Source organism: Neltuma alba, unplaced genomic scaffold (assembly GCF_004799145.2).
Source record: "Neltuma alba isolate B1F8T4 unplaced genomic scaffold, ASM479914v2 tig00010342_pilon, whole genome shotgun sequence".
Classification (NCBI taxonomy): Eukaryota; Viridiplantae; Streptophyta; class Magnoliopsida; order Fabales; family Fabaceae; genus Neltuma; species Neltuma alba.
The window spans coordinates 1-67,326 of NW_021635252.1; the positions used below are offsets into that span (position 1 = coordinate 1).

General features: G+C 33.2%; 5 protein-coding genes and 3 pseudogenes across 8 annotated transcripts; 5 read left to right on the forward strand and 3 right to left on the reverse strand.

Annotated features, from left to right (window-relative positions):
* Positions 1 to 273: 273 nt before the first annotated feature.
* On the reverse strand, positions 274 to 2,864 carry LOC114755811 (geranylgeranyl pyrophosphate synthase, chloroplastic/chromoplastic-like; annotated as a pseudogene).
* Positions 2,865 to 6,781: 3,917 nt separating this feature from the next.
* On the reverse strand, positions 6,782 to 8,616 carry LOC114755826 (pentatricopeptide repeat-containing protein At1g66345, mitochondrial-like). The gene is made up of 2 exons (XM_028944702.1): positions 8,155 to 8,616; positions 6,782 to 7,890 (listed from the first exon to the last, which is right to left on the reverse strand). The coding sequence occupies exons 1-2, from the start codon at positions 8,614 to 8,616 to the stop codon at positions 6,991 to 6,993; spliced, it is 1,362 nt and encodes a 453-aa protein (XP_028800535.1). The 3' UTR covers positions 6,782 to 6,990.
* A 6,073-nt stretch (positions 8,617 to 14,689) lies between these two features.
* On the forward strand, positions 14,690 to 19,066 carry LOC114755819 (uncharacterized; annotated as a pseudogene).
* Positions 19,067 to 26,366: 7,300 nt separating this feature from the next.
* Positions 26,367 to 27,296, forward strand: LOC114755820 (protein RSI-1-like). The gene is given in 4 exon segments (XM_028944696.1): positions 26,367 to 26,559; positions 26,684 to 26,714; positions 26,831 to 26,980; positions 26,983 to 27,296. Coding segments are annotated over 4 exon segments (288 nt in total). The 5' UTR covers positions 26,367 to 26,481; the 3' UTR covers positions 27,012 to 27,296.
* Positions 27,297 to 31,537: 4,241 nt separating this feature from the next.
* LOC114755827 (senescence-associated protein AAF, chlorolplastic-like) lies at positions 31,538 to 36,888 on the forward strand (annotated as a pseudogene).
* Positions 36,889 to 40,325: 3,437 nt separating this feature from the next.
* Positions 40,326 to 43,580, forward strand: LOC114755844 (myosin-binding protein 3-like). The gene is given in 5 exon segments (XM_028944719.1): positions 40,326 to 41,469; positions 41,578 to 41,745; positions 41,880 to 42,035; positions 42,134 to 42,803; positions 42,806 to 43,580. Coding segments are annotated over 5 exon segments (2,652 nt in total). The 5' UTR covers positions 40,326 to 40,466; the 3' UTR covers positions 43,461 to 43,580.
* Positions 43,581 to 44,734: 1,154 nt separating this feature from the next.
* On the reverse strand, positions 44,735 to 49,602 carry LOC114755847 (uncharacterized). 4 transcript variants are annotated; one of them, XM_028944725.1, is made up of 10 exons: positions 49,485 to 49,602; positions 49,337 to 49,373; positions 48,879 to 48,958; positions 48,125 to 48,293; positions 47,814 to 48,010; positions 47,544 to 47,651; positions 47,240 to 47,423; positions 45,950 to 47,009; positions 45,588 to 45,660; positions 44,735 to 45,240 (listed from the first exon to the last, which is right to left on the reverse strand). In XM_028944725.1, the coding sequence occupies exons 4-10, from the start codon at positions 48,219 to 48,221 to the stop codon at positions 45,085 to 45,087; spliced, it is 1,875 nt and encodes a 624-aa protein (XP_028800558.1). In that variant the 5' UTR covers positions 48,222 to 48,293; positions 48,879 to 48,958; positions 49,337 to 49,373; positions 49,485 to 49,602; the 3' UTR covers positions 44,735 to 45,084. The 4 variants fall into 4 exon arrangements, with proteins under 4 accessions (XP_028800558.1, XP_028800559.1, XP_028800557.1 ...); XM_028944726.1 differs by having other exon boundaries at positions 48,918 to 48,958; positions 49,306 to 49,373; XM_028944724.1 differs by having other exon boundaries at positions 49,306 to 49,373.
* Positions 49,603 to 55,465: 5,863 nt separating this feature from the next.
* On the forward strand, positions 55,466 to 58,689 carry LOC114755828 (licodione synthase-like). Its single transcript, XM_028944704.1, has 2 exons — positions 55,466 to 56,326; positions 58,024 to 58,689. Exons 1-2 carry the CDS (start codon positions 55,466 to 55,468, stop codon positions 58,687 to 58,689), a joined length of 1,527 nt encoding a protein of 508 aa, XP_028800537.1.
* The last annotated feature ends 8,637 nt before the right edge of the window (positions 58,690 to 67,326 follow it).

Consider the following 67,326-nt stretch of genomic DNA (forward strand, 5'->3'; position numbering starts at 1 on the left):
TCCAATCTGATATTTGCTGTAATCCAAATTGAGTATCATACTCGTGAATATTTCTGCTTAAATGAATGATGTCTACTAATTTCCAGCTGTTAATTTTCACCGACAGTTGAAAGACTTGAATTGTTATGCTGGGCTTTGATACTTTAGCCTACCTCTAACAATGCTGAACATGCATGCAGGCTATTTTCTCAAGGGATTCGTTCATCAAAACACGTGCACAACCGCAGGATGTCATTGAAGGTTGGCGTCCAAAAGTTGAGGGCTGAAATCTGCTGATTGTTCCATCATCTTTATGAGGGTCTCTGGTCTTTACCTGATTCTACCGGACCACGCACACTATCAATCCTCACAGAGCTCAATATTCATTTCATTTTGTCGTATGATTTTGATCCTCCACGTTAGGCTATTGTTAAATATGTATACAATTTTAAAAATATTAGGCTAGAAAGTGAGGTGTGTTTTGGGAAAAATGGATAACATATCCCCAGAGCGGAATCTGAGTTGCATCCTTGATTTCCCCTAACCAGAAGCAGCAGGCGAACTGCATAAGAAATCAGATTTATGTAGTCGTTAAAAATGTAAGAAATGCCTATGTACTTTGTTGGTAGGAATTGTTAACATTTCAGCAAATTTGATGTTTTATGCCAACCACCTCCATTCAGTACAACATCAATGTCCTATCAAAGAATCAAAATCATAGAACAACTGACTCTGTTTGTGCAGCTAACGGGTGCGCATGCTGTGATAGACTAAGCAAATTCACACCTCAACCAGAAGGAACATGCTACTTCTGTCTATTGGGAAAGTATTTAGCTAAGTGATACAAAGGAGCAGCCTTTCCAGCATCAAAATAAGAGAGTTCAACTAAAGCCTTATCCAATAGCTCATTAGCAAACTTCTTAGCCCCATCCAAACCCATCAGTTTTGGATACGTAGCCTTATCACTAATCAGATCCTTCCCTGCAGTTTTTCGTAACTCCTCAGAAGATTTGGTCACTCCCAATATATCATCCACCACTTGATACATTAACCCTACACACCTCCCATAATTCCTCAATCTCTCCACCTCAGTCTCACTCCCTCCTCCCATTATTGACCCACACATAGCCGTAGCTTCAACTAACTTGGCTGTCTTGTGGGTATGAATGTACTCCAATTCACTCAAAGTAACCATTTTCCCCTCACTATTTAAGTCAAGAAACTGCCCTCCAGATAGCCCTTTTGATCCCGCTGCCGAACCAAGCTCAGAAAGCTTGTAGGACTCGCCTGGGTGGAACTTCTGCGGTGGTCTTATCTACTATGTGCTGGAAAGCAAGACAGATTAGGGAGTCGCCGCATAGGATCCAGGTGTCTTCGCTAAAAACCTTATGGTTCGCCGGCATGCCTCGTCGGATTTCATTGTTGTTCATACCAAAGAATGGAAAACCGGACCGGACCGGACCAGCCGATTCGGATTGGAAACCGGTCCGGTTGAACGTATGAACCGGGTTCAATTTGAACCGGTGTGGACTGGAAACGAATCGGTTGACCCGACGGTTCAGTGGGTCACACTGGTTGTTTTTAAAAAAACAAACTCTGTGACAAAACGACGTCGTTTCTTTTTAAAAATCCACTCTGTTGACTGATGGCGGCGTGGCGCACGACCCCCTACCTTGTCACTTCAAGTTCAAGCATCAAGCCTTCAGAGCCTACTCCTCTTCCCTCTGTTTTCCTTTCGGTTTCCCTCTCAATTTTCTTTCCCTCCTCTCCCCGGTAAACCCATTTTTTGCCCTAGCTTCCCTCTTATTTACCCTACCGGCAAGCCATTTCTTCTTGCATTTTTAGAGTTGGTGGTAGTTTCGCCGTGGCTCATTAATGACTGGTCGGCGTTGACGGAAACATATTGCGTTCCGCGTTCTCGTTGATGGAGTTCATTAATGTTGAATATTGCTTATTTGCTTTTATTGAATATAGAATTCATTAATGTTGATTTTCTTATATTTTGTCATTGAAGGAATCTATTGAACAAGAAGACAAATTATGATCCTATTGATTATGAATCAATTGATAAAGTTGATTTTTGGGTGGTTGAAGATGCAACTCCTGAATTTGATAATCTAGATGAAATAAATTTTGAAAGAGTTGCCAATAATGAAGACATTACAACTACATCAACTTTTGAGATTGAGAGGCATGATGAAGGTTTGTAATAAATTAATAATCTCTTCTGTTATAGTTTCATTTTTATACAAAAGTGTATAACTATTTTTTTCACATAACCATTAACAATTTAATTATTGTCATGTATAGGTGATGAAGACATGCATATTCCTGAGCCTCCACCTTAGAATGATGATGATATTACTCCAAGTGCTTGTGCTGGTCCTTCTGTAGCTTCTCCTCCTCCTCCTAGTGTCTCAATGCCTATAGATTTAAATGAAGTTAATGATAACTTTGGTGTGGATAATTATTAGTTGGTTTAGTGATTGAATCATTATAGGTACCAATATATATATATCTATTTTGATAGTTTTCTAGGATGAATATTTAGTATTTTGGTGACATGAGATGGCAGTATGACAATTTGATGTTATTTTGTTATGTAAAAAAAGTTAAAACTTGAAAATATATTGTGAATATATGATTATTTTTTGGTAATTTAAGGTATTAAATTGATATTGAATTTTTGGATGGTGTGATAAGAATTTTATTTTTTATTTTTTAATTTTTTTTTAATTCCTCACTGTTCTGACTCCGGGTCAACTCCGAGCTGACCCACTAACCCTTGATCTACTACCTTGACCGGTTCAGTTACCGGTCCGGTTTTCAGTACCTTGGTCTATACAGGGAAGGTCATCTTGGATCATTGAAACAGTCTTGATCATTTCAATGGCACAAGCCATGGGCATGACGAAGGATTCGTCTCCTCCCACAAGCTCACATGAAGCAATACATAAAATGGGACAAACTCTCGCCTTCTGAGAGGAGAGTACCTCATAGCCTCAGTGAGTTTTGTTGGATGGTGCAGAGGCACTGCCTCATCTAGTGCTTTGTTTACCATTTTGATCTTGGTCGCCACGTACTCCTGGAACTTGAAGTTAGAGACATGGCTAGGTGTGACCTTCATGTTTGTTGAAAATGGTTTGCAGAATCCGGATTTGATGTGCATTTTGCTTGTTTTGAAACCATTAAGGAGGTTGTAAAGGGAAGATGGCCTCGTGGACGCAGTACATTGGAATCCTGAAGCACCACCATGAACGCTACCGTGCACTCGCCTGCGGTGCGGTACGGCACCACCCAGTTGTGCCAGCAGCCAACTCCGGCGTGTCAGCTTAGTTATCCTCATCAAGCCACGGCCAATTAAGACAAGGCAGATCTTTCTGTATCGGCCGCCAAGCACGCAGAAAACCCTCGTTTTCAGCTTCCCAAGCGGGAAGCTGTGATTGGACAAAAATGCACGTGAGTGGACGTCGGTAAGGGTGCGCGTCGGTGCCAGCTTAAGGGTGTTCAATTATTTATTCAGCACTAATTAATCAGTAGCTTCACCAGTATTTTTTATAATTAAAAAACAATAGAATCATATATGATGAGGCCTATATCTTTTATTAGTGTTATTGAAGGACACGAGAAAAGTTCAAAAGATGTTTTATTCATAAAATAAAATATTACCATCTCTTATCACCGGAAAAAAATTACTATCTCCAATACTAAATATAAGGTTTATTTTGTAATGTAAATTACTCTTTTGGTCCTATTTATAAGGATAGATAGAGAATGTATTTTTTTTTTTGGATTACTCCATCCAGTATCCCAGGGAAATAGGCGTCTTTCAGCCGTGACTACTGAGAGAAATTTTTTATGTAGATGTATAATTTTATCCTTCATTTATTATTGTGTTGACTTTGTTTATATGAGATATAATGTATACTCCCTCCGTTCCTTATTATAAGAGACATTTGATGCTTATGGCATGTTCCTATATATAAGAGACACTTACAAGTTGTCTCTACTTTTTTGTGTTGATTTACTATTTTACCCATATTTATTATCTCCAACTCACACTCTCTCTCCCTCTCACTTCTCTTTCTTTTAATAATTTAATTGTTCTCTCTCATGCTCTCTCTCCTTATTAATGAGGGCATTTTTTTGGAAAAAAATTATACTTTTTACACATTAATTGTTCTTAACTAATTTTAACTGTTTTTTTGATCAACGTACTTCGGTTATTTGTCTCTTATAATAAGAAACGGAGGGAGTATTAAATAGGGATAAAGTTAGAAAGTCATTAAATTTTAAATGAAAGTTAATGAAGTTTAAGGTTTTTCTTGGTCTGAGTGAAATATGCTGGAAGTACCTTATAAATAGGATAAGAAGAGTATGTTATGAACTAAATCTTATATTTAGAATTGGAAGTAGTATTATTGTATGCATTATTATTATCTTTTGTGGAGTTCTATTTAGATTTAAAAACTGTTTTGTTGGATTGGAGTTAAGCCATGAGTGGGTTAAAAGTTAAAAACCAAAATTGGACTGAAAAATTAAGTGGTTTTTAGACGTGATGAATGCTAAAAATTAAAAAGAAACGCATAAAAATAAAAGAATCTGACCATTTCAAAAAGCCCGAAATATTTTTGCCGGCCGTAAAAAACCGCCCAATATATTTTCCAATTATTTTGTGGACATATGATGATATTCATTGAAAACTTTAAATACAATTAAACTTAGTATAGATTTATTTCTTATATAGTACTACCTCCGATCTTAATTATAAGAATTCGTTTGTAGTATAGATTTATTTCTTATATGTTACTAACTCCGGTTCTAATTATATGACCTCGTTTATAATCTATAAATTGAGATCTTATAAATAAGATCGGAGATATTATTATGTATGTATTCCTCTTGTCCTATTTATAGGGCAAAGAGAGAAAATTTTTTTTATCCTATTTATAAGTCATTTTATTAAACTTTCATTGTAAATGTATTATTTTGTCTTCTATTTATTATGGTGTAGGTAGTTATCTTTTTGGAAGGTGTATATATTAAATATGGGTAAAGTTCAAAAATTGTTATACTTTAATGAACAGTTAATGCATTTAAAGGTTTTTCTTGGTATGTGTGAAATACTCCTCTGATCCTAAACATAAGTATATTGAAAGTGCTTTATAAATAGAATCAAAGAAGTACATACTTATTTTTTAATTAAAAAAATTATTTAATTACTATGTTATTGGCTCGCCGGTCAACCCGATTAGGCCATGAAAACTGTAAATCATTACTCTTTTTGATAGAACAACCATCCTAATATGAATATAATAATATTTTCGTAAATATTCATATATATCTGATTATCTCAGATATATCTCATTATCACAACGTCCTATAATTAATTCTTATTATTATATAATATATACATTTTGTCAAAGATGTAAAATTGTGCCTATAAATAGAAGCTATGTATAATGTATTCAGCACTTAAATGAAATAAGAAATACTCCTGTCTTCTATTTTATTCTCCCTTATTCTCTACTCTTCATTAGTTTTATAACACATTCGACTTTTAATATTATATATATAAATATATATAAATACACATAATTCTTAGAAAAGTAGTAAAACCTCTCAACATCTCAACCTATTGTTGGAATAACATTTTTTTTTGGTATAATTCAAAGTATCCTTAAGCTACTTTAGGCTTGAGAGTTAAGACTAATCTCTATAGTGTTAAAGTTAACCGTTAAAGTTTTTTCAACAAATACACTTTTTAAAATTTGAACTTGTGTTCTCCTCCTGACGATAATGAAACTTCTTACCATTTTAACCAATAGTTTGCTGGGAGAATAATATAATTCCTTACTTGACAAATATAAGCACCTCGAGTTTGTTCTAAGGGGTGTTTGGTTTAACTTCTCAAGAGTAATTTTATCATATTCGAGATAAATATGTGAGAAAAATTTTATTTCAATTTGTGTAAAAATATTTTTTAAAAAAAAGAAAACACCCTAAATAAGAGAATTGTCATGTTTGATAAGAATTAAAGTACGGAGCATAGGTTGAGACTATCAGTGGGAAAGACACTTATGGCCCAACCAACTCCGCCAATGTTGCATGATTTAGCGGGCTAACAAGTGTTTCACAAATTGCAGTGGGTGTATCTACTAAGAGCATCATATGGACTAACAGGGGTTATATTTAATAAAAAGAATTAATTTATCGTAACATGACGAATTAAGACTTAAATTCTTGTTAGAAAAAGTACCTACATTTAGTACCCGATAGTGTTTCAAATAAGATTAGCTCTAATAGAAAGATACTTATATGTAGCCAAAAAAAGAGCATCAGATAGTATTAACATGTTCAAAAACCAAAAGCAGTAATTTTGGCAGATTCAACCTCTAAACATAAAGATGGTTTGATGAATTGCTTAAATTATCCTCCTACAAATCCTCCATTCAAATTAATACAATTACTTGTCCAGTGCCAACCCAGAATAAATTGAATCGCAATAAGCTCCATCCAGCAAAGGTAACCTTAGAAGTCTGACATTGTGCTGATTGAACTCTCCGGCTAACTCGCTCTGTAGGTGGATTAAATGGGCTTATACATAAACCACACTAGGCAAATGTGTTCTATGAAAAACCCACTCTTTAGTTCACTACAAAAAGAGAACACTCTTTAGATATATCATCTATCAAACCGCTAATAACTTGAGTTTTTTTAGTCTTCCTCTACTTTTCTTCACAAGACTCAACATTGTTTGTTCAAGCCTTCTAATTGGTGCCTTCTTCAGCCTTCTTTGTAAAAGTTCAAATCATCTTAAATGATTTTCTACCAACTCCTCGATTACATTGACAGGCAGAAACAGTTTCAATTTCAAAGGAATTCTAAGTTAAAAATGATAATTTCCTAGGGAAGTCCGGAACATCAGTGATCAGTCCAGAACAGTAAGAAGTAATTGGCTCTGAAAAAGTTTAACTGCACTACTTGTTCGCATTAGCACAATTTCTACGCTTACAATCCAAAAGAAGCCATTTCATTTTGAAAGTGAAGAGCTCTTTTTCTATCACCATTCTGCCGGTAGCTACCAATTAGCGTCTGATATGCAGCTGCACTGGGGGCTAGGGAGCGACTTTTCATAATCCTCAGATACTTCTCTGCAGCTTCCAAATTTCCATTACGACAGAAGCTCAGTATCAGTGACGTGAAAACAGATGATCCAGGAGACAGAGATTTGTACTCCATTTCATAATATAGCTTCAGAGCTTCCTGAATCTCATCCTTTTTAGCATAACCGTCTATCAAAAGAGAGTATGTTAAATCATTGGGAACGAACCCTTTATCTAACAAGGTTGTCAACATGGCATTCGCCTGTGCCACATCCCCTCTTTCACAGAGCTTTCCTACCATCTTATTGAATGCCAAACAACTGGGAATAAGCCCAGCTCTCAACATTTGCTTATAGTTACTCAAGCACTTATCCAACCACCCTGTTTCTGCGCATCCCTTGATAAGATGATCAAAAGTCTCACCATATGGCTTCAAGCCTACTTTTTCCATAACTTGGACTAAAATTTCTGCTTCTTCAATTCTGCCCTCTTCACAGTACGCGCCTATGAATGATGTGTAAAGGAAACTATTTGCTTGGAAACCTCTGGTGATCATCTCTTCATATGCCTGCCGTGCTGAATCCAAATCTCCCATCTTAACTTTGGCGTAAACAGTTAAAGAGTAAGCAACTGAATCAGCAATCATGTTCTTTTGCAACAGTCTCTTCAACATTACCATGCTTTCTTCAATTCTTCCCTCTTCTAAAACCCTGAAAATTAAGTACGCATTGACAATCACTGAAGGATAGCTTCTCTTCCCCATTATCTGATCCAATGTCCTTGCAATTTTCTCCAATTGTCCTTCCTTGCACAAAGCATTAATCATGATACGGAAAGTAACATCATTTGGGTAAGTTCTTTTTTGAATCATATGCTCATAAATATCCCAAAGAAGACTACAATTATCAGATTTCTGAACAACATGAAGTAAAGTATTGAAACTTATGAGACTGACAGAGAACCCATCTTCTTCTACATAGAGGCATATGTCAAAAGCTATGACAGACATTCTCAATTTTGCATAAGCCTGGATTAGCAAATCAAACACCAAAGGATGAGAAGCACAAACCTTATAGCTGTCAAGCAGTGAATCCACAATTAAAAACCCCCAAGAACTTTCCTTGTTTTGCTTCAGAAGTGATTCAAGTAGTGCTCGAGCATCCATGAGCAATTTGGCTCTGACCAGAATATGGATTGCTAAACAGTAAGATCGAACCCCATGCTCAATGTTCTTCTTCTTTGTTGACCAATGAAAAAAACCCAATGCACTTCTGGCATCATGCGGTTCCTTCAACTCAATCAGCACTCTCTCCACAGTTGCATCATTCAATTCAAAAGAATCAAACTTTCTGCTTATGATATCCCAACTCCAACCTCTTCTAAATGAATTACAAATCGTAGTAACATCATCTTCCGACGTTGCCTCTACATGTATCAGCTGGGCCAATAGGAAACGCAATTGAGGACAGGAGAAACGAATTCCGAAGAGTTTGAATCTCAAAGATGCAGAAATATGGTGCATCAGAGGCATGCTTCTACGTCCAGAAACAGAAGAAAAGCCGCCCCTTTTCCTTCGTTTTCATGCATTGTTTTAGCTTCCAAGAAAATTTGAATCAAAATTGCCAGTAAAAGCGTGATATTTCCATAATCCACAGCAGCGACTACTTGCTAAAGCCATTTTCTGCAATATCGTTTCAATAAATTCCGACGCATACTGTTGGCAAGAAGAAAAAAAATTCCGACGCATACATATGAAGTACATAAAAGAAAAACTGGGCATGAACAATCTATAAGACATACAATTCGGGGTATTTGATGAAGCTAGGATTCGATGCAAATAGCTCCCCAAACGGAAGAGGTATAGAGAGAAACCAAATTGCTAAGTCCTCAGTCCTGACCAAGCCTTGCCTGTTGTTTCCCGTGGAGTAATGCTGCGAGGGGAAAGAAATTAATCTCGGATTCCACCTCTCAGTTGCCACATACGGCGAAACAATGGGCTGCCGGGAATTAAAAATATTAAGGGCAAATATAAATTTTGATCCTCAAAATTTGGACTCATTTTGATTTTAGCCCCCTAAATTTTAAACATCTGGTTCTAGTTTCTAAAATTTAGTATATCTTTAAAATATTAGCTCATGAAAGTATAATGATATTAAAATCTACTAAAGTGTCATAAATAATATTAAAGTGGTGATATAGGCTCACCAGATAATGTTTAGCTAGATTTTATATGCAGGATAAATTATACAAAAAGGGATGAGTTTTCAAAATATAGCACAGCAAATAGCTCCTCAAATGAAAAATGAGGGGGGAAAAAGCTAAACAGCTACATTTTGAGAATTTGTTTTTTGTTTTTTGTTTTTTTTTACTCTTTTATCCACATAAAATTCAGTTAGATGTTGTTAGATGAATTCATATCACCATCTTAACACTATTTATAACATTTTAGTAAATTTTAATATTGATACACTTACAAGGACTAATGTTTTAAGATGAACTAAATTTTATAAACTAAAATTATGGGTTTGAAATTTAACGAACCAAAACTAAAATGGGCTCACATTTAAAAAAAAATATATTAACCCAAATATTAAAAATACGAAAAACTTCTTAATTTTGTACATAACTGTCATTTTATTTGAAAGGATTATTATTTAAAAGAATAAGAATATGCAATTTTTTTAATTCAATATTTTGAAAACTTCTAACTAACTGGATTGAATTGATAATGTTTTGAAAATTTTTATAAAATAAGTTTTCTATGAAGAATCAGAGCGGTAATATGTTCTTTAGTTAAATTGGTTGATTTCTCTGAAGTTAAATAAGATCATTTCAACTTTGAAATTTGAAACTAAATATATTTCTGTAGCCAAAAGGCTAAAATATTTTCACATTTATGCTACTTATCGTTCAAGAACATGCAGAGATTAGTAAAATTAATTTTGGCAAAACAAGAAAACACATTTTTGAATATCAAACTATGGTTTAACCCGGAAAACCACCCAAATACCAAACATTTTAAGAAAACTATAGTTTTAAACTATGAAACTATGAAACTATGATTTCAGAATAAACAAAAAAATGTTTACTTTTGGATAGACATCAACCAATTACAAACTTTAAAAGATGTGTATATTTGCATTGGCCTCTTTCTTCCCTTTACAATCCTAACAAAACTTACCCAGATATTTTCATATTTTCCTATTGTGTTTAACAAAATATATAATAAATTTATGACTTCAGCTGTAAATTTAATCAAATTATTTATGTTTGATATTTACATCATATCATTATTAGAAAAAATATTAGGAAAATTCATAAATATATAATAAGAGTATTATTTTTTTAAAATATATTTAATCCTATATTTTATATACACACTAATTATTAATTAATCATAAAACTAATAAATTGCTCTCACATATGTTTATTCAATTTTTAAAAAATATTATTAAATTCGATGTTTAAAATATTTAAGGTAAAATAATCATATTTCTAAAAATGTATTTAATCTTATATTTTATAAATATATATACATATTAATTATTAATTATTTTTATTTTTATTACATTATTCATTATATTGACAAAAAACTATTATTAACAAATTTATTATTTCAAATAAAAATATAAATCAAAATTTATTTGTTATATAATTATCTTATATCTTTCTTAGTAATTTGCACATTAGAAAAGTAATTCTAATAACAACTACCTAAATATTATCACTTTATCAAAATCACTTTTTTAACAAAATCTATTTTTTCAAAATATATTCTTAAAATAAATTTTTTTTAAAAACTATTCTCCAAACTATAGTTTGATTTTATCCAAACGCTCTCTAAGTCAATTGTTTGGAGAAAATAGGTGTTAGTTTCTCCAAAATATTCATTTCATTTATATTAAAAATTACTCCAGTAATAAAAGTTTTCTTTAATATGCGTAATAATAGAGCATTGGCAAAAAAAAAAAAAGTGTAATCATAGAGATATCACGCAAGGGAATAGATTACATACAAGGAAACACAAACTCCATAAGAATTATTTGCCATTTAATTTCTTAAGAAGAAATTTATCCCAAAATTTTTCCTATTACGTAGTTTTTTTTTTTTTACATTTTATAATATCTTCGTGAATCTTGTTCACAGAAATATTTATTATTTAAATATTTTAAAATTTTACGATATCTTTGTCTCATCATATTTTCATGATACATTCCGTCATCTATCGCGTTAGATTATTTTTAGAAGCTGTTGCCCGTTGGCATAAAATGATTACGTTTATTTTTTAATTATGCTTATTTTTATTGAGTTTAAACAAAAATAATAAGGTTTAATAAAATATTTTCCTTTGAAAAAAGTGATTATTTTCATTCAAAACTAAATAAATGGGCCAAATTCTGATTCATTATCCCAAATTGTTTCCAAACTTATTGAAGCCTTAGATTTTTGTACTGTGGGTACTGAATTACTGATTGTAACTATTCTCTTAGAGACCTAGCGGAGTAGTGGAAGCTAAAAGCATCATGCATAGAGATTGACAAGTTTTGTTGCTTTATAGTTCTAGAGAGAATCTATTGATTATCTTGCAAAAGCCTCCTATAACATAGAAGCTAATTTTGGTTGGCAGAATAGTAGAAATTTCTCATAAATCTATTTTACATAAGTTGAAATAAAATTCCTCTCATATACTTGTTTCGTATTTTATAAATCGTTATTAAAAAGCTATTTATAAACTGTTCTAAACAGACTCATCAATTTTTACACTCCTCTAAAGGGGTGAATCTTGATAAAAAAAATCTAGTTGTCGCACTGATTTGTTGGTTGAATAGTTAGCTATTCAGGTTTTATTCAGGAAAAAAAAAAAAGTTTCAAAACAAGTGCATCACATTACCCTACACAGTACACAAGGATGTTTATTACTTCCACCTGTATTGTGTATAAGTGTCAAAGTTTGAGAGAGGTATGTTTCATTTTATAAGTTTCAATTTAGTATTTATCTTGACATTTAATATAACTTTTGAAATTTTTTCTTAGTTATTTATTTTTTTGCCATAATCTCTCTTATCACATTTTCTTATATATTTTTTTCATTTTTTTCTCACTTATTATAAGGGCATATTTGAAAATAAAAATACTCATTCGGTCTTTAATATAAGACCTAATTGTTAAGTTAGTTTTGGTCCCAAATATAAGACCTATTTTTCATATTTATCAATTTTTTTTAAATTAGCCCTATGGATACTTCTTCATCATATCAAATAAGTGAGGGAAGAAAGATAATTATGGTGTTTTAGAAAAAACATATCATATTTCTTATAAATAATTAATTTATCTAATTTTCTTAATTTAATCAAATTAGTTAAAAAGATCTTATATTAAGGATCAGAGAAATATATTTCTAATGTATTTATTGTTTTTAACTAATTGTTTGTTATTCGTAAACTAATTATTCGAATTTTATAGGTACTATGTAGTTAATTATAAAATTATAAAACTTATTAAGTGCATAAAAAAATAACTCAACTGTCAAAAATAATAACTCCATAAAAAATTGTCAAATCCGTTGATTTTTAAAATAAAAAATCAAGCTGCTCATTGATTATGGGCCTCCCATTACCATCCATCAATGCTACTCATTAATGTGAAATATAAACTTATATGCAGATCACCGAGAAGAAATTGACAAGATTGTCTTAAATTTGCTGGTAAAAAAAAAAAAGAATTGTCTTAACTTTATGAAGTTTTAATTTAATTGTGGGGACTTGTAATCCAACCAATACCAAATTCTTCTCTCCTTCTGACTCGCATACTTCCTGCTACTATGTTTACCGTATAAGTTATTTTAATAATTTAATCAATTTATTAATATAAAAAATTGCTAATTATCTTATTAAATGTATTTCAAATTGAAAAGTTTTTTCAACTTTATTCATATTGACTGAGGTTGTGAAAGAGGGGGGAAAAAAACTGCATTTAGGCCAAATTTTGGACCAGATCAATCTCCTAGAAGTGACCTATTGTGGGCAGGAGGGAATATATGGGTTGAAACTCATAACTTAAAAAATTTGTTTGATGTTATTGGATTATAGAATTTGACATAACTTATTTTTTGATTTAGTACGAATTTACAATTTATGCACACAAATACCCAAACATGTTATTAGTGATGTCAATCGAACTCAGCATCTTATCCAAATGTTGTGAGTGACATTGTTGCTGAGACAAGTGACAACTAACTGGTAGCTGAGTAGCATAACTTATTTTAAAAGTCAAAACGAATAATTTACAGTAAACCAACCCTAAATATAAGATTTTTTTTAGTGTAATTTACACTAAAAAATAGTCTTATATTTAAAACCGGATGAGTATGATATAATGATAGTAAACAGTGGCTTAAAATAGTCTGACTTGCATCCATCACGTATTTCTATTTTCACGCACTCTATTGTTTTGATAGGGCACGCTTTGTGCCACCGCACCACAAAGGTGCTGGCTAATGCACTATATTCTATTAGTAATAAAATGCACAAAAAGTGATGATTTTTTTTTTTTTAACAAAACAGTATAGATCAAGATGTGAGGTCATTTGCATCATAATTTGGATACTATGCCAAGAAAGAGCAGATGTAAAAGAAAAAAAATTGTATTTAGGTTCTAAATAAAAGAAATTATTAACAATTAAGCCAAAAAAATGGGCATAAATGTCATAAATGTCATTACATAAATGACATTAATAGTCTGCTTGGTTCACTGAATATGAATTCTGAAAAATTTAATGGAATTTTTTTTTACCAGGAAAAATTTAATGGAATTTAATGGCACATATTGTTCTTTTGTTCATAGGTTCATCCCTGCTCCTACACAGATTGTTACATATGTACAATGAATCTTGATTGTTTTAGGTTGATTAAATTTATTTTTTAAAAAGATATTCTAAAAGTTAGATAATATCAATAAATAAATAATGACAATAATGAGTGGTTTTTTTATACACATGAGTGGGTTTTTAATTGGCTCTAAAAATTGCATACACATGTTTTTCATTATATTAGAATAAATTTGATTACATTATGAAAATAAAAGAAAAATGCTACAAGAAATTGGGAAGAGAGGATGATAATTGGCTCTATATAATTGTTTTTATTTTTGCCAGCATAAATCTACATAATTGTACAATATATAATATTGGGAGGTTTGATGTGGTATAAAACTCTTAACAAGCCATTTATATTTTACACGATAGAGTATCTAATTTTAAGGATAAAATTTGAAAGAACGAAATTTTGACAGCCTCACTTAATATCTAATATTTATAACATATAATACCAAAATCAATTTAAGTTAATGATAATTATTTAATTTTAATCAAATAATTATTGATATTGGTCTTGGGTGCACTGGTTTTGGTGGCAGAAATAAAAGTCCAAAAAGAACTTTTATTAACAAAACAACAAACAATAATATCAACAAACAATGATAATATTAACCGAACCGGATAATGGCATTATGGTGATTCCGTGAAAAAAGATACACCCACGTGTCCTTTTACTCAAAGGAGTCTCTTTCTGTGTCAGCTTCTTCTTCCTTCCTACTTAATCTGACTCTCTCTCTCTATCTGTCTCTTTACCTCTATCATTCTCTCTCTAAATCTTCCTCGACGTGAAGAGGGAAGGACTAGTGATACCCTTTCTTCTTTACACGGAGGATTCATCGACTCTGGAAATATGGATGAGAATTTAGCTCTAATCGAATCCATTCTCCAGGAGGACGCGGAGGTTGAGCGAAGAGCCAAAGCGACGCAAAACGACGCCGCTTATGGCTGGCAAACGGTGATCAACAAGAAGCGCAACCGCAAGTCTTCAAAGCCTCTGGCAGAGAAGAATTCCGGTGATCTCAGCGTCAACGATGTTAATTATTCATCTAATGTTTTCAGTGGAATTGAGCAGCATTCTGAGGAGCGCCGCCGCCGGATTCTGGAGGCTCAGATGGCCTATGAATCTGCATCTGCGGATGCCGATACCAGCAGATCGAGGCGGCATTCCGACGAAAACGACGATAGCAGTGCAGAAGCCCAGGAGGTGGGAGTTGAGAATGGCTCTGTCGAGGCGAAGAAAGTCAAGAAAAAGAAGAAGCCGAAGATGCCCAAGGTGACAGTGGCTGAAGCCGCGTCGAAAATCGATGCTAGTGATCTCGCCACATTTCTCGCTGATATTACTGTGAGTATCGATATTAGTTCAATTTTTTTTCCAATGTAGGGGCCGTGTTCGATCTGCTTGAATTGGATTCGGTTTTTTCTCTATGCTGTAGTTCATTGATTTGAGTGTGAATTACATGGGTGCAGGTTTCATACGAATCACAGCAAGATCTTATGCTCATGCGATTCGCTGATTATTTTGGTCGTGCATTCTCATCGGTCGGTGGGGCTCAATTCCCATGGTTGAGGACGTTCAAAGAGTCCACGGTTGCAAAGATGGTTGATGTGAGTTTCTTGTGGTTACTTTTAGGGCATAATTTAGTTTAGGTTTTGGGGTCAAAAGCTGTCCGCTTTTCTGAACGTTGTTTTACAATTGTGAAATTTCGGCCTGCGTTTTAGAGTTTAAATAGTTCATAATCCTTTTATGCGAATTACATATGGATGCTTGTTGGACGAGAGCTTTAATTAGATGGCTTTAAAGCTTTTCCTCTAATAATCTCTGATATGATCTTATCTTTGTAAGGTGATCGTGAAAATCAATGCTGAATCATGTATCTTACGAGATATCTATCTTTTTTTTTCTTCTTTTTTTTCCGGGAGCGTTGTTAGTAGCCTATCTGATTTCGTGGATATCATTATTTTTGTGATTTATTTTTGGATTGGTTAAGCGTTGTTAGTCCATGATTATCATTGGTTTTTCTTATTATGTTGTTTTGTTCCCTTCATGTAGATCCCTCTTTCACACATATCTGAGGATATATACAAAATATCAACTGATTGGATCAGCCGACGTTCTTCTGAAGCACTTGGGTCATTTGTGTTATGGTCATTAGACAGCATTCTTGTGGACCTTGCCAATCATCAAGGAGCTGCTAAGGGAGCCAAAAATGTGTCCCAGCAAGCATCATCTAAGTCTCAGGTAGCTTTTGAAGTCATATCATACTGATATCTTGGAGTTGAAGTATAATAAATTTGGAGACCAGTTTGGGTCTCTACTTACTATCTACTTACTAACATATTAGTTGTAATTACTGCTACATGGATGGCAGTGGCCTGACTTGTACTTTTCTGACGCATCATGTCTACTTGGTGTGAATTGATCATCTCTGCACATGAACATAAGGGGAGATCAAGGTTTCATGTTTTCTTTAATAATTATCCCTGTGGTTTTGCAAGAAAACTCCCTGCCTATATTTTGCACCCGTGTCAGCATTTATTGGTGTGTGAGAGGATTTGTGTGGTTTCTTTTTCCTATTTTCTTAGGTTGATTAATTTTGTAGTCATTGTTGTATAGCTATTTCTTGACCTCTGCCTCAAGTTGGTAACAATTTGGAATGCTTTGATGATGTCTTGCATATGACACACACACACACACACCATATGATTTGGAAAACAAATGTGCAAGGCAAATACGGTGTATTGTTTGCATGCAGGTTGCCATATTTGTGGTGTTAGCAATGGTTCTTAGACAAAAACCTGATGTCATGATCAGCTTATTGCCCAAAATTAAGGAGAGTAAAAAATTTCAAGGACAGGATGAACTCCTCTCGCTGTTTGGGTCACTGCCCAGGTGCCTATTTTCAACATGACTGAGCATATTCGCATGTAAATAATTTATTATATGGATTTTGAAATGTGATTCTTTTTGTGTAGGCTTCTCAAGGAGATTTGGTTACGGGGTTATTCTTGTGGGTATCTCTTCTCTTGCCAATGCTGAGTGGCAAGTCAGGTAGCAATCCTCAGGCAAGAGACTTGGTTTTACAACTGGTGGAGAGGTTAGAAATACTAGTTTCCCCCTTTATTCATTCCAGATTCATTGGTTGCAATGACAAGTGCAGAATTCCTTTTTTCTCTTGTGTTTGATGGAATTCCTCATTTCATCCTTTTCTGGAGCAGAATTTTGTCATCTCCAAAAGCTCGTACTATCTTATTGAATGGTGCTGTCAGAAAGGGCGAGCGTGTAGTGCCCCCTTCGGGTCTTGATGGTTTATTGAGAATCACCTTCCCTCTCCCTTCAGCTCGGGTCAAGGTAGATAGGGGACTGAGAGAAGCTTGTCTATTTTATAGTAACATGCCTTGCTATCTTCAGCTGTCTACAGAGTTACCTTCTGGTTTCATATTTCTACTTTTTGCTCAGGCTACAGAGAGATTTGAAGCTGTCTATCCAAAATTAAAAGAAGTGGCCCTAATGGGATCTCCTGGAAGTAAAGCAATGAAGCAACTTGCTCTGCAGATATCAAACTTTGCATTCAAAGCTGCTGGAGAAGGTGATGTAGAGTCCATATGGATTGTCACTTTTGTTTTCCTACTTTTCTGCACACATGTTAAATATCAATTTAATGGGGCTAGTGTTGTGGTTTTTGTGGAAGACTAAATGCATGAATCTTTGACAGCCAATCCAGGTCTATCAAGGGAGGCTAGTGACATTTTTATATGGTGTTTGACTCAGAACCCCGAGTGTTACAAACAGTGGGTAAGTTCAAGGAATAGTATCATCCAATTCTTTCCGTTTTTGGACTCCTTATCTCCATCTTCTTACCAGTAAAAATACAACAGGACTCCCTTTACCTATCTAGTACTTACAAATATAAATTGATATTGAATTTTCTGCTTTGCTCTGGAAACAGGACATGCTTTATATGGATAATCTTGAGGCAACTGTAGCGGTTTTGACTAAGCTTTCTGATGAATGGAGGGAATACTCTCCGAAACATCCTACTCTTGATCCTTTGAGGGAAACTCTTAAAAGTTTCAGACAGAAGGTAAGCTATTTTCTTTTTCTTTGTCTTTGCATTTGTTAATGGGAAAGCCTGCTGTTTTGGAGAAATTACCTTAGCAACACAAACCTATGTTCTTATTTTCTCTTTAAACCCGAACGCTGTTAATACATTGCCAGTAGGTCTGACAAAGGTCCTACTAGGCATAAAGATGTTTCTTTGTTTTGCGATTATGATATTGTGGGCATCAAAAAAATTGTGTATTGAACAAGCAACTAGTTATGCTTTAAGATTCTAGGACCTTGTGCTATGTTCTAATTAGAGTCTGTCAAAAATTTCAAAGTCATGTCTACTTGTCTAATGGGATCAGTTGTTCCGGCATTGTCTGTCAAGAATGCATCATATCTTGTATTCTAACATTTATATCATTAGTACTGCAAAATACGCCATTGTCATAGTTCACTCCTTTAATTAATTGTTCCTGTGTTACAGAATGAGAAGGCCTTGGCCAAGGCCCACGACGGCGCTCGTGTTGCATTACTGAAAAATGCGGACCAGCACTGCAAGGCTATTCTGCGGCAAGTGTCCAAAGGCCATGGATGCATGAAGAGCTTGGCATTTGTGTCTGTCGTCCTTGGCATCGGTGCTGTTATCTTGTCCCAAAACATGGATTCCCGGGATCATAACAAACTTTCAGAAATGTTGAGGGAGTTGCTTCAGTAGAGAGGCTTGCGGTGACTGACCGATGACTTAGTCTGCTTATGTCTATCATGGATCGCTTACTTTAAGCGCATGGTTCATAATAAAGTGGGATGAGGAAGATTTAATTTATTATACTCTTCAACATAATTGGAATTAGGGAAGAAAGCAAAAGGAGTATATAGTAATAGCACAGCCATCAAAGCTTATGGGTGTTCTATAAAGAGATTTATGTGTTCTGTTCTCTAGTTTCGACTCTCAAGGAGTGCCAAATGGCTATAGAGAAAACATAAATGAAGATGAAAACAAAATGGTGCTTGATTTAAAATTTTGAAGCATTTATATCCATTGGATTTCATCTTTTAAATTTACTTTTTTTTTGTTACTTTTTTTTTGCCAGTGTATTTTCATGCTGCTTTTTGTTGTTTCAAGGACTTTCGGCCTTTGATTATAAATCCTCTTGTGGTCGCAATCATTCAAAGCAATTCGTTTTATGTTTAAGATTTACATTTTCACTTTCTAATGAAATTGGAATTTAGAGATGAATACGATATCTCTATCATGATACTGAATTTTAAATTATTTTTTTGATTTTAAATATAAGATCTATTTTGTAGTTAGGATCAAGAAGAGTATAATTTATTTTAATTCCAAATTCTTGTGACAAAGCGGACATCACCGCCACCGGTGTATGATTTTTAAAAATAATTTTCATTGCTCAGGCATATTTAATACATCACATAAGATCTGAAAAATGAGTTACTATAGATTTTATTTATATTGATTAAACTCCTGTTCATGTTACCTAAGGTGATAATTGTATATGATAAACCAAACTTTTTTATTATGTACTTCTGTCTTAAAGTAAGATTTAATTAGAGAGTTAATATTGGTTCTATATCTAAAATTTATTGTATATGTTTATCAATTTTTTTAAAATTAACTGTTGATATTTTCCCAACAATAATCAAGTAGGAGATAGAAGGAATTAAGAAAAATACTTAGAATGTTTTTAAAAAAATCATATTAATTAATTTAATTAATATTATTAATTTATTTAAATTAGTTAATTAGGTCTTACAGTCCGAAATAGTATTATATGGAGTTTAAAATGTGAATTTTATTCATATTCTAAAATAGAATATGTTTGCTATATATAATTTTACATTTTTTGCCAACAGTGTGTGTGTGTGTGTGTATATATATATATATATATATATTTCACACGAAAATGTATTGTTCAAGTATCATGCATATCAGTGCTGGTTAAAAGAAAAAAAGAAAAATAAGTATCATACATATCAGACTTCTGTATCATATTGATTATTGGTATGCGGGTGATATGGATTAAAACATTTTATCTGTCATGTTTATTTGCGCAGCATGACATAGAAGGATATCATATTTTGAGTAATGAATCCCATTGATATATTAATCTATTAATTATTAATGTTTGAATGTCCTCCTTTATTCTTAGAGAGTAATCATTTTATCATTGACAAATTCAATAATAAATAATTAACAAAAATGTTCATTGTTATCATTAAAATAATATAATGATGGTTAGGTAATTAATAAACACTGCACTGATTCCATGATAAGCCATCACATCTATATATTATTAATTCTCAATATATGAATTAGTTTATAAGAAATTTTTTTATACCTTAGAAGAGTCTAAATTCTAAATCTATATTTGAGATAAAAAAAAATCTAAATCTATATGCATATTGAGGTGATTTGGAGGCTAGTGTGGATATTTCAAATTCTAAAGAATTATATTAATAAAGTTTCCCGGTCTATGAATATTTATCTACTTAAACAATGGATTCGACTCAAATCTAAATAATTATAGTAATGAACGTAGGGTTATTAAATTTTAATTGTCTACCCCCACCCCAGAAAAAAAAAACCAACAAAAATTGTGTTCCTATATACTACTACACGTATACAAATAAGTAAACACAAATTTATCTATCTATTCTTAAAATAATTAGTATTCTTGATATGTCTTAAAAATTGTGTTCCGATGCTAATGGTCCATCTTAGGTGCTTATATCATCAATATCAGTGACAATAAGTGGGTGATTATGGAAGCTGATTATTAATTCAATCCATGTCATCATGTGGTTGGAGTATCTAGTGTTTGTTCTTTTGCAAATATCTCTTATTGATTCCCCTTTGCTGCTTAATATTAGATGTGGTGGTTTGACTTTTTTTTTTTGGGCAAATCAGTCATTTATTATATTTTAATATTTATAGATGTTCGATTCAGTGCTGCTGCCTATGCTAGGCTTATTAAAGATGGATTATTAGTATGTGGTGCTCTAGACTCGAGTTTGGTGTTACGTGTGTTTAATTGTATAAAATTAGCTCAAAAAAAAAAGATTGTTAAATTGGTAAAATCAATTTCAAATATTTCATTGAATGTAATTATTCAAACAGTTCATTTTTTTCAACCAAACCTTCATTATATTAATTAAAGGGAGGTTGCCTTCGGAAAGAAAAAGGTTGGTTGAAGGTTGATGCCATTGTGTGCTATTTCTTCTTGATTCTCTGCAATATAAGTCATTTGCAAAATATTTAATCTTTATTTATCAATTTTACTAATTTTACTATGATCATTAATGCTTAAATGTTACTACCTCCTGTTATTAATATGAGAACTCATTTAACTTTTATTTTAATCTTAAACATAAGCTATCAATTTACTTTGTCTCTTATATTTATTTATTTCTAAGATAATTCTTGTAATAATAATAGTTTTAACTAATACACTTGATTAGTAAAGACATTTTAGAAAAGACAATACCTATTTATTACAAATAACTAACATAACTAATTTTTTAATCTACTCAAATTAATCAACTAGCTTTTATATTAAGGACTAAAGATTAGTAATCTTTATACTTTTCTCTTTCCTACAAAATCTCATTTAACGAGTGAAGTTAAAAAAATAATTTAAAATAAATTTAATCAGCTAACTATCATTTTTGTTAATTTGGGTGAATTAGGTGAAAGAGACTTGTTACACTTGTATTATAATTATGAATTGGAAGGACTACTTGTATATCAAACCAACTCTAGCTAACAATCAAAGGAATATTATATACTATTCTTTTAGTTCTAAATATAAAACCTATTTTGTAGTGTAAATATAATTATACTACAAAATATGTCTTATATTTAAGAGTAGAGGAATACTTTCTATATGAGAATTTTGGTTTGTAGGGAATTTTATCCAATAGTAATCATCCAATTGGTCCAACCCTTAGTTCTCCTTATATCTCCAAACCTCACAATTTAAACAAAGACCACATGATCATTACAAGCTTCCAGCTCCAAAGAGAAAACATCAATCTCATAATCAGTCACTTGGTCCAAATCCATTTTTTCTAGAATATCTCAATTGGGTTTTTCTTCATACTAAAAGCAATCCTATTTAAGATGCAGTCGAGTATTAAATATGAACACTTTTTTTAACGGAAATAAAATTTTTTAATTTAATACATTATGAGAGACTATGTCCAATCAAGTGCCATTAATAATTGGGTTGTTAAATATAAATCAAAGGATTTATCTTCCCACAATTGGGCTTAAGGCCCAATCTAGCCTTGCATCAAACTTTTATTTCCTTTTCATTTGTTTAGCACCCGGCCTATTGATGCTTGGCCGAAGAACGACTGAACGAGCAAATAATCCAGAAGTTTTTTTTTTTTTTTAAAGTTTCAATATTTAGTGCTTGACACTCTGGAATGTGACTATCTCTAATAAATGCACCACTACAATATGTATTTAGCTTTTTAATTTTACATAAGATTTCAATTTGATCACTTAACTTTTATATTTGTAATCCTTTAATCTTAAAATCGTTAGTTTTAAATGATTTTTTTGTGATAATCATGATTGTTTTGAAAATTAAACTTGATATGTTAGTATTTGAGAATATTTTATCAATATTAATGATCTCAATATTATTATTTTTTGTTAATGATTTTAGAATTAAAGGACTAAGCATATACTTTCTAAATATAAGGAACTAAATTGAAATCCTTGGTAAATTTAAGGACCAACTGTATATTTTATGCTAAAAAAGTAGTTCTATGCTAGCAAAAAGAAAACTAGAATTTTGCACCTGCTATCATAAAATACAATGGCAGGTGCCCTGAAATTTAGTGACAACTTCAGTAGCTAAAAATAATTATAATTTTTTAAAAACCTCAAATAACCTTTTTTCAATCAAGTCTCAAATAACAAAAATACTTGGTTGTTTAGAATTATGTAGTATTATTATTAACCTAATCTTCAATATAATCAAGATACTTACTCCGTCTCCAACCCAACCTAATCTTCAATATGACCAAAATATGTTATCCCTTCTATTCTCTTGGTTGTTTAGAATTATGTAGTATTATTATTAACCTGGGTTTGATATGTATCAATCAAGTCTCAAATAACAAAAATTCTTGAGTGTAACTAAAACTCGAAACATTATTATTTTAAAAAAAGTATTCTTCTGGTCCTAAATATAAGACTTTTATACACTATAAGGGTTTTATATTTAAGACCGGTATAAGAGTCTTATATTTAGAACCGGAGGAGTAATTTTTTTTTTATTTAAAAAAAGCAGTATAAATTTCCAATCGGATCGAAGTTGACCCGTGTTGGTCCACCCATCAAATTTGGTTTGTTCTACTACCTAAATCAACATCATTAGGTGACCGCACACGCATAGAGAAAGGCAGCTGTAAATATTAATTACTCCGGATGCCTAAGTAACATTCATTGGAGCGACGTCGTTTTTCAGCAACTAATTCCCTCTGGGGGAAACTTTCGTTCCCGCTTCTATTCCTTCTATTTTCCACTCTTTCTAGTTTTTATCCCTTTTAATATGGCCACCGCTAGGGGTGTGCATGAAGCCCAAATGCCCGCTAAGCCCGCCCAAGCCCGAAGAAAAATTGCCCTGCCCAGCCCGAAAAAAAGGAGCCCGAAAAAGAATGGGCATCTTTGGGCTGGGCATTTCATGGGCAGGGCTGGGCATCGGGCAGGACATGCTGCCCTGCCCATTTGGCCCTGCCCAGATTATATTTATATATATATATATAATTTATAAAATAATATTAATATATTACATTTCTTTACCCCAAAAAAAAGTTATTCCCTCCTCTTTGCAATTTAATTTATTATTGTTACATGTCTGTTAGTTTTCCATCTTAGGGATCTAATTTTTCTAAAAAAGCAATAGTATCTTGCTTTTAACTTGTTCTTCATGAGCTTTATTGAGTACATCCTATTGTGTGTTGCTGTTGTAATGTTGGCTATTTATAAGCCCGTCTTCCCTTATATGCCATTAACAACTTTCTTCGTTAGAGAATGGAGTTCATACATTACATATTTGTATAAATCAACAATTTTGAATATTTATACAAGATAGAAAACAAGATTGGGGTAGGAGCAGAGAAAGAAAATTAGGGTTTGATTATATGAATTATATGTTTTATTTTTTATTTAATTTATATTTAGTTGTTTTGTATTAATTTTTTATGAACAAATCATATGACGGAAAGAAGTCTTTTAGTTGTAAGGACTACTAACTGCATTGTATCACATAATAAGTGTTTGCATATTAAAAGTGGTTATATTAAATTATTATAAGATTTTAAGATTTTTTATTTATCTTTTTACAATTATTTCACCATATTTTTATATGGTCTATATTATTCCTTTTAACCCATTGCTTTAGTTTTAATATCTTTTTACAATCCTTTAGGTAACATTTAATTTTTGCCACTTGAATGGATAATCAAGCTTCTATTACATTGCCATCTCCAACCCTCAATGGAATATCTCAATGTGCTTCAACCCCTCTTCAATTTTTTTTTAAATGTTTTATTCTTTTCTCAACTGTATGGAGATTGATGCAAACCGTTTGAATTTCAAGGCTTTAATTACAATCTTGAGAGTTGTTTTGTTCTAAATGGATTATGAATATTATTTATTTAGATATTTGCTAAGACTTGTTTTAAATTATTTCTGGATAATTTCAATGTGCGAAAATGTAAAATTATGAAATGTAATTTTTAGTTATGGACGAAAGTTTTTTTACATGTGATATTGGCAGGTTATCACTATTTGGGCAACGAAGCCCGCCCTGCCCAGCCCGCCCACGCCTAGCCCAAAATGGTTAGGGCTTCTATGGGCAGGGTCGGGCAGCGGGCTGCAAAATGCAGCCCGTTCATATCTCGGGCCGGGCATCGGGCAGGGGTCCTGCCCTGCCTAGCCTTGCCCATGTGCACCCCTAGCCACCGCTGCGCTATTTCTTTAATTATCTAGTGTGGGCCCCTCTATATTTGTGAAAGAAACATAAAATTAGTTTGTAAGGGTGAAGTACAGCTCAACACCCTAATTTATTCTGTAGGCACATTTGAAAAAGATCACCTTCAATAAAAAGATACTTATATAACAATGGCTGGGAGAATGATATGCCTAGGCAGTCCCATGCCAACCTAATTTGGATCTTCTGAAGGTGCAGGGTATATGAAAAATGATTTAGAAATGGTGCATTATTGATTAAGATTCGGGGCTAAAAAATAGTTGACAAATTTTAATACAAAAACATATAATTTACATGTTATTAATATAGAAGAAAGTGGTGTATAATTACTGAAAAGCAAGTGGGATATTTCAGGCCCAAAAAAAAAAGCAAGTGGGATATAAGAAAATACGAAATATATGAAATAGATCACAATCACATATTGTTGGCATTTATGGAGGCAAGAGGGAGAGGGAGAGGGAGAGGGAGAGGGGAGAGAGGGAGGAGAAAAAAAAAAAAAAAAAGGTAAAAAGGGGAATATGAGAGAAACAGAAGAAGACGGTGCGGGCCCCGCTCCCATGTTACGAGGGTTGAAAAAAGCGCACACAACAAACACGGCGCCTTCAACGCCTTCACATTATCTCCCTTTCTCTTCTGCCACAGTTTCTTCTCTTCCAATTTCTCGTCTTCTCACGTCAAATCATTTTCCCATTTTCCCCTTTTCCCGCCTCAGACTCCGCAATTCCGTTCTCCTCATCATTTCTCATCTCTCTTTTCCAATCCTTCTCGCCTTTAATCATATATTATCAATAACATTAAAAACAAATTTTTTAAAAAAAATTGTATGAGTCAGCTCAAAAAAAGATGTATGAGATCTATTTTTATTATTTAGATTCATAATACTCCCTGAGTATGTTTTACACATACTTATAACAGGTGGTTCGCCTTAAATATTTTTCTCAAAAATTTTGCATCGTGTGAAAGTCCCTCCTGTTCATAATATAAATTATTTTAATTGATTTATTAAAATTAAATAATGGTAATTAATTTATTAAATTCATCTGTATTATTTTTTAACCAAATAATCCCATATCTAGCATAACACATTGGATCTCAATTAGAGAAAAAAATTTTTCTCTCATCTACACTGCTAAAACTTGATTAGTTTGCGTGGAGTAACTTACAACTTAATATAATTATCATTTATAAATTTATATTATTGTGTCTGTATTCCATTAATTCTATTATACTCCAATTAATTTAATTTATGATTTAGGATTATGATTAGGAATCAACGCAATCGCCTCCCTCCTCATTTCTATAAATGCATACGCAATTCCTTCATTTTCCTTCACTCTTCCCTCGCACACTTCACCGTACGATCCCTAAATTTGGGTCTCTCCTATAATTTTTCCTTGGTTTCTCTTTCCCCTTGAGAAACCAATCCCCTCTCTTCACCTCACACCACTTGTAATGGCGGCCCCTACCTCCAGATCCGTCTTCATCCTCCTCTCATTGCTTCTTTTGATCACATTCTCTGAAGTGGCTCAGGTACGTAGTTCACTCCATTCACACATATAATTCACTTTCCACTGCTCGCATTACTGGCATTATTATTCTCCGCCCATTGTTCTCATTCTCACTATCATTTCGCTTCTCTGTGATCCGTAAACAGGCTTACGGAGGCTCGAATCTTCGTCCTTCAGGTAACGTACAGCATTGTTCACGAATTCAGAGGATTAAGAGACCGAAATTCTGACGAATTTAGGGTTTCGCATTGTCAATTTCGTCTCGATCATAACAAAGCTTCTGTATAATGCAGATTGCAAGCCCAAGTGTACATACCGATGCTCTGCGACGTCCCACAAGAAGCCTTGCATGTTCTTCTGTCAGAAATGCTGCGCCAAATGCCTGTGTGTGCCTTCAGGTACGTACGGCAACAAGCAATCCTGCCCTTGCTACAACAACTGGAAGACCAGGAAGGAGGACCCAAATGCCCTTGAAGAGATCGATGAAGCACTTTTCATATTACAATATATGATCTTACTGTCTACTACTAAGCAATGTTAAGCTTTGGAAGAATTATGATTAAGATTTACTGCAGCGATTTTAGTAGCTGAATTTAGTAATTGAAGGAAACATTCAGCTATGTTCTCTTCACAAAGCAGATACTATTCCAAATTGTAACTTAGGATCTGCGCATTTGTAGTTTTGCTGCTATATTTTTGGTTCTGCTGTTATCAGCTATGGAAGCCAGATTATATGATATTGCTTGATTATTCGTAAGATCTTTCTTCTTTACGTTTTTTTTTTTGGTACACACACTAGTGGCTTGTTATAATACGTTGAGGATAACGCAATGCCTCACGACTTTATTATTATTATTAATTTTTGTTCACATGCAGTTACACAACTATTATGAAACGTACAAGTGTGTGATAGAAGCCGCAACTAGTCCATCCTCACACTTTATGACCCCAATTCCGGACTCGAACGTATTGTTCTTGTTTTTTGGGCCATGTTATTGCTCATTTCAAAGATAATGTTAGGGACGAAGAAAGGGACGGATAACTGGATAAGAGATGATTTTTTTTTTTTGTGAACAGGGATTTTTTTCCCCTAAACAAAGTTATCACTTTGTAATGAATGTTAAATATATAATATTAATAAAAAAATGCCAATACATTTATTATGAGTTTTTTTTTTCTTGCCATAACTCATACACTCATTATAAAAGATTTAACTCATAATCTGATGTTTAGTATCACAGAGCGGTAAAACCCCAACAGGCCTATTGGGAGTCAATAATCACCTAATTTAACTCTGGTGGGGGCACGTTTAAGTTTAATAACAAAAGTAAGTTTTTGATAGCTTATAATAAAATATGTTTATGGGAATAAATTAGACGTAATTTAAGTTGACCTCTTATCATTCTGAATCACGAGCCGGCACTCTAATTTTCTGCTAATGGCTGATGGGAGAATCGCGGGTGAGCTCACGGAGTCACAGTCGCAGTCACAGTCAACAATAGAAAGCCCCATGTGCCGTGATTGAAGATTATTCCCAATCCAATCCATGGGTCCCCATATCGGATTCCGAATTTTGCCCATTTGTCGTCCCTCTACTATCTGCCTTTTGTCTTCTTCTCAACTACCCGCCAACAATAAAATAAAAAAAAAATCTTTTATTTCGTTGCAGATTTTTTTATTTAGTTTATTTTGAAAATTTTTAATTTCAGTGTTTTTAAATAAATTACTTTGAACTTGACACTAATCTCTATCGAGCCAGAAGTATTAAGTTCAGAGTCTTCCCATTCAATTTCAAAATTCAGTAAACTGTTTTATTAATGTAGTGTAATTTCAGACAATGAAAAAATGCTTCTTGTTGGCCCCAAAAATATAATGTTCATGTGTACCCCCGCATCTGATTTATATTAAGCTTATAAAAGTTTAAATGTATAGTTTGCATATAAAGTGTTGTTTTCTATTTTATTTTGCATAAGGATAACAAATCTTAAAGTCAAATAAATGATAGATAAAATAAATTTTTAATTATATTTGAGCATGACTGAGGTAATAAATTTTCAAATAAAATAAATTATCTCCGTCTTAATAAAAATAATCTGTAGTTATTTATACAATTCTATTTCACATATTAAGACACTATATACTTTGTAAACTTATCAATTAGTATTGGCACAATATTTAGCTTCGGTTTGGTTCAAGGGAATGGAGGAAAGATTTTAGAGAGTTTACTCTTTTTTTCAAAAAAGATAAAAAACCAGAGCTAAGAATTTTTTATTGATTTTTTATTTCTCTTCTACATATTTTTCTTTTAAAATTTTTTGAATACTTTTTCTTAAAAAAATTTATAATGATTTTGACTAGTTTTGTTAAATTAAAATTTGTAATTTTAAAAATTTAACAGGTTTTTTTTTGAAAAAAATGACATAAAATTGACACTTAAACTTGGAAATGTCAAAATAGTCACTTGAATTTGCAAAATCCCAGTTTAAGCACAAGTGATCAATTTGACATTTATAAATTTGCTGAAAGACCATATTATTTTTTATTTTATTTATGCCCCCATTGCCTAGCTGGGAGCAAGAACTCTGGTGTTGGTGTGCTGATGGCGTAGAGCTCAGGTGGCTAGTAACAATTTTTTAAAATTTTTTTACAATTTCAGTAAAACGGTTAATAAGTCCTGTAACTCTATTAACAAGTTCAGTATAGCAATTAATAACAGATTTTTCAAAAAATTCAAAAAATAGTATTTTTACAACTTCAGTGATGCGGTTAACAAGTTCTGTGACTCTATTAATAAGTTCGGTATAGCATTTAACAACAAGTTTTTTGAAAAATTAAAAAGAAGGTGTTTTTACAACTTTAATAACTATTTTTTTGAAAATTTTTACAACTTTAGTATAATAGTTAATAAGTTTTGTAACGCTATTAACAAGTTCAATATAACAGTTAACAACAAGTTTTTAAGGAAGGAAATTTAAAAAATAGCATTTTTACAACTTTAGTAATACTGTTAACAAATTCGGTAAATTTATTACCAAGTGCGGTATAGTATTTAACAACATCTTTTTAGGAAATTCAAAAAGTGACATTTTTACAACTTCAATAACACAACTAATGAGTCATGTAACGATATTAACAACTCCCATAGAGGTTGATGTGTTTTATATTAGCTCTCTATGAAAGTTGTACAACAAAATTTTTTTCACTTATTAGGCAACCATTAAAGTCATGAGAGTTGTTAATATCATTACATAACTTGTTAACCACGTTGCTGAAGTTATAAAATACCTTTTTTTAAAAATTTTCAGAAACCTATTATTAAATATTATACCAAAGTTGTTAATAGAGTTAAGGAACTTGTTAAAGGTACTACTGACGTTGTAAAAATGCTACCTTTTGAATTTTCTAGAAAAACCTGTTGCTGACTATTATACAAAACTTATTAATAGTGTTACAAAACTTGTTAACTATTTTACTGAAATTGTAAAAAATTTTCAAAAAATTGTTACTAGTCGCCGAAGCTTCTATGACTGATTGGTGGCGGCCACTGAAGCTCTGATGACCACGACTACCTGAGCTCTAGCAACCGCGCTGCCGGCATCAGAGCTTGGGCGACTGGCCGGCTGGCCAGTAGGACCATTTGTTTTTAAAAAACAATAAATAAAATAAAAGATAATATGATCATTTTAATAAATTTATAAATGTCAAATTAGTTACTTGTGTCTAAGTTAGGATTTTGTAAATTCAAGTAACCATTTTGACATTTTTAAGTTCAAGTACCATTTTCGTGTCATTTTTCCCTCTTTTTTTTTCCTTTTTCTTTCTGCATATTTTTTAAATTAAAATTTATTGCACCATTTATCCATTAAGAGAAGGAATGTCCATGCGTGCACGTACGGAGCTAAAAATCTTGTAGGCACTCGTTCTGGAATTTTTTTTTTTTAAAATGTTTGAAACCTGTGAGAATTAATCGGGGAATCAATGACACGTGTAATTTAGCGAAAGAGCCAGCAGGCAATAATATCTGAATGCATAGTGACGTGGAGCTATAATCGAAACCGGTCTGGTTCCTCTCCAGTCTCCACTCACAGGACTCGTCACTCGCTTCCCAGTACTCTTCTTCATCTCCGACTCAGTGTTAATGGCCCCTCTCTTTATTCATTGTTGGCCCTTCAGCTAGCCATCCTCGCCTCGCATCTCTCTTCCTTTCACACTACATCTAGCTCCTATTACTTTCGCACCTTTCGTCTTCGTTTTTCCCTTCCCAGGAAATTGCATTTCATTCAAATGCCTTTCTAGGCATGGTAAGTTATTATCGAGCTTGCATTCTTGAATAGGTATGATATGTAAGTATTACGTTAGTTTCAATGCTGAGTTACAAATTACAATCCTTTTTATCAAATAGAAATTTTGAGATCGCCATAATTTTTTGGTTCTGGAGCAACGGTGTGATCCTTGTGGGATAAATTTGGAGATTAATCTAATCTGTTCCAGTTGTGATGTTAAATTTTGGGAATGAGACGTGTTGAGTAAGTTTATATATCTAATTATCAAACCGTAGTGTGACAGTGTGTGATTTTATTCAGTCACGCGCGTATCATCTAGTAGTGTTGTGCATTCCATGTAAAGTGGCCTAAGAAACGATAAAAGACCTCAAGAATGTTGTCTTCTGTCCAACTATGTGTTATACTAAATAAATTGTGAATGCAGAGCCGGGAAGCTTGCTATTGAAGGATACATGGCCTTCTTTCTTGTTTTTATCGAGTACTCCTCAAATTGTATTCTCATTATACAATCTGAATTTGTTTTTCTTTTCCTCAAAATGAACTCTTGTTGAATGGCGTTGGCTACAGTAATACTCATATCTTGTAAAATCCATTACTTCCCTGTATAATGCATGTCATTATTCTCTTCTTTTGCTATTTTGCCCACACAGAGTTGAGAACCCGAGATACTTAAAGTGCATTGAAGGCTAGGCCTATCTGTTCTTATCTTGATGTCAGATGGCACTTACTGCAAACAAGACTGCAATGGATTCTGTTCTGGCTCATCAAACAACTCTTTGTAGATATCATGAGAAGCAGAATTTTCTCACCAACGATAAACAGAATGCACCTTTCAAGAAATGGAATGGACACGGGCTTCCAGCAGAAGGATCGACCTTATTTAATGAGGGGATTCAGTGTTTAAATGGAAAACCATTTAGATTTATCTCTAAGAAGCCTTTTCTCTTGTGCAAATCGTCAAGAGTAAATAATACTGAAGAGAAAGGATGTGATACAACTTATGATGATGTCGCAGATATTACTGGGTGAGAAGAATAAATGCAATTGATCTGCCAATCAATTGTTGCACCCCCTCTGCATTTTTTCATCTTAATTGCATTCTGTCTTCGCTTATATTGTTTTTCAAACCAGTCCTGATCTCGTTTTGTATGAGTGTTTAATCGATTGAATTTTCAAACTATAGGATTCAAACTAATATACCTAAGGTCCTGTCCATGTACGCAGTTCACATACTAAAGCCAGGAAAGGCAACCACATTCCTTCCGGTCAGGCCTTCGCTGGAGCTTGTAGATTTGCTCATGAGATGCAAAGTTTTGGAATGAAAGGGCTCGTAGTGACATCTCCTTGCTCTCATGGTGTTTTCCCACTAACTTTTGAGTCTATTTTTTATTTGGAATTCGCTTCACTGTCCTACTTGACTTAAATTAATTTTCTATCCACCTACCCAAACAAAAGTTCAGTTCTAATTGAAATACCTTAGAGTGTGAACTGGAAAAGAGCCTTAATTGAAGCATCCTTTGGTAACTACAACTAAAGAATACTTGATAAACCATGTTGTAGCTTAGGAATTATGCAGTGGAATGTGTCTTTCCTGATCAAAATATTTGTTCTTTCCTTGTGGCTACACATTTCATATTAGTTTGATTGTTCTTATTTAAAATTTTAAAACCATTAAATGCATCTATTTTTTAAAATAGCAGTTAGAGATTCCATGTTTAGAAACCTGGATATAACTGAAATTATTTGTTTCCTCAGTGGCATGATGACTTTGGAAGCTCGTGCACGCCAAGATGTTGCTTTTCTTGGGACAGAATTTCTCAAGCTTGATGGTTGTAGCTTATTTACCTTCTTCTAATATGCTATTTATTCTTTAAGCTTCCTGTCATGTATTTCTCATCTCACAGGAATAACACCTTTTGTCTGCTGTAGTCATAGTTGAAATACACGCCCAATATTTGATTTCTACATGTGGGGGTTCATGTGTGTGTGTGTGTTGTGGTGGAATATGTGTCCTTGATAGGAAATATTTGGAGAGTACTTCCCAAAACTTTCTACTCTTGCCTCCATTATTTGTTGAACATCTCCAACCCCACCACAATGATACAACCAACGATAAAAATCTCTAGAGAGCGATACCTCAAAAGCCTCATGTAATGATGGGGAGCTTAAGCTCTCTGTAAGCCCCACATCAGAATCCCATATTTCTGATGTGGGACTCAAGTTTCCCCATACCTCACATGTCTCTGATTTTGTTTTATATGTAGTTACTTTTGGGTCACTGGGGAATATCAGAATTAAAATAAAAACTAGATAATTCTACTACTGGGATGATTTTTTTCTTAATATTTGCTTTTACCTTTTTCATTTTCTGGAGGTCAGGGGATTGAGACTTGAGAGCATCCTCTTCCTCCCCTTCACTCCACAACTATGGGGAATCCTTCTTTTTCTTGGGGTAAATTATAGGGAATCATTTTATTAATGTAATGCCCTTCTGCTTCCCCTAATGTGTTTATTGTCTACTTAAGAATTTTTTTTCTTTTCTTTTTGGCTGTGTAGCTCGGGCTAGAGAGGATACTGGGAGAATTGACCGTGAAGTCAAGGAAAAAGCTGAGCTCCTTCATTGCCTTGCCACTGTCTGTATCACTTAGAATCTTATAGCTTTTCAGTTGGAGAGGAAAAAAAGGCATGCCATAGTGGTTTGTTTCATGCTGCTTTCCTTTTTTCTTTTTACTCATGTTCTGCAGATCTTGAAGGACAAAGCTCAGTCCAGATTGAAAATTGCTGCTGATGAGCATTGGAGTGATGGAGCCTTAAAGGTACATCTGTTATTCTCAGTTCATATTTGCATATTTGTGCTTATGTACCTGTTTGCGTCACAATGGATTTCCCCCCTATTATTTGAGGAAGGAAATGTTGAAAAAGTCTAAATAACGCAATATTTATATTTTATATTGTTGCCAATCTCCCCATCACTATATGTGTATTCACAGTTACCAGATATCTTGCAGTCTCTTAAATAAGAAAGATCAAATAAAACTGTTCTATAAATAGACCTTCATTCCTTCTCTTCCATTTCTGGTCGTGTAATGTTTCTTCTAATTGTAGCATCCCTCTCTTGTCATTTCACGTAACACATATCACAGTGGACTTGAACGTAGCATTTTTGTTTCATCAGCCTTAATTAGCAAATAATTTTTTTTTTCCTATCGCAGTTCCTTATAGTAGGTAATCCTGCCCCATAATTTCATATAGATCTAAATTTGGATAATAGGCTAGGAGCACAAGGCCTTCATAAAGAATGTAAGGATTACCTTGTTATATGAAAGGCAAGGCAACAACCAGAGAATTTATGACTCCTTGACACAAACCTCGAACTTTCAGGCTGATTTGCATCTTGCCGACATCCGTGCTAAACAACGCGTGATGGAAGATACCCTGATGGCCTTGGAGGTGATGTAATGTTTTCTGAAAAAGCATTTAGAATTAAATAAAGCCTTTCTGTCTTTTTATATTTTTTGGTATAAAGCTCCAAATTAAGAAATTTCACTTGCTATGTGAATATGCAGTTTGCTAAAAACATACATGAAATGATGGTGAATCAGATGTATAAATTGTAAGTAATGGGAGTTTACATGATTGCTTATACATCTTTTTAAACTGTCTCTGATCATGTTAGTATACTGTCATCTACAAAAGAAATAAAAATTCTTTACCAGCAAATAATGTGGGAGATTGTATAACACATCAGAAGAATAAAGACATCATTGATTTCTTTCCCATCGATGTGTCTGCCAACCGAACTGCAGCTATTCAGGTTTTTTCCCCCCTTATTCATTTTTCCTCTGTGGCCTATCTAAACTAGTTTGAATCATGTACTATGGAAAATTGCAACATAAAATTTTTGAAGTGGACAGGAAGCTTACTGGAGTATGGCGTCAGCACTTTCTGAAGCTGATGGAGTTGATTACACTGATCCTGAAGAGGTTTGATTCCAAATTTGTCATTTTGTCTTAGTTATTGTTTGTGTGCTGTATGATTTATTTGGCTACTTTTTTCTATCACAAATTTGAATCATGTACTATGGAAAATTGCAACATAAAATTTTTGAAGTGGACGGAAGCTTACTGGAGTATGGCGTCAGCACTTTCTGAAGCTGATGGAGTTGATTACACTGATCAAGCTCCAAATTAAGAAATTTCACTTGCTATGTGAATATGCAGTTTGCTAAAAACATACATGGTGAATCAGATGTATAAATTGTAAGTAATGGGAGTTTACATGATTGCTTATACATCTTTTTAAACTGTCTCTGATCATGTTGGTATACTGTCATCTACAAAAGAAATAAAAATTCTTTACCAGCAAATAATGTGGGAGATTGTATAACACATCAGAAGAATAAAGACATCATTGATTTCTTTCCCATGGATGTGTCTGCCGACCGAACTGCAGCTATTCAGGTTTTTTCCCCCCTTATTCATTTTTCCTCTGTGGCCTATTTAAACTAGTTTGAATCATGTACTATGGAAAATTGCAACATAAAATTTTTGAAGTGGACAGGAAGCTTACTGGAGTATGGCGTCAGCACTTTCTGAAGCTGATGGAGTTGATTACACTGATCCTGAAGAGGTTTGATTCCAAAATTTTGTCATTTTGTCTTAGTTATTGTTTGTGTGCTGATATGATTTATTTGGCTACTTTTTTCTATCACAAACAGCTTGAGTTGTTGATTACTGCTCTTATGGACCTTGATGCAATGGATGGGAAACGAAGTGTATCCTTGTTGGCCGAGTGTGCAAGTTCTCCTGATGTCAGTACACGGTAGGCTTACTCTGATGGAATAGTGTTTGGGGAATTATATTTGCATCATCTACTTCATGTGTCAAGGTAGAAGTGAAGAACTATGTTTACTTTTTAATTCAATCCGATTTTGCTATAAAAGCCTTTGGCAAGATTGTAACTAAAGGTGTACTTTAGTAATGATATTGTTGTATGCCATGATGAGCATAAGCCTAGCTACATGCACTCTTTTTTAAGCATATTTTCATTCTTTTGTTCCAATTATTACATTTGCCATTGATATTGGCAGAACTCCTAGATACTACCTATTGGTAGAACTCCCCAGATACTAATTTGTGCAATGTTGAACAGTTAATGATATAAAGCTTCTATTGACCAAGACTGGAGAAAAATATCGTTATAACATGATTGCAATTTATCAACTCGACTACTGTGATGCATTCTTCCTACCTTTTAACACACACTCTCTCTGTGGTGCCCTTGTGGGTGCATGTGTTTTCTAGACAAGCATTAGCAAATGCATTGGTGAAAGCCCCATCCACTTGGGTTTTAGGAAATGCGGGCATGGGAGCATTGCAGGTAAAATGACATGTAGACATTTTTGCTGGAATTGTAGTGTTAGCTAGTTGCTACTTGCTACTGATATGGTGTAATTTATGGCTGTGGCTTTCTTTCCAGAGGCTGGCAGAAGATAGCAGCCCAGCAATTGCTGCTGCAGCATCCAGAGCTATTTATGAATTGAATAAAGAATGGGAAATAGGGGAAGGTTACACCAGAAGGAAAACAGAGTAGCAGAGAATCTGACACAGAAGATGCCTGCTGAGCTATAATTGAAACCTTGAATTCTAGGAATCTAACTTGTAGTTGGATGAACTCACTTGATCTCCATGAGGTGATTGATGCTGGTGTAAGGAACATGCCATGTCTGATGGTTATATATGCATTATATACAGCTTCCTCGTGCATACAGAAATTGGGCAGACTCTTTCTCTGTCAGCCTATATTCATTTATGGGGTTTTCAAGTGGCGACATCTCCATAACTGGGGCAGGGTAAATTCATGCAATAGTATAATTTATATTCCTGAATGGTAGATCATCTGAAGATGTGAGACAAAATGTTTCTATGAACAAGATGAATATGAAGCATCATTTTGCCTCTCCCTTTTGTTTTCTTCTCTCTTTTGGATGATGTGAACATTGTCTCGTACCCAAGGCGACCTTTTGGTGTACTTTACAATAGGAATCATAACATTGGACTAGGAAAGAATTGGTGCCGTTGCCTTAGCCTACTGATGCCTAAATTATTCTGTGTTTTTTTGGCCCATGATGCCTAAATTATTTAAGTAATCTTTTTGCGTCATCATGCCCAAGAATCACTATTTTTTATTTATTAAAACAATATGTTATTGGTTGTGTGTGGGCTTGTAATATGCTTTCGGCGCACAGAAACGAGGCACCTACAGCAAATGGTGTTCGAGGATTCTCCTGAATAAGAGAATCAGTGTCTCCGCGCTTCAAATGATTATTGCATATCATAATGCTCTCAGATCTGTAATAGATTATGTGTTATTTTTCTTCTAAATCTTTTTATGTGCGGAATAATAATACAAGATGCTCTATACTTAAACTCTTCATTATCTATGCTATACCTTTTTGTGTGATATGACACTGAAATAGTAAATATCAGCAAGTTCCCCACTGTTCGGCTTTACCAAGGGTTGAGTGTTTAACTGTTATAAGACGTTAGCATCTAGAATAAGTTTGACTGTAATGTAAAAAAAAAAAAAATGTAGTATGCATGTTTGGTTTTCAGCTGAAAACTACTAAAACTATGATTTTGATGGGAGTTGATTACCTGCTTTTATCAAAACTATGATTTTCAGTAGTTCGAACGTGAACACACTTATTTCTAAATATATATTTAGCAGGCTCCCTTGCGTGTAAAAAAGTTGAGGGTAGTCAAAAAGCGGAGAGTCAATTCCATTACTAACTAGAAATAAATATCCTTTGAATTTATGGATGTAAAGTTGTGAGCTCGGATTCTTCTGAAAGAATACTTAATGCTCAATGATAATATCCAAACCAAGTCCTCCTTAGATAGAGGAAAATGTTGAAGTAGCTTTAGGTGGAAGTGGGACAGTCATGGTTATTTTTTGTCATTGCTTAAGAAAAATCAAAACTAATTATCGTAGCTTTGGCTTAATTAACTTGTTTCAGTTTCATTGATTAAGCCTTTTTGGGTTTGGTGTGGTTTGATTAGATTCTGTAATTAAGGCAATTGTTGGCAGCATACATGCAGGAATGAGTACTTTTACTTTTTAAAAAGCTATAAAGGAAACAGAGACCTAAAAAAAGCAAAAGGTGAAGGAAGACCATGATACCCCATTGCATTGTTTTTCAGAAAAAAGCTCTCAAATCACTTTCACAGCAGCAACACCCCCCCCCCAAAAAAAAAAAGATCCACCCCCATCATACCTCCCACTCTAAAGTTATCATTCCCTTCCTTTCTTTTTTCCAATCATAAAAATCCTTTTAATATTTTGATCAAATAATCAATATGATTATATGAATATAAAATGTAAAATGGATAGGAAGCCACAGTATTCAACTTATCTTAGAGTTGTGTAAAAAAACAAAGGCTAATATATTTTTTTCAAAAGATAATACTCTATCTAATTTTTAATATAAGCTACTTTTAACTAATATGTGGCTATTTTTAAAATAATTTTTTTTTGTATCTAGGGTATTTGCTACTGGTAATAGTGACTAATCTTCTTACAGACTTCCCGAATAAACTTTAGTACTAGTCACGAAATCTTCTTCATAAACATATTTGAGAATGAAACTCCTAATTAGATGATGCTTAAATAATACAGCTAAGTGCCAATTATACTACATCTCGTGGTTTAAAATAAAGTAATTAATACTCCACAAACTTTCAAAAATTTATATTTTAGGCCAATATTAGAAGGTGTTTGCGTAAAGCACAAAATGGAGCTTCATAAATGTATCTTCTATTTAACTAGATATTAGTTGCAATATACATCGAGAATATTTCACTAAAAAAAATAAAAAGTCTCTTTCATAAAAGAATTGCATGATGTAAGGAATAATATAAAGGATGAGAATGCGTGGCTGATATTATGAAGGTTGGAGAGTAAATAATAATTAGGTTAAGATCTTCAACCCCCATGTAAAGCTTTAGCAGAAAATTCGCTTAACTAATGATAGTTTTGTGAAAGGATTAGTGACTATAATTAAGGAGGAATTAAGTGCATACTTGAGAAGATTATAATTATATTATTTGCTTGTAGTAGTAGTAGTAATAATAATTAGTTATAAAGCGTACACGCGTTAGGCATCGTTTGGAGCGTTTGTCTAATAGTAAAAGTACATGTGGGCCTCATTACACGTTTTTATGGATGATGGTGGCCCCATCTTGCGCGTACTGTGGCCCAATTCAAATTCATGGACCAAGAAAAGTAAGCAATAGTCATGCGCTTCCTTGTTAATTTTCCTTAACCTTTTTCTCTATTTTGGATTAAAAGCTGAAAGCTAACTAATATTTCGATCACAAAAATTGTATTTATTTTTATTATTTTAATTTATTTAAATATTATCATATTTAGTGCATAATTTTTTAAATTATAAAAATTACAATTCATAATTCTAGATTAATGATACTTACATTGAATGACATTGAATTTTTAAAATCCTTTTTTATCCTTCATTATAAATATATTAACCAAGAATTTTGAACTGATTTTTATAAAAGGAAAACTTAATACATAAGTTCTTATAGTTTTCCCCATTTTTAAAGAGATAAGATGCTTAAATACCCCAAAAGTATCTATGAATGAGCATCTAATACCTAAATTTTTTTTATATGCCTCGAAAGTTTTATTATGTAGCACTTTTGTTTTGAACTATTATCCGTCATTAAGTTTGACCATTAAAGACACTGATCAAATCACATAATTTAACAGTTAAACTTAATGACAGAAGACATCCAAAGTATTTTTATCACGAAAATAAACTTTTAAGGCATATAATATAATAGCCAAAAAAAAATTTCAAGTATTAAGTGGTTCTTCATAGATACTTTCAGAATATTTAAGCACCTTACTCTAATTTTAATTGATGTCTCTATAATTTTTTCCTTTTTATTTTATTCTTATTGTTGGCTTTGTTTTGTATGCTTGTCTTTTTGTTGGTGAAACATGCACATCTCGTAGTTTAAGTTGATGAACCATCATTAAAATCTTCAGGATCTGATTTAATATTTGGTTGAATTTTAGGGACTGATATATTAATTTTTTCTTTTTAAAATTTCAAGTAGAATAAACCATCAAATTAAATTCTTGAACGATAATGTCATCATTAAGATCTTACCCTTTTTTTTCGATATGATGTGCACAAACAAATGTCAAAATAATGCAGCTATTGAAATTGAAAGCTCCACAAGTGAGAATCCCAAACTTGAAGCCAAACACGACACAAGACATGAAATCTCATTTTCGTTTGTCCAGTGCATGCATCCGTTTACAACACACAGATGGGAACTCATAATTCACTTTACAACATACCCTCCAAAAGTATTCTTATAATAAGACTCTCTGTTATAATGCTGTCGCATGGCCTCAAAACAAACCCCACACTAAAGAAAACTAGTGCCATCGCAGACTCACTCTCCCTCCTCTGAAATGATGCCCTTCTCCCTTTATGCAGACTCATAATGATACAACATATATTAATCAAATTCAATACAGTGCCTAAATTCCTTGCACCTTTCTCTGAATCATCCTTCCTTCCTTCTTCTTCTTCTCTACTTCTCTCACCCCATCAATGGCTGCCAACAAATTTGCGACCTTGCTGCACAGAAACACAAACACTGTGGTTGTGACTCTGGTTTATGCGGTTCTAGAATGGGTGTTGATACTTCTTCTTCTTCTGAATTCTCTCTTCAGTTATCTCATCACAAGGTTTGCCAAATGGGTAGGCCTCAAGCCTCCGTGCCTGCTTTGTTCAAGGCTCGATCATGTTCTAGAGCCGGAGAGTAAAAGCAAGGTCTTGCAGAGCGATGCTGTGTGTGAAACTCACGCGGCTGAGATTTCCAAGATGGGTTTCTGCTCAATCCATGGGAAAATGGCGGAGACACAGAGCATGTGTGAGGATTGCTTGGTCTCCATTAGAGGCATGGCTTTCGTTTCGTGGTTTAGTGAGAAATCTGAGAGATGCTCTTGCTGTGATAAGAGCTTGAGAACTACCTATACAAGCAAAGAGACTTTGATTGTGGAAGCCTCCGATGATGATGATGAAGATGAAGATGAGGAAGAAGGAGAAGAAGAAGGAGATAGAGAGTGTGACCATCAGATACTTTTTGATGTGGAGAGTTTTATACTCAGAGAAGTGGCAGAAGATCGTTCGAACAGTTCTGTTTCAAAGGATGCAGAGAAAGATGAGAAAGAAGATGATCTTATTATCATTACAGACACGGATCCGATTAGTGAATGTCACCATCTTCTTCATCGTTTCTCTGAGTCTGTTTGGGAAGATAGATCGTTTGATTGCATCAGTATGCGTTTTGAAACCAACGTAGATGATAAGGATCAACGTGTGATACCTGTGGAGTTAATAGACTCTTTTACCTCTGCAAATTTTGGAGCTTGTAAATCAGAAGATGGTGTTGGGAAGAAGGACCAAAAGATCGAAACTTTGGCCTCTGAGTCATCAATTGAAGCTGAATTAAGCATGAAAGATCATATGGTTTTGGAACAAGATGACGAAGGGTTAAAAAATGATGGAGATAATGCTGAATCAGCCATGGAAAAGCAAGACGATGAACAAGGTATGAGGAAAGCCCATGATTTATAAGAATTATGAAACCTTTTTTTTTTCTCTCTCTCTTGTCGCTTTTGTTGTTCTCAATTTTTCTGACTTATTTAATTAAAATCAGCATTCGAATGCACCCAAGAAGATCAAACCTCTTCAAGTGACGATGATGCTGAAGTTCAAAATGCCTTTGATGAATTCTTAGCTCAGAATAATATTTGCCAGTCTCAGTCTTTGTTCTGTGGTGACAACAACATAGAAACAACCCCAGAAGAAGCAGATGATACACAAGGTACAAAGAAAGTACATCACTTATCTTGTTTCCTAGTTGGCTTGTTCACTGGTTAGAGATCCATAATTCACTTTAAAGAACTTAGTTTCATTATTTTTAGCGCCATTGATGACAAGAAGTGCCTTTTCACACAGACAATCTGCCTCAATCTGAAGAACCCTCCTGTTCTTGTGAATGCATAGAAGAAGACCAATCCTTAACCAGTGACGATGATGCTGAAGTTCCTGATGCCTTTGATAAATTCATTGCTCAGAACAGCCTTGGAATGTCTCACTCTCACTCTTTTTCTTGTAATACTTCTTTCTACCTTCTCTGATTGCTAAGCACTTCATTCTAAGAAAAGGGCAAAAAAAATCTTAATATGGGATTGTTTCCATAAAATATGCAGGTCTTGTTGAAACTGGTGCAAATGATGAGGAGGATGCTGACCTAAGTTTGGCTGACGAAAATCATGAAGAAACAAGCCATAATCATTCATCAAAATCCTGTGCGGAAGATGAAGTAGAAGAAGACAAACTTCCTGAAACTCCAAGTTCTGTAGATGGCCTGCATTACCTGCATGGGAAAATGTTGCTTTATGAGAAAACAGAGTCTGGGGATGGAAGTGAGATAGAAAATGGCGATTCAGTATCGACAATTGAACAACTGAAAACAGCTCTGAAAGCAGAGAGAAAGACTTTAAGTGCTCTATACCAAGAGCTAGAAGAAGAGAGAAGTGCCTCAGCAATTGCAGCAAACCAGACAATGGCTATGATCACCAGGCTGCAAGAAGAAAAGGCAGCAATGCAGATGGAGGCATTGCAATACCAGAGAATGATGGAAGAACAATCAGAATATGATCAAGAAGCCTTGCAGCTCTTGAACGATCTCATGGTGAAAAGAGAGAAAGAGAAAAAAGAGCTTGAGAAGGAGCTGGAAGAGTACAAGCAGAAGGTAATGGATTTTGAAGCCAAAGAGAAACTAAGAGTCTTGAGAAGAATGAAAATGGAAGTGATAGAAGTAGAGAATCCTCTTCTTCTCCGTCTTTGGGTGAAGACACTGAGGAGCAATCCATTGATCTGAACTGTGAACCAAGGGAAGAAGATAACATTAACACAACCACTTCTACTGATACAGTTTCAAGCTTGGAGGAAATGACAATGGACTGTGTGAAGCACATGAATGCTCTTGATAGTTCATTAGCAGAATTTGAGGAAGAGAAACTGTCAATTCTAGACCAGCTCAAAGCATTGGAGGAAAAGCTCATAACTTTGGGTGATAAAGAGCAACTTCTTGATGACTTGAATCAGAACAGCTTTTTTAGCAGTCCAGAGGAAGATATGTGCTGTAACAATGTGTATTCAGATGATAAGCAATGTCACTCTCCAAGAATGCCAATGGCTTCTCTGGCAAAGAGGCTGCTTCCATTTTTAGATGCAGTCAATGATGATGAGACAGAAGAATCATATTCATGTGGAAGGCAAGAGGAAAACTCAGGAGGTCCCATTGATAATGCAACTATGAAAGTGTCCATCGAAGAAGAGGTTGATCATGTTTATGAGAAGCTACAAGCTCTTGAAACTGACACTGAGTTTCTAAAGAACTGTATGGGATCCACAGAGCAGGGAGATCAGAAGGGAATGGATCTTCTTCAGGATATATTGCTGCATCTTCGCGATCTCAAGGCTGTGGAACTCAGGCTAAATCAGTTGGGTGATGATGATCCATTGAGGTGAAGAGTTGTATTAATCAAACGAAGATTTGGAAGGCATTAATGTTTGTATTTCTGCTTTGATCCAAACAAGATTTAGTGAGTAAAAGTCCACTGTTTGCTATTTTCAGGCTCCTTCTTTTTTTTTACTGTGGAGAGATTTTTTTTTTTTTGTAACTTGAAATCATAATATTGATTCTTTAAAATGTTTTTTTACATATTATAATTATATGGAAGAGGAAGAGTTTTATAGTGTAAACTACAACGTCTGTTGATAAGGGTCTCATTCACATTATGTGAAATTGAAATGAAAGAAGAATATACGAGGAAAAATAATCAAGTTAAAAAGTGTTATAACTTTTTTTTCAAAGAATCAGAAAAAATTACATTCAAAATTTTCGTTGGTATAATTAAACTCCTAAATTTATCTTTGATTTCTTTCTTTCTTCTTTTTTAGATAAAACCATCATTCAATTTCTCTGTCTACAATTTTCATCCTTTTTCTTTGCACAAAGTCTAAAATTTTTATCCTTACATCTGGATATTTTGTAATCCACCTGAAATATAAGCAAAACGAAGCAAAAATTGGCGATGGAAGATGGTTGGATCAGTTCAACAATGCAAATTCTCTAGAACGTAAGTTCAATTCTCCATGCTTCTTCCAAGAAATGAAATGATTTGTCTTCCATCGTTAAAATTCGAGCCAGTTTTAGCCGCTTAAATGACATTTTATTTAGTTTTATCTCCAAGAACATTTAGAGGATGTGATTTTATTAGCTTAAACTCGCGAACTCTCTATCCATGTTTCACCCCATCCTCATCACTTAACCTAACATGAGGATATGATTTTACATCCACTAATTAATTAAAATATGTTGATAACATCAGACAGCTCAAATTTAAGAGCTTTTTTATGGCAACTTTTAAGTAAGGAGATAAATCCAAGAGTCTTTAGGTATACTTTCCGGTAGAATAATTTAATTGAAAGCATTATATATTTACCTGCTCAATTGAATAAAATAACTTATACTAATTATGGTCTTTAATATAAAAACTACTTGACTAATTTAAGTAAACTAAAAAAATTAGTTAAATTAGTTATTTGTAATAAATAAGTATTATCATTCTTAAAGTATCCTTACTAATCAAGTATATTGGCTAAAACTATTATTATTATAAAAACTACATTTTAAAAAAATGAATAAACATAAAAGACAAGATAAATTAAGATCTTCTATTTACGATCAAAATAAAAGTCAAATAAACTCTTATAATAAGAATCATAAGTAGTATTAACAATACCGAAATAAATAAATTATATTAACGATAAAACAGTAAGAACATAATGGAAGATCGCAACTATTAACGGCTGAGTTGAATATAACTAACAAAGGGGTAAAAAATCATCAAACTATAACTACATATATCTTTACAAGTCCTTTCTAAGCAGGATCATCCATAACTACATAGATCTTCACCGAATTAGTTTCTAATCCAACCCAAATACAACCAAGCCCGACTATAAGCTACCCAGTTGACTGAAAATATGATGGTAACTCTTAACAGCTGAAAATCGTCAGGCTGGGATAGGTATGAAGAGCATATAAACATGACTATATTCACAGGAGCATGCCCAAGATGCTGCTCTTTCATTTTGATTTCCTTTTTGCTTTGCATATGTTCTTCCATTTATCCTTCAGATCTGCTGGCCTACGTTCACTTAGAAAAACATGAGAGCCAAATTCCCAAATTTGCTTCCATGGCATTCTTTGTTGGTCGCTCACTCCAAACTTCTGCACTCCTTCCTGCACAAAACCCATTATTTAGCAAGTTGCATTGCACAGCACAGCACACAGTTCACAACAAAGTGCAGCACAGCACGCAGCACGGCCAGCCTGCGCTTATGTGCGCACATATGAGAAGGGGTGCTTAGTTCATTAGAATCCTGACTAACTCGTTAAATTGGTCATTTAATATGAGAAGGAACCAGTTTTGACAGTTGATAAAATTCTGGATTCTATCATCTCTCTATTCTTCAATCTTCTATTTTTGTTCTTTTTCTATCTATTATAATCCAAATTCTACAACTTCACACAGGATACAAAGTTCAAAATCACAAATTTTAAAGCAATGAAAAGCAAAGAATTAATACCATTAGTATGTCTTCCTCCTCAGTTGTCCATGGAACGTTCTTCCGTTTTCTTAATAGTGGAGGTCGTGGCTTGCTGCAAATCATATTAAACAATCATAAGTTATTTTGTCCAAAAGACAAAAGCCACTACCAATCCTATTAAAATGGTTATCACATGAACATACTCCATCTTTCAATATCCTGAAAATTAGTCTAATAAACAAAATAGTATAAAAACCGGTCTGGACCCTTGAACATATTGTTAACATTAAAATACATGCTTTTGTAAAGCATAGAACATGAACAAATAAGCATAACCAGTCAGCACCTCAATGGGAAAGAAGTGCAGACATCACATGGCAGAACTAAGTAATGAATCTTACCATTGTGTTTGATAGTTTCGGGATCTCATGGAGTATCTAGAATTTATATGCTTTTCACTGCCATCTTCAGAAACGTTCTCTTCATTATAATGCGCACAAGCAGGCTCTTCTGTCCGATCAGTGCTGTATTCTCCAATTAATTCCCGCTGATTTTCTTTCCCCGTAGCGTTTTGCTTAACAGAGGGAACATGACGAAATAAGCTATCACCAGCAGTTCTATGGTCTGCTGCAACTTGGCTTTCTTCAACTCTTTGAACATGTAAAATTTTTGGATTCTCAATGTTACCCGTTCCTTCTCCTCCATTTAAAACTGTCTCCGTCCCATTGTTTACAATTCCCTTTTCTCTGCATAACGGAGGAATATTATCACATGGCATGGAAGCCTCTGCCTGTTGCTGACTTCTTTCAAACTGAAGAGTACTGACTTCGTTTACATGTTCTTGATTGTCTTCTCTTGCTGTTCCTAATGACTGGTCATTTCCATTGTCTTTGATGAGATCATTTTCATACTTGTCCTTGATTGAAGAGTTATTTTCTTTTCTATGAACTTCAAGGAGTTCCATTGCCTGATCCTCTATACCCTTACCAAGGAAGATACATAGTTCTTCCCTAGCCACAAAAACCTTCTTTTTTGCTTCAAGATATTCTGAAACAGCACAAGAATATGCACAAAATGGGCACAAAAAGTTGCCCTTCCCATCACATTGAGCAGACTTACTAAAACAGCTTTCATGAACCTTTAATTGGCAAGTAGTTGTTTTACAAACCAGTAACTGACCGCCTTGATTACACTTCATACAAAGATTTTGGTCTCTCCATTCAGTATTTTCTGAGAAATCATGACCAGATAGATAGTGAGGGCTAAAGAACTCATGCCTTTCGGCAGCAAAAGCAATCATTTCAGGGTGGTCTGCTCCAACGCCATTAAAAGAATCAACGGTAACTTCGTGTGTGGGATTTGGATATGCAGCATTGGGTTCCTTCGGTTGAACATCTATTTCCTGTTCAGATTGAGAATTGCCACTCTTGTGTTGAGCTTTTTCTGGATCATCAATACTTGCTGGAAGAGGCACAATATGATGTTCGTTATCATCCTTAGTTTCAAGCAAAGATGCGGTTCGGCAATTCTTATCATTTTTTAACTCAATATTGGGTGGATAATATTTATTTTTCTTTTCACTTATTAGGAAATCATCACATTCTTCTACATTAATGTGCTTCACATGTATGGCATATCATGCACACTGAATGAGTATTCCCTATTTCTCTTAGAGGGTGAAAAATTCTTACCGTGTAAATGTTCTTTTGGTGATGACTTCTGTTTTGCTCCCATGTCACTCTCATTATCATTATTAGAAAGATCATTGCATTTGCCATCATTTGCAGACAAATCCTGATTCTGAAGTGTCAGCTCACTCATTTCTTTTAAGCGATCAGCACATGGATGAGTACCTTCAATGACTGATTCTTTCAGCTACTCAGAAAAACGAATTAGGGGGAAAGGATAATTAAATAATGTAAATAAAAAATGGATTCACTGAAACAGAGAGGGAAAAAAATAATTTTCATTTCTTTAGACAGTGACTCTTATCACCTGCTCCAATTCCAATTTCATAGCGTTAGCTCTTTCATGTGTCACAAATGGGTATACACCTCTTTGCACAATCTCTACTCCAGCTATCTCCGGATCTGACAATGGTATCTGATTAAAATCATCAAAAGAATATGCATCTCACTTAGTAAATATGTTTCCCATCATCAAACCATCCAATGAACCAACCAATTAAATGAGTAATCAAATTGGTCCAGCTTCTGAAATGCAATAAATGCAGCCACACTTCAAAGATCAATTGAATAAAATTACCTCATGAAATATTTGACGGAGGACATCTTTACAACTTCTTGAAACGCCTGAGCCAAGTCTTGAAACTGGGCTAGAGGAAGCATCAAACTTCAATCCACTAGCAGAACCGAACAAGGTCTCCAAGCATCTTCCAGCAACCAATTCGCTTGTGTTTTCCCCAAATTCACTGGGCTCTACAGGGGCTACATCAATCAAGTCTGGAAGGGAGAAAATGAAATTAAAAAAAATAATCGTCATGAATTATTTTTCTGTAGAAAACACTCATAAAACAAGAAGCAGCTTCTTAAGTTTGTCTAGCATTTCATGCATACCTTGTAAAGTAGAGTTGTCTATTTCCCTACAGCTTGCTAGGGCTTCAATCACCCAGAGCCATGGACGAGTTGATGAAGCTTTAGATGTGTTGTCCATGGGTAACCCAATAGTTTTCAACTCCAAGAAAATACAAAACTAGTTTATCTTTTATGTGCGGCAGCAATTGTTCTGCACAGTAACTTCAATTTGAGAGAAGGAATTGCTCACACACCCGAGAATCAAGCTCATTCTTTTACATAAGGTAGAAAATCAATAATAATGGCCAAAAAAAAACAAAAAAGTATACATCCGATGAACAAAGAAGCAAAATAAATCACAAGGCACAAACAGCAGACTTCAGTAGGGAATGAATTTTATTAAAGATGTTTGGCGCATAAATTTATAACTGTGAGGATGCGCTGAAATAAAGACCATTCTTCAAACACAAGTATAGTGCCCAAACCTAATTATTGTCAGACATATGGTAATGTTACACAAGCCAATGAATCAGTAAAACCCCCGCTTGTGACAATATAAAGCAGTCCTAATTTCATGATGTGCCCGCGCAAGCTCGTATGCACACTTGTGTGGCAAGAGGGGAGCAAATTAACAAAGTTAACACAAAGACAGATATGAAGTTAACTTGCTCTTCTTTCATCTATGGAGTCAACAACACGGTTCACACGTCCTAAAATTTAAAAATTTCTACCATGTTTCCGTTAACTTTAAAACCAATGCACGGAGGAGTTCCCTATGATGGAGAAAGAAACAAACCCCAGGGATGCAATTTGTCACAGGGAAAGAGAAGGGAACCTTCAATGTGGTCGCCAATCTATAAAGTTGATGTTTTTCCTCTGCACAAATCTCAACAAAAAGAACAATGGAATTCATAGCAGGATTAAAACTAGTAAGCAAAGAAAAAATTAAACAAGACTCGAAAATTTTAATGGAATTACAGAAGATGAGGACTTGCAAGGAAACAAAGCCATCTACGGTCAGGGAAAAATACATCTTGGTGGGAACAAGAGACTAGAGAGAAAGGGGTTGGCTGTGCCTGTGCCTACGCATGCGGTGAATACAGAGAGAAATTGAGTGGGAGAGGAAGAGAGAGAGGAATCACATCCTACTTAAAACTCAATACACTTTCCGACTTTCGCATTTTTGAATGTGAAACGAGTTAGGCATGCTTATAAATGCTAACCACAATAGATCAATAACATGGAATTCTCCACCATTCAAAGGGTGACAGCCAGCACAGTCGTCCTGAACCTAAAAATTAATGTATAGGGATTACAAAGACTTAGGGTTCCCCACACACACAGGATTCTAAAAGTGTTCGAAATGAAGAGAGTAATCCCATAATGATTATAGAACTCTGACCTTTCAGATCATTCCACGTTTAGTATCTGAAGCCTTATGGAGTATCGGGAAGAAAAAGCAGCGGTGGGGCGTAAGGCTTCTTATCTTCCGTTCTTCGGCGGTGGCATGGGGATGGGGCCCCGGTTTTTTTGGCCCTTCCAACGGCGACGAGGGCCTAAATGTAATTCAAGTTAGCATAACTGTTCTTGTTGCTGTTTGGAATAGCTTATACACACTTATTTAGAGCTTATTTGGAATATGTTCAAAATCATTTCTATAGAGTCCGTTTAAGATTGACGATAAAAAAAAAAAAAAAGGTTATAATCAATTTGATTTTTAGAAAAATAAGATTACATAAAAATTATATTAAGTAATATAATTTATGTTTAAATTGATTTTTATAAAAATTAGTTTATAAAGTAAAAAAATTATTTAAATTATGATTAAATGAGTAAGTTTAGTTTGTAGAATAACCAAAATAGATATAATTTTTATTAAATAATTAAAAATAAGTAAAAATTATAAATTTACAAAATATAATAATTTTAAATGATTATAATAGGAAGAAATTATATTTAATGAATAAAATATTTAAATTAGAAATGAAAATTTTTAACCAAATAATATTACATGATTAGCTATACTTTGCACAATTTATATAAATATAAAATAAAAAATATTATTAAAAATAAAAATATTCTAAAAATTATGTTAAAAATTATTCTTACTTAAAAAAATATTAAAAATGAATAAGTAAAAACTGATTGGGAAATACAATAAATATGTAAAAAGAAGCATAAGAACAGTATAAGAACAAAAGTATTTTTTTTATTATTTTTTTTTACAAAGAGGGCCCAACCCAGCAACACTAAAGACAAAGCGTATCCCAAACCATCTAACATGTGAACAGTTCGAAACTCTTCAGATTCATCACAGTCAACTCTACCCCTTTCCACTGCACCCACAATATGAGGATCAACGTCCTCCACGTGTCTCCAACCCCCTTGTTGGACAAAGCTAAAAGTTTTGCCAGACCATCTGCGCATGCATTCGCCGTTCCAGTTCTTCGCAAGAAGCTTCGAAATGCTCTGTGCCAGGCTACTCATTTAATTCTAAAATACTTTTGCATAAGTTTTTATAATCGTGTTTAAAAATATAATTTTGACTCATAAATCAGATTAGCTAATAAAAGCTGTCTCAAATAGTTTTCAAATTTACAAAATGACTTATTACATTTATCAGCTACTTATTAATTGTCGCACCATCTCACCAAACAGGCTCATAAGTATGTTTTGTGTAAGCTGAAACAAAAATCTCCTCATATATTTATCTCTTATTTTATATTTTTTAAATCACGATTAAAAAATTATTTACAAGCTATTCCAAATAGACCAAACAATCCAAATAAGCACTATGTTTTTTGGGAGAATTACTAAGAGGTTCTATGAAAAAAATTTTAGTTACCAAAAAATCCTAATAACAAGTGACTAGCCTGAAGTTATTATCATTTTTTACTTTAAAACTTGTCATTACTTGTTCTTGTTAATAAATTTTAAGGTAATCAAATCTCTTTCTTAAAATCTGATTGTCCCATAATTTCTTGATACGCACAAAATCCTATTCGAAGCAACACTTTGGTTCACTTCATCACTAATCCTGTTCCATATTATGTTTTGATCAATAAAGATTTGTCTTTTTTTTTTTTGGCCAGCAAAGGATCCGTCTTATGATATTTTCGAATTTTGGTTTAATTAATTCCCACTGCCTTGCTAATAAAATTCTCCATAATTCGGGAAAAATTAAAATTGATTAAAAAGCTTATATTGGCTTTTGTTTTCCGTCACATGTTAACTTCTGAGGGAAATAAACAGAAGGCATGATAAATCTTGCCCCTTAAAAATTTCATTAATGAGAAGGACTTAAATAAAAGTATTGGCACTGGCTTTTTACCAATTTTGTTGGACAAATTTTTTCCAATTTGTTAAAATTAAGGTATCCTACGGTTCGGCAAGTTGCATCCTCCAAGTCTTGTTTAAAAATTTTTAATCAACCCCTTGTTTGTAAAAATTAATTCTTATAATCTAACACTCTTCTGATTCTAAATATAAGACACTTATACCAGAGGAGTAATACGTACTTAAATCGAGTAAGAGTACGACCTAATAATTTTTCTTTTAATAAGGTGAAGAGTTCAGGCCTCATAAATTAAAAGGGAAAAAAAAACCATGCTGAGATAATTACTTCATCTAATAATGTACAATAGACTTGATCTAATAATACCACAAATTAATTAGTTGTATAAAAGAGATAGAAAGTTAATTCCTAAATTTAAAACTTAACCCTGTTCAGAATTTTACCGACTTAATCACGAACAGGTTGTTGACGTGGACATTGTGAAACCGCTGACGAGACGACCTTCGGATAGTTAGAACTCAAAGCTGACATGTACTGTTGACTATTTCCATACAAAACAGAGACTTGATTTAATTTAGGGAAAACTAATATGTAAGTCCTTATATTTTTGTCTCATTTTGAATTAAGTCCTTGAAGTTATTTTTCATTTTATGGGATCCTTAATGTTTCAATCGTTCTATCCGTTAATCCTTCTGTTTACAAAACGTTAAATTGAGATTAAACACCGTTAAAGATCCTAATATAATGGGCGAGTCGATCAGACGTGGCAACCCATTTTCTTTCACCACTATAGAAGACCCCCAGTGATTTCCAATTCTTCCCCCATGGCCACCTGCAGAGGGTAAGTCCCAGTTCGACGCTCCTCAAAATTTTATGATCAAAATGAAGATTTGTCGAGCTTAAATTTTCATCCATGGGTCCAGCATATTGGCGTGCGAGACTTTAATTTTTCATATGCATCTAGTCCATATATTCATCATGCTTTGTGGAGTGGATTGCTAACAATGCAAGGTCCAGTGCGTGTGATGTTCCACGCAAGAATTTGAAGATGTCATAAACTTATATTGGGAACTCAACATCAATTCAGGAGATGCTTAGGAGGGTCAGTGAGCAGTTCACTCCTATGAATTGGCACACAGCCTTCTGTATTTTAACGGATACTCTATATGAAAGTTTGCTAAGGAGTATCATTGGTCACAAAGGTAAATATCCTTTCAAAAAGAGATGAAGAGGAAACAAACAAATTTCTTTAGAAAGCATAGTAAATCATTGAGGCAAATAACTTTTTTTGGTTTGCCTCTGTTTTCTATTAAGGAAAACAGAGGTAAACAGAGGAGCTTTTATGCATAGTAAACAAGGCAAAAAATATGAAAGCTATGAAGGATGGTAAAGACCATCAACTTACACACACATTCAATATTTTATCTATTATTGGGGTTAAAATCTGTAACAAGGAAACACAAGTCTTTTCTAACTGCTAAACTTTATATACCGAATTGAAGTTTAAAATGAGTTCAAAGCTAAGAAGGATAGTTCCAAACTTCAAATAGCATTTTATGTTTCCTGGAGTAAAAAGAAGAGGATAGTGAGGAGAACGTAACTCACAAGGAGCTTTCATTTTTTATTATTTGCTTCATTCTAGAACTTCAATGATCTTTGTCACTTTCGACTATGAACTTTCTTGCAAAATCTCACAATCAGTCCCTCAAGCTTACCGGTATAAGAAACCTCTCTATGTGAGCAACGATGATGAAGTAACGTGCAGCTGAATCTTGTGTGACCTTAGTTCTTTCACTTTGAAAACTAAATATGGGAAATTAAAGAAGCCATAGTTTGGCAAAAGAGGACGGTAGTAGGAGTGGCAGGAATTGGGTTTGATTTTAGCAGTGAACAACAACGAAAAGACCATGCTGGTAGCGAGGGCATCTGGTGGGACTTGTGTCGTCATTATATCATTCTGTTTAAAGGCGGAGTGATGATGTTTGGAGGATCGTTGGACTGTGACTTGCTCTTTGCAAGTGACTTTAGGGGAAGACTTGGAAATCAATGGCTGGGTCTTCTATAGCGGTGAAAGAGAATGGGTTGCGGCGTCTAATCCACTCATCCACCATATTAAGATCTTCAACGGTGTTTAATCTCAGTTTAACGTTTTCTAAACAGAAAGATTAACGAATAGAACGGTTAAAACAATAAGGATCCCACAAAATAAAAAATAACTTTAGGGACTTGATTCAAAATGGGACAAAAATATAAGGGCCTACGTATGGGTTTTCCCTTTAATTTATTCGTTGCATTTGTTTCTTTTTCTGCTGGCATGAAAATCTGTTAAGTAGGAGGAGTGGGGAGTTTGGCAACATTCAACACCTATTAAAAAGAGTGCTTTCGTATGAATTGATATAAAATATTTCATTATTTCTCACATATTTATCTCATACGCTAGCAAATTATTTTAAAAAAAACTAATCCAAACACTCTTATTATACCTAATGGGTGTTTGGATAGAAACCAAACCATGGTTTCAGAAGTGCTTTTATGGATTACGAAGTAAATATGTGGAGGAGGTTATCTCGTTTTGCGAAAAAGTACTTCTGAAACCTAGGTTTTAGTTTTGCCAAACACCCCCCTAGTCTTCTACTTCCAAACACTTCTCCATCAATAGCTAGTTTGCTACAAGTGAGACGGAGAAAAGGTAAAAGAAAATTTTAATAGGTTCGATTTAAAAAATTAATGAAATAGAGTTAAAAAGTTTTAATTATTTTTTCTTACTCTTTTATCTTATATAATATTTTATTAAAACTTTACAATTTTTTTAAATTTTTTAAATCGGACTCATTAATATAAAAAAATTTCTTTCCTCCCCTTTCTTTTCCTCACATAGGGTAAGGATTTTGCCAAGGTTCAAAATTTGCTCCGCCGAACTCGAGCACTGGCATGTTTCATACACCATTTAGGGCCATGCATGGCAAAACAGCTAAAGCTTTCATGAAGGGGAAGCAAACTTCAGCAGCAGCATTTCCACGCACACTTGTCAATGACATTAATTGCTTCAACTAGATTGTGTAATATCGTGTGTCTGGTCTTTTATTATAACCTTTAAATAACTAATTTATGAATAATAAATAATTAATTAAAACAATAAATAGGTTAGAAATATGTTTTTGTTTCCAAATATGTCCTTATAATAAATGAGAAAAGAAATAAAAGAGAATGTGTGTAAAAATATGATAAAAAGATAATTAAGGATAATATTGAAAAAAAAGTATTAAATGTTAAAACAAACTCAAATTGAATCTTATAAAATGAGTCACACTCCATCTGAAATTTGAAACTGATTGGATGGAGTATAATTTAGATGCCACGGATGACTCAAAATGGTGCTTAAATTCTTTTTTATCCCATAAATTAAAAGCTATATAGTCACTCTTTAAGTAGGATCTTATAAATAAGACAAATTAAAATGGGTGAAGACGCATTTAGCATTTACTTCTCTGGTCCTATTTATAGGACTGAGAGAGAAAATATTTTTTGATCCTATTTAGAAGGTACTGAGAGAAATTTTTTTATATTTATATAATTTTACCCTTTATTTATTATTATGTTGACTTTATTTACATAAAATATAATGTATATTAAATAGAGATAAAATTAAAAAGTTATTAAATTTTAAATAAAATTTAATGAAATTTAAAAAAATTTTTATCTCTATAAAACATGATGAAAATGATTAATAAATAGGATTAGAGGAGTAGTACTTAGATGCTCTTAACAATGATCTGATAAAAAGCACCAAACCAATTCAAATTTTGAGATATATTTGCATGATTTTTTTAAAACCTCATTTAATTACGTGTAAGTCCGCCACGACAGAGAGCCATTATGTTTCATCGCATTCGAGGGTCTTCGTTGTCCGTCAGCAGTGTTCACAACACCACACTGATGCAAGACTGCCAGGACATGTGGCTTTACTCTTATACATAATTTCTGACAAAGCTTTTTCCATTTATATTCCTCAAGCCTTGTGCATTATCCCATCCTCACATTTAGTTTCTTCTGCTGCATGCTTCTCAATTGAACCCTTGCTACCTACCATGGAGTTTCAGCTTCTTCTTCTCACTTTCTTCCTACCCTTTGTCATCTTACACATTTTCTTCCGGCTCAGCCGTGACCGCCGCCTCCCCTCTGGTCCTTGGCCACGGCTGCCGTTCATTGGCCACTTGCACCTCCTCGGTCCTCTCGTCCACCGTTCCCTCCACCGCCTCTCCCTCCGGTACGGTCCCTTCTTCTCTCTCCACTTAGGTTCCGTGCCCTGCGTCGTCGTTTCCAATCCTCATTATGCTAAGCTGTTTCTTCAAGACAATGAACTATCCTTTAGCTCTCGGTTTGAATCCACCGCCATTAAAAGACTCACATACGAGACCTCCCTGGCTTTCTCACCCTACGGACCTTACTGGAAGTTCATCAAGAAGCTAACCTTGAACGAACTGGTCGGTTCTCGTGGCACAGGAAGATTCTCGAGTCTGCGCGCCCAGGAGTGCCATAACCTTCTGAAGCTCATCGCTGGAAAAGCGAGGTCCGGCGAGGCGGTGAACGTGACGGAGGAATTGCTGAAGATGACGAACAGCGTGATATCGAAGATGATGATCGGAGAATCGGAGGAGGCGAGCAGGGTAATCCGAGAGGTGACCACGATGTTCGGAGAGTTCAACGTGGCGGATTTTGTTGGAGTGTTGAAGAAGGTGGACGTGCAAGGGTTTGGGAAGAGGATCGAGAATCTGTATCAGAGGTTTGATGGTTTAGTGGAGAGGATTATAACGAAGCGTGAACAAGCCAGGAAAAATGGCAGGAAGCAAGACAGGGATAGGGACTTTCTTGACATTTTGCTGGACATTGCGGAGGATGAGAGTTCCGAGGTCAAAATCAACAGGGTTCACATGAAAGGCTTAGTGATGGTAATTAACTATAAATTCCTTTCTTTTCTAAATCTCATGCAACCCAACTAGATACTATTATTAAATATTTTTACCCCTTCTAGTTTAAAATATAAGATAAATTTAACCAATTTATGCTTATTAAAAAATTATTTTAAAATAATAAATATGTCAAGTATTTTTTTAAAAATATATCCTTAATAATAAAAAAAAGTAAAAAGTAAAAAATACAATGAATCAAAGAAAAAGCAGAATATATATATTTGGATAATATCGGAAACTCATTAAATGCTCAGATAAAACTAAAATCTATCTTATAAAAAAAATCAATCCCCGGATAAAATTTATCTTATATTTTGAAACTGAGGAAGTAGTTGAGATCTCTAATTATTTGTTTGAGTTGAATATGAGATCTCTGTATAAAATTCTTGTAAGTAATACAGATATAAATATGGTAGGTATAATTTTCTTACCTTCACAAAAAAATCAATTTATTTTAAAGATCGTGAGCCAAAACTTTCTAAAATATCTGTGTGTGAATATATAATATTTGTTTATTATATTTTTTTTCTTTTACCTCAAGTTTTGTTTATAATAAATTATTAATGGTAATCTATATGACTGTTGGCAAAAAATAAAATCTATATGACTATATCCACATCTATCAATAGGGCAATTAACCTGTATTATTTAAAATTTTAATTTAAACCCGCACACGATTATTTTTATGTTAATTATCTCACTCTTTTCTACATTTTTTTTAACAGCCATCTATATGTCTACAGACTGCATGTTCTCTCATTTTAAAATGAAAATTCAATAAGAAATAAAATTACAAAATAAAAAACAGTTGTGCTCCATTCGAATTCAAAACCGATTTCGAAATCATAACTAGTTTGAAGTAGACAAAAAAATTAAATTTATCTTTCATCAAGTGAGGTCTTTTTCCCCTTTCAATCGATCAGGCATGTTCAACTCATTACGCACACACAATTTGTTGACTGATGACCGTTGAAGGGTATTAATAACCAAGCAACAAACTAGCTAGTAAATATTTTATTACTAAGAAACCTTACCAAATTAACTACTATCAAATTAAAACATTCTCACATTAACCCTATGGTTGGTACGAGAATAATAGAGATAAAAGAAGAAGGAGAAAAATTTTTAATGAGTTCGAGTTCAAAAATTGAAAAGTAGGGTATAAAATTTTAATAAAAAAAATATGTGAGATAAAAGAGTAAGAAAAATTGATTAAAAGTTTTGGGTTACTACAAACTTTAGTCTCTCAAGTTTCTCTTCATTTTAGTTTTAGTCTCCTAAGTTTCAAGTTTCAATTGTGGTCCCTCAAGTTTTTTTCATTAATTCCTATAATCAAATAAAAATTTAGACAATTTTGCCTATTGAGGAATCAAAACCTATTATTTGAAATTTGAGGGATTAAAATTAAAATGATGACAAATTTAACTGACCAAAAACTATATTAACTCAAAGGTTTTTAAACCAAATTCTTTAATATTTTATACGAAACTCATTAAAATTTTCCTCCTTCTCAACATTTCCCTCGTAGCAAGAGACCCTAAACATGAGCCAAGGTTAAAAGGGAAATAGAAAAGAAAAGATGGAGCTTTGGTTGTTTATGTTCGGTATACAAAGCTCTGCCGGAGTGAGAAACGAAAATAAAATTGTGATAAATATAAATGTGACGGTTGTTTCAGGATTTATTCACAGCAGCCACGGGTACCATGGCAACCGGGTTAGAATGGGCATTGTCAGAGCTTATCAACCACCCCAAGTTACTCCAAAAAGCTCACAGGGATATTGATGACGTGGTTGGAAATCAACGGTTGGTTGAAGAATCCGACGGTCCAAAACTCCCCTTCATCCAAGCCATTATCAAAGAAACGTTGCGTTTGCACCCGCCAGTGCCTTTGGTCATAAGAAGGTGCACTGAAGAAAGCAGGATTGAGAACTACGTTATCCCAGAGAACACTGTGCTTATGGTTAATGTTTGGGCCATGGGTAGGGACCAAAACCTTTGGGAGAGCCCAATGAAGTTCCAGCCCGATCGATTCTTAAAGCCCATAGAAGGAGGTTCCTCCAACTCCAAGGGCCTTTTGGATGTGAGGGGACAACATTTTCAATATTTGCCATTTGGGAGTGGGAGGAGGATGTGTGCTGGCCTTCCTCTAGCCATGCAGGAGGTGCCAACAGTGTTGGCTGCCCTCATCCAGTGCTTTGATTTTCAACCCATGGGCCCTAGCGGTGACAAAGTTGACGAGATTGATATGATGGAGGGGCCAGGCTTGACTGTTCCACGGGCCCATGAGCTGGTCTGTGTTCCCGTCGCGAGGCCCATATGTGGCCCACTCCACTTGGTTTGAATGTTTTAGAGTGACTTTAAGTGAAGTAGACTGTAGAGTGACAAAATAAACGTATAACCCCTAAGAACCTATTTACTTTCACTAAATCCTTAAGAATGGAATGTCCTATATGGTAGGGAATATACTGTTGTGCAACGGTGACTACAATAAATCTATAGTACGATGTTATCAAGAATGGAGTACCAAATTACTACCTCCTGTCCTAATTATAAGAATCAATTGACTAATTTGAAGAGATTAAGGAAGTAAGTTGAGTTAGTTATTTGTCCTAAATAGGTGTTATCTTTCCTAAAATATTCTTACTAATCAAGTGTATTGACTAGAACTATTATTGTTACAAGGGCTACTTTGGGAAAAAAATGTATAAATATGAGAGATAAAGTGGATTAGGGTCTTATATTTATGACTAAAATAAAAGTCAAATAGTGTCGTATATTAAGGATCGGGGGTAGTAGTATTACTTTTAGTCCTTAATATAAGGGCTCGTTTGATTGATGTACTATTTTTTTATATTTAGTTAAAGGCAAATTATATTGAAACAACAGAGTTTTGAGTTTGTTGTTCACGAAATGAATTGTGGCTATTTGTTTCTTGTTTTCTGGCCAACAAGTATTGCTTTTAACCTGGCGGTCTTGAGTCCAAAAAAAAAAAATAACCTGGCGGTCTTGGTGTCTTCCTGTGAGTTGGAGATGAACCCAGAATTCATGCACCTAAATAAATTGTCCCATTTGAATCATAGATTGTAAATGTGAAAAAAAACCCTCGTTAGGAAAAAAATTTTAAAAACTTAGTTGAAAATTTATAAAATCAAACTCAAATTTTTATTTAAAGATAATATTAATGAACAATGATTATACATTGCAACAATTTATAAGAAAAACACTATAATTTCTTTTTTGAGATCTTACAAAAAATGGATAAAAATAGTGTGAACACTAAACGATACTAGGGCACAAAATGAGCATGAAAATACAATTATAGTCAGCATGATAGAGTAGTTGAAAATTTTTCAAATTAAGGGAACAGTAATGAATCAATTTTGAAAATAGCGACGTAAGTGATTTTGTCAAAATCTTACACAACATCTTTTAAGTAGCCTGTGGCGGAATACGGTTTCCCTTTACTGAAAGTATCGGGCATGCATAAAAGACTGATGAGGTAACCTGCTCTCTCATGTGAATCCAAATTATATAGAAGACTTTGATATACTAGATCCGATATTTAATATAAGAGTTAGCTTGATTTTCAATTTAGTCATAAATATGAGATCCCAATTGTTTATCGTACTTATTCAATTTTTTTCCTTCAAAATAGTCCTTATAATAGTCACACATGTTAAAAATTTTATCAAATAGTAGTTTTAGCTAATACACATTATTAACAAAGGTATTTTAGGAAAGACTACATTTATTTATTACAAATAACTAACTTAACAAGTTTTCTTACTCTATTCAAATTAATTAACTAACTTTTATATTAAGAACCGTAAATAGTATCACACAACAAATACACCATGGGAGAAGAAAGAGATTTAAGATATAGCAGCCTTGTAATGATCTTGACACATGACAACCTAGCATTTACAATTCAAGCATGTTAACATTTAGTGAAAGAGACTAATCTCTTACAATTGACATATTAAGGTTTAAATTTATGCTAATCGAGGTATTTACATTTAACGCATGATAGTATCTTGAACAGAATTACCTCCAATAAGAAAACACATGTGGCAAATAAAAAAGTTATGTGTTATTAGTCAAATGCTCTAATTATGAGAATGTGATGAAAACTTCAAAATAAAAAAATCCAATTACCACAAAAGAGGCTGGGAAAGAGCTCAAGAAGAGTATCATCAAAGCAATATTGTTAAGGGATTATTGACCAAACGGGGGTCAAGTATATATTATTTTTTGTCTTTAATATAAGAGTTAGTTGACTAATTTAAGTAGATTAAGAAAGTTTATTAAATTAGTTATTTATAATAAATACGTATTATCTTTCTTAAAATATTTTTGCTAATCATTTATATTACTTAGAACAATAATTTGATAGAATCTTTATCATGAAAAACTAATACAAGAATTATTTTGAAAAAAATAAATAAATATGAGAGACAAAGTGAATCGGAGTCTTATATTTATGGTTAACTTAAAAGTCAAACTGTCTTTTATATTAAAGATCAAAAGAAGTATTAAAATGTTTTTGTTAGAAGAATGTGACTATTATGCTTTTTAGAGAGCGTGTGGTACATGAAAATGAGCAATATTAAAGTCGATAATAGCATAATTGGACATATAAATAACAATAATTCCCAGTTACTATCGATAATGTTAGCTTGTTACTCATAATGAGTAAAGTAACCAAAATGAGAATGTGCATCGGCAACTCTGCAAAGCTATTATAAGCTAAGAGCTTCTTTCTTTCTCTTTTTTGTCAACATAAGCTAAGAGCTAATGACCAGAAAATATTAGGTTAAATCTAATTATTCTCAGTATATTAGGCTTTTGGTCCAAGGTGTAAAATGTTACTACGTTATGTTATTAATATAAGAATTAGTTAACTAATTGAAGTAAATTAAGAAAATTAGTTAAGTCAGTTATTTATAATAAATATGTTTTGTTTTTTCCCTAAAATATACTTGTTAATCATGTGTATTAGTAAGAACTACATTTAAAGAAACCTCTAACTACAAGAACTACCTTAACAAAATAGATAAATATGAGAAATAAAGTAAATGATATCTTATATCTTTATTATATAAAAGTAGAGTACAAAGCATGACTTGCTAACAGACTGCCTCTTGGCTTCACCAGAATGTAGATAAATTATTATATAAAAGCAGAGTACAAAACATGACTTGCTAACAGACTGCCACTTGGCTTCACCAGAATGTAGATAAATGGTTTTTTTTTTTCTAAAGCCAAAATTTCATGTCCAACTCCCCATTTATGCATTATTCACCACCATAATGCATGTTCCTTCTTATTCCCACTACCTATCTCTTTTTGTGATAGAATCAGTTAGTTATATCTCATAATGCAATATTTTTTATTTAAATGGTTTTAGTTGAATTCTTGGGATGTATTGTTTATTTATATTTTAGTTGAATTGTTTGTAGATAATTTTTTATTTTTTATTTTTGTTAAAGCCACATTTCTACCCATGATCTCTCTATTTATGTGTTTTTCTTAGGAATTAGTTCGATCATATTGTTAGAAATTGTGCCCTAGGGGCCAATCATTGTGTTATGAACATTGTTGATTTATGAATTTCTTAATTATGTTATCATATTATTTGCATGTTTACTGTGATGACTATCCTTGGATAACTCATGATTTATCCTAAATGTCCCTGGTCGGTCATCTATGTGGGAGCAGAGATGAAATAAGACCAGTATGACTTTTTGCAGATAAATCTTTTGGCATGATATATGTTCACATTTTGAAATTTGATGGTATTATTTAAAATTAATTATGCTTAAAATTTAATTTCAGCTAGTCTATTAGTATATTGAATATAATATCCTACGCCCTAAATCTAAACTATTATTTATACTTGAAATATTTATTATTTTGGGAAAATGACCACAAAATACCGTTTGAGTTTTAAAATGACAAAATAGACATCCAAATAAGCAAAATGACAAAGAAGGCATCAAGTATCAATGTGGAATTTTGATTTTTCGTCTAATAACCCAATTGCCCTAATGAGTGAGGTAAAAAGGAGCTGAAAGTGAGAAGAAAGCAAATAGAGGAAGACGTTGATGAAACACGGGAAGAAGGAAAAAAGAATATTGGAAATGCTATTATCTTACTTCTCCGCATCACTATTCTGTAGACATTGTTAATTTGGTGGGTTTTGGTTGTGGGAAAGAGGATTTGTAGTAAGAGAAGGAGTGAACCTGTGGGATTACGTGAGTGAGTAAAAGTTGATTGCGGGATTTGGATTATTCATTTTTGTGGCTGTTTCATGGTGAAATAGGAACAGAATTATTGCATTTGAAGGTTTGTATTCAGTATTTGGTGAATGATGAAGCAGAAATTAGAAAATGATAACAAGCAATTACGTAATGTAACTGTTGTCATATGCTTGTTGGTTTTTGGTAAATTCCATTACGTGAATGGTAGATTTTATTATACATGTAGTTAATTATGAAAGTTAATAGTTCAATGTTTATTGTGATGTACTTTAGATGCACGTTCACTAAATGATTTATTTATACTTACAAATTGCACTTCCGGTAAAAACAGGTTTACAAAACCTATTGAAGAAGTGGTCACTTTCACTATAAAAGTTATAAATCCCATTATATATTTTGTAAAATTCAGCGTGAAATTTTTTTGGTGGTCAAAAACAAGTTACTCAGCCCCTAAAAATATGTTGCAAAACCTATTAACAAAGCGGTCATTTTTACTACGAAAGTTGTAAATCCCAGTATATGTTTTGTAAAATTCAGCGTGAAATTGTATTGATTTTTAGAAACAAGTTACCCATCCCCTGAAAACATGTTGCAAAAGCCATTTAAGAAGTGATCATTTTCACTATAAAAGTTGTAAATCTCACTGTGTTTTGTAAAATTCAGTGTGAAATTTTATTGATTTTTAGAAACAAGTTGGCCATCCAATGAAAAGAGGTTGCAAAACCCGTTTAAGAAGTGGTCATTTTCACTACAAAAATTGTAAATCCCACTATATGTTTTGTAAAATTCAGCATGGAATTTTATTGATTTTTAGAAACAAGTTGCCCATCCTTTGAAAACATGTTGCAAAACCCATTGAAGAAGTGATCATTTTCACTACAAAAATCGTAAATCCCACTATGTTTTGTCAAATTTAGCGTGAAATTTTATTAGTTTTTAGAAACGAGTTACCCATCTCTTGAAAACAGGTTGCAAAACCCATTGAATAAGTGGTCATTTTCACTATGAAAGTTGTAAATCCCACTATATATTTTGTCAAATTTAGCGTGGAATTTTATTAGTTTTTACAAACAAGTTGTTTATCTCCTGAAAACAGATTGCAAAACCCATTAATAAAGTGGTCACTTTCACTACGAAAGTTTTAAATCTCAGTATGTGTTTTGTAAAATTCAAGACAAATGGTTTAATAATACTAGAAAACCAGACACCTTGAAAACGGTTTTATGCTAAGAATAGATACAGAACCAGAAAGAGAAATGCTAGACAATAACATTTTAAGCTCTGAGGACCCATTGAAAATGCTCCATGAAGAATAATATTTAAGCTTCCTACTTGTTTATCACAGTTAGCGTTACTTCAGCAACTTCTTCGACAGTGACAATCTCAGGGAGTACGAGTCAGTTCAGAGAGGGCAATGTATTTCAACGATGGTAACCAAATTCAGTGACGACAATCTACTCCTGCAACGGCGGCAATGTGATTTCGAAGAACCCTTTTTGGTGACTAGAGGAACTTGGATTTAGTTTTGTCGAAGGAAATCAGTTTTGCCCTTTCTCTATCGCACGAATACACTGCTCAGTGTTCAGAGACAATCAGGACATTTCAGTCTTTATACCAAAAGTGCAAATTCCAGATCAGTGCCTTATGCCCATTTGGTCATTTTGCTTATTTAGATGACTGTTTTGTCATTTTGAAATTCAGAAGGTATTTTGTAGTCATTTTTCCTATTATTTTTTTATTTACGAATTATTTTGAAATCTAATTTAAATGAAAAATTATTTTACTTCTGCTATTTAGAATTAAAATTTATTTTGAAATAAAATAAAATATTAATTTTTAAGGAAAACAATCGATGTCTTTTATGGATTAGTTTAATAAAAAAAATGAAATACAAACTTAAATATATTAGTCGAAATATTTTCTTTAATGCTAGTATGTAATTTTAACAATACGAACTACTCAATTTCCTAATATATTGAATAATGAACCTATTTTATATTTTATTTGACATTTGTCTATTATTAATGATTTCAAATAGTGAATTTCCTAATTATCATTATGATAATCAACACATTTTATGTTTTATATTAAATACCTAATTCAATGTTAACTCCATGGGATATGCAAATTTCGAGAGGAAACAACCAATGTGCGTCTGATGTTTGTGTATGATGGGGGAGGGTTATGAGGATTATGATAGTTACTCAATTATTACAGTTATCTAAATAACCATGAATGTTGACGTGCACACTCCTCCTTTTCTTCTTTCACATAGATAACTAAGATGACAGGATTATCACTCCCATAAGATTACATTGGAAGTCTTATTTTATTATCCTTTATGACGGTGGCCACGAGGCTCCACTTTTACTTTGAATATGGATATCTTGATATTGTTTTGGTAGTTTTATATTATTTTAAGTTTATATTGTCAATTCCTAAAATTATTGACCATGGCAACTACTTTCAACTTATAGTGGGAGTACATTTTTATGTGGTTTTAAAAATATTTTAACTCACTAACCATTTTATCTCCATTAATTTTTCTTGTATTAAATAGCCTACTTTTACAATACAGAATCAGATATCATATTTGTCCAATATAATATTATTGACCATGACATTATATGTGTAATTATTGAATATAATCAAATATTTGAGTTTTAATCCATTAACTCTTTTGTTTCCATTAATTCAATCTTTTTAAAGAAACATCCATTTATATATCTACATATATAGCATATTTCTAAAAATATTGATAATTGATCTACCTATACTGCAGATTTCAAAAGCTTAATGATATTTTATTTTAAATTAAGTTGAAATCATGATTTGAAATAGTAATTTAATATTCAATTAATTATTTTGTGGTGATTCAATTTTTTATCTTATATAAAAGAAACCACCAATTCATACTCGTGCTTTGCACAGGCACTATACTAGTTTATGATCAACATAAATGTCAAATCGAGAAAAACATACCTAGCAAGTGAAGCAATGGGAAAGTCAACAGAGCCTTTGACTTGGCAATTTTTACTGGAGTTGTAATGGCTCCTCACATCTTATTTATTTACATACTACATTCCATCTTTATTATAAGAGCTAATTTAACTTTTAATTTGATCATAAATATAAGACCTTAATATATTTTTTTGATATTTATCTATTTTTTCCTCAAGTAATTCCTATATTTGTTATATATATTAAGGAGTTAGTATCAATAAGTAATTTAAACATACATGATTAATAATGATATTTTAAGAAAGATAATATCTATTTACTACAAATAACTAATTTAACTTATAATTTTTTCAATCCTCTTAAATTAATTAACTAGATTTTATATTAAAAATCTGAAATGACATATTGTTTGGTTGGAGGGATTAATCTGGAAGCTGGCCTCTTTAAAATAAAACCGCGGAAGCCAAAAAAATAAAAACCCCGCTGATCAAGGGGCCCGTTGCAATCGCAGTCCCCCGCTTCCCCCCCGCATGCGGACTGTTGCCTCTGCAACTTTTTTTTCCCCCTCTGTCCATGTTGATTTCAGATCTCTCGCTAAGAAAATTAGCTAAACTAATATCCTATCAATCATGTATATTAAAATTATTTTTTTAAAAAAAATTTCTTAATATGTTTAATTTCTATAGAAATTACTTGGGATAAAATAGATAAATATTAAAGATAAACCAAATTAAGATCTTATATTTAAAGTCAAATTAAATATCCAACTAGTTATGGATAGCAATTTTTACAATGAATTGTATGTCAATTAATCAACATCTGCGTCAATTCTAATTAACATGCGGTAAGTGTATTAGATCAATGGCTGTGATTGAGATCCAATAAAAACTATAAAAACTTGAGTAAAAGTTATATAAATCTATAATGACTGAGCAGTTAATTTTGTTGTGACAAAAATATTATATTATAATTGTTTATGTGGTTATGTAATATTTATATATGTATATTATAATTATTTATACGTTTATGTATAATGATTAACTCTGATTTTCTTGAAGAAAATTTAGATCTCTATATGCTTTCATAAGTATATAATTTCTTCTGAAATTCATAAATTATTTTATTAAATATTTATATAAACTAGGGGAAAAACAATGTTAATAAAAAGGAGAATATAATTGTGCCACATATAATTATTCTTCCTTCCCACATTTTTTTAATTTTTTTTAAAATGCCTTCCCTCTCCTCCAAGCAAAAGTCTTTGGAACTGAAACGCAAAATAAAGCGTTACTTCCACATTTCATGTCTCGTAAGGTGTGTTATTTTGAACGGCCTCTTCACTTGTAATTATGTGAATTATTCATCCAGTTTTTTTAATATAAAACATACTTTATAATCTAATTATATTAAGAACCGGAGGGAGTATTTATTTTTTATTACCTATTATGTTCTTCTGTTATATGTATATCTGATAAAGAAATTCAAAAAATTCTTACAAGAAATTGTAAAATACTTCTGTAAGAAATTGTAATAGTGACCAAATTAAAACAAAATACTACTTCTAAGTGAAATAAAACGATACAAATCATATTTAATCATAACTTTTATGTTCAAATTTATGAAAAAAGTTTTGGTGACAGAGGCAAAACCCATTTTGATAATTTTTATGCCTTAAAAAAATTAGTCTATAGTTATTGGCTGAGGATACTACCTGGTTTCAAAAAAAAATCAAGCCAAATATTCATTATATTATAAAG

Coding starts and splice junctions, on each gene's coding strand:
- LOC114755828 (XM_028944704.1), top strand. CDS start 55,466: ATGGAGTTTCAGCTTCTTCTTCTCACTTTCTTCCTACCCTTTGTCATC. Junction 56,327..58,023: donor ACATGAAAGGCTTAGTGATG/GTAATTAACTAT, acceptor CGGTTGTTTCAG/GATTTATTCACAGCAGCCAC.
- LOC114755847 (XM_028944727.1), bottom strand. CDS start 48,221: ATGGACAACACATCTAAAGCTTCATCAACTCGTCCATGGCTCTGGGTG. Junction 48,011..48,124: donor AGACAACTCTACTTTACAAG/GTATGCATGAAA, acceptor TCTCCCTTCCAG/ACTTGATTGATGTAGCCCCT. Junction 47,652..47,813: donor TCCGTCAAATATTTCATGAG/GTAATTTTATTC, acceptor GATTTTAATCAG/ATACCATTGTCAGATCCGGA.
- LOC114755826 (XM_028944702.1), bottom strand. CDS start 8,616: ATGCCTCTGATGCACCATATTTCTGCATCTTTGAGATTCAAACTCTTC. Junction 7,891..8,154: donor CACTGCTTGACAGCTATAAG/GTTTGTGCTTCT, acceptor GCTTTGTGCAAG/GAAGGACAATTGGAGAAAAT.